The sequence below is a fragment of the Apteryx rowi genome, unplaced genomic scaffold (genome assembly GCF_003343035.1).
Source record: "Apteryx rowi isolate R43461 unplaced genomic scaffold, aptRow1 scaffold_523, whole genome shotgun sequence".
NCBI classification, from domain to species: Eukaryota; Metazoa; Chordata; class Aves; order Apterygiformes; family Apterygidae; genus Apteryx; species Apteryx rowi.
Genome location: NW_020450787.1, coordinates 392,531 through 464,619, shown reverse-complemented (window position 1 = coordinate 464,619; position 72,089 = coordinate 392,531).

The following is a 72,089-nucleotide window of genomic DNA, read 5'->3' as shown; positions in this document are numbered from 1 at the left end:
CCAAACACCATTTTTCATGCCTTTCTGTTATTTGTAATATGTGGGCAATGTAGTCATTATTGTATGACCAGGTAATGGTGGTCTGTGCTGGTTGCAAGCAGCTGGCAAAGATCAGAGCAACCACTAAACTGCTTTTAATTATCTGAATGTTGCTGCAAAAAAGATCCTACACTAAAGATTTGATCCTTACTCTCTTCTTCTGCTTAGTCAAGAAGTCTTCTGTTTTTAGCCATTTGGTACTGAAACTTAAGAAGCACACACATAGTTTATTTCATAAGCAGAAAGATGCATATCAGAGCACAGGTATGCAACATATTATTTACCAGCCAAAATACTGCTGGAAATAAAGGTCTTCTCTTGCATCTGTTCTTCTCCTGAAAGAAGAATAGTATTCACTAACCAAAAAATCTGACTTTCTGTAAGAGCTCACTCCAGGCACACTGCCCCATTTCCTTTCTCATAATCTTCCAAAATCCTAATGGAGTCTGGATTTTGATCTACATGCACCTGTTGTACATTTCTCTGATAAATGATGTCTTTTTGATATCACCAAATATTAAGTGAATCTAATCTTGATTAAAGATTTTCCTAGATCCCTAACTCTTAGCCTATTCACTCAGTTCAAGAGAAGCAAGAGATTTTGTAATTTTGRTGTGGTCATTAGATTAAGAATTTTTCATGTTGTTCATTAAAAAACGTGGATTATATTTCTAATAACAGAGGCTTTAATTATTTTACTTTCAACTATAGTAAATGGACTGCAACCTATTTACCCTTCTTTCAATAATTATTAACCATTAAAGCATGAAGCTATATTAAAACCCTGATGATTTCTTCACACAAACCCAACCTGATAAACTGTGACATGATTATTCCACTTCTCCAGCTTATCTTCCCCTCTTCTTTCCTTCTTGCACAGAATCACAGAATAATTTAGGTTAGAAGGGACCTCTGGAGGTCATCTAGTCAAACCTCCTGCTCAAACCAAGACGACCTTCCAAGTTTGATCAGGTTGCTCAGAACCTTGTGCAAATGAGCTCTGCGTGTCTTCAAGAATGGTGATTCCAGATTCCACAGTCTTTCTGTGCACCCTGTTCCAGTGCTTCCTCACCCTCATATCAATTGTTTGTTTGTTTGTTTTCATATAGCTGGTTAGATATGCCACTGTTCTCTTTGTCTTTCGATGAAGATTTAGATGTTTCTCATCTGTTCTTCTCCTCTAACTCTTCTCTTCCCCAGTGAACTCTTTCTTTCCTATTTTCTGAATTCTCTTACACGCGTTCTCATTTTTCCTGCCTTTCTCTCTATCATCTCACTCTGGCTCCTTCCTCTGATTCAAACATGTATTAGTCTTTATCAACCTTCCCAATCCCTAAAAAGCCATCCTGACTCAATATCTATCTCTGTTACTACACACTCTTGCTTTGAGATGTAAACAGCACTGAATGTGCTGTTTACACACTCACTTTCTGTTCTGTTAGAAGCATCTGATCTTCAGAGCTATTATAAACCCCTTCAAATTGACTTCTGACCTTCTCATTTGCTGAAACCACTCTTACAAAATTACGTAATGATTCTCTCTTAGCCAATTCTTCATTCTCCTCTGACAGTGTTGGTTTTGATCGTATTAAATCTCGTCATCCTTTCATGTCCTTGGCTCCATTCCTTCTTCATATTCCTCCTAAATCCTTAATCATTCCTTCAGTTCATTCTTTGAAGAGCCCAGATCTGACTTTTGCTGAAATCCCAAAGAGTTCCGGTGTTGACCCATCTCGCCTTTCCCTCTACACGTCACCTCTACAGTCCTATCCAGAAATAAATTCAAGTGACACCTCTGTGCTGCTGACTCAGATTTTTATCTGTACTCCAGCTATTATAAAACCAGCTCAAGATGGGCATGATTAAAACAGTGCTTCCCACTTAGGTCCTTCCCTACTACCTGTTTTCTCAGTCACCATCTCACTCGTCAGGCCAATAATATGGATGTTACCTTTGATTCAGGCCTCTTTAGGTCTTCATATCAAGGCATATGTCTAAATCTTTCAGATTTCTTTCTTCATAACACATCTAAGCTGTAGTGCTTGATCCTATAGCTGAAAATCTGTTGAAGTTCTCTTACATTATATCTGCACAGTATGTCACAAGCATCAGTTCTCCTCAGTACTTGGCATGATGATCATGTAGTTTGTGACCATAGACCTTTGGCAGTGCGGTAATGTAAATAATTCATACAAAATAGCATACATGAGTGGGTAATTGTGCATTGTTTAAGTATGTGCAAATATGGTGTAATTCCTATACACTTTGGGGTAAAAGGTGGAAAAGTTGCAGCAGGAAAACTAATCTCAGGAAGCCCACTTCATAATCTTAAGTTTCACTGTCAGGTACCTTTTTGAACTTCATTCTTGCCCTTCTGCTGCACTCATGTAAAATGTACAAGATTGTGCTATTGTTTAGCCACCATTTCTGATATCTCTGAATTTAGCTCTGTGTTACTGTGCACAGTTGCACAATAGAGGAAGCTAAGCATGGTTCTTTGCTTTGAATGTCTGTGTTCTGATAGATATTAATCAATGCTTTAACTCTGGATTTGTGTTGTCACATTAAACCTGCAGTAAAAATTCACTCTTCCTGTAAGTTTAGGCAAACAAGATCCTGAAAATTTGCCTGCAGTTCACCTGATATGCTCACTCTTCCTCACAAGGTTAAATATGCTTCTGAGGCTGAAAAAAATAAGCCTACCAAAGTCAACATTTATGCCAGTAATGTAGTAGAAAATGTAAAATGTTTCTAAGCTCACAAGCCAATGAAGCTGCTGAAACATAAGCAAACTCTCAGAAAAAATTTCACTGTATCATGATCTAAGCATATATGTATTGATTCCTGGGTCAGACAGTTGGTTGCATGAAAGACAAAAAGAATAAGAGTAAAGAGGAGGACCATGAATTCAGTTTCCAAACTGTTTTTATTTTGAAAAGCTTTTTCATTTCAAAAATTTGTCTGAATATCTGAGATAGGAGGAGAATAGAGAGATGGCTTATGAATTAAATTTCCCTAACATCATTTTTAAGTCTTTTGCTTTTTTTGGTCTCAAAAATGTCCGAGAAATTCTGAGCAACAAGAAGGGCAGTGTGGGCTGAGTGATAAAACTATCACAAAGCAAACCAAGAATGTCAAATAATGAACATTTCTCTTGCTTTAAGTTTTGTAAGCCTCAAAATGACGTTTTTTATATTTTAATTTTATCCACTAACCTTTATTATAACTCATCATAGGTATCTGTGTTTTTATGTTTTGTTTTTTTTTCTTTTAGCTGTAGCAGATACGACCTTTTTTTTTTAACAGCCTTTTTCTTTAAAATGTTTTCTCTGTGGTTGTTTAAGGCTTTCCTCTGGTTTGGGTGTTGTTGCTTCAACTGGCATAGAGATTTTACAGCTTCACCCCTTTCAGAGTAAAGGTGGTCAGACGTGGCAGCACAGATCACAGATTGTCCGGTGTGGTACTGCAAAGTAGTGGAGCCACAATCCCACTGCACTTTTGACAGGGACAGAAGTTGAAGCTTTTCATGAATAAAAGCTATTTTAAGACTATGTAGTAGAATTTGTTGTAGTCATCCTGGCGATGTACTGATATACATAAATATATCAAAGACAGAAAAACACACTGGCTTTTAAAACTACTTGCTGATATATTTAGTCTAAGCATACAGTAGTGTTTTGAAACTGTAGTGCAGGGAAGAGTAGTATACTGAAAGCCTTGATTCAGCATAGCATAGCAGAGGGCAGAGGATTGCAGCTGAACGTAAATACAATCCATACATTTGTTTTGTCCCTCCGTTCTCTGTCATATGCATATTATCTGTCTTTTGAAGATGGGGGTCATCTCTTTGTATGTGCTTATGGCTCATACTGATAGCAGTCAAGGTCCACTGGTGCTATTGCAATATAAATTGCTGTTCAGTAATAAGTTTAACCACATCACTCTGCAAAAATGCCTTAAGCTTATTGTATTTTCTCCTTGCAGGGAAGGTAGACTGTTAAGATGCTATTCCCAGGGCTTTTTTTGCTCTCTTTGTTAAAGTCTGAAGAATCATCTTAAAAAGGAGGCAGGAGGAAGAGTTGTGATTTGGCTGTTAGTCCATGGGGAGCTGGTCTAAGATCATTGCGTTCGCTTCACATAGGCCACTGAACAGCTCTCAGACCATAACAACTCTCAGCCGTTACTTTAGCTAGGTTGGATTCAAACTAGTAACATAAAGGTGAAAGGCACTATGGACCATTATCAATCCCTAGTCATATAGACCTCTTTTGCCTGTCTTTTTAAATTTGTGCTTCATCAATGAATGTGATTCTAGCATGAAGCAGCCTGAACTTTTTGTCCATTGCATATATGGCACAGACATTTTAAAGTACCCAGGGCACAAGGGGGAGTTGCTCTCTTAATAGTTCAGGTCAAGTTTAATGAACCTCATCAACTTTATTTTTTTATAAATTTAGTCCTTAAAGCTAAGGACTAAGCCATTAGTTTCTCTCTTTCCCCCTTCTATCTCTCTTTCTTTACTTTGCAATAATATTTTTGTGCACTGATGTGAATTTTTCTGAGGTCTTCTGTAGAATTTTATTTTTGAGTCTCACTTTTTTTTTCTATGAAAGAATAACAAGGTTAAAAGCAATGGGAAGAAAAATGAAATTATTTTCACTGTGCCTCTCCTCTTTGATTCGCATTATCTCTGCTTGTGTGTATGTGTGTGTGTGTGTGTGTGAGTGTGTGTGCATCCCTATTATTTCTGCTTGGGATACCGTTATGAGAAGTATACAAACTCTGTACAACAGCACTGAAAAGGAAAGGTTAACCTTGCTGCAGTATAACTTTCAAGTAACAGCCTAAGACCATGTGTATACTCAACTCTTAACTATTTTATTCCCTAAGTGCAACCACCCATTTTAGCCAAAGATTTATTAAAATAGAACATTAAGAAAGGCAAAACCAGTACCGTCTTGTGTGACCACATTGGTACTGTGATACATAAGACCCAAATGACTTCTTTCTTTTGATATCTGTATATCACCCTGCAGACACATTGAATATAGATTATAGAAATCAGTTACCTATTTGCATCTTTGTAAGCCCCAGACAATAGTTACTATTCAAAATATCCACAATAAAGAAAACACTGACAATCAAAAAAATTTTCAAAATTATGAGTATTATTAATAAACTGAGAATAAGGAGGCTTCAAGCTTACAAATCAATATCAATTCCTATATCTTGGTGGGGAGGGTATATTCTTTCCACATTTATGAGCACAATTAAGTGTTTAGTTCAATTAAAAGATAGTTTGTAGCTCTGCAGCATGGAAAGCCATGTAAAACCCTGGAAACTGTGAAAATTGGCTCCACACCCAGTTAACTCATGCAGCAAAGAATTAGATGAAGTGTGGAAGCCAATTAACAGCAAAACTTTTATGCAGCGCTAAGCTGTAGGCATTGAGTTAGCCAACTAGGAGTTGTACAGCCTATACGGATGGATCCTTTCTCTATTAACACATACTGATTTTAAAAAACCTTGTAAACCTACCTGCTGTACCCACCCTACTACTTAAAAATCGCACAGAACTATGACAGTTGATGCAGAAAATAGGTTCAACAGCCATTTTTTGGAAAGGAGCTGTCTCTGTAGCTATCCATAAGGTTAAAAAAATGGGACTGGAGTTCAGATGATTATTCATCATTAGACTGTGGTGATCATTATTAGGAAATATCCACAGTCAGAGTAGTGTTCAAATACTGTATTCCATGCTCAGATCTCTCCTTGTCAGCACTGTGTTATCATTTAACATTGGGGATTTTGTTTTTTAATCTACATAATGAGCATATAATTTATATTACAAAATCCCACAGAATCACAGAACAGTTGAGGTTGGAAGGGACCTTTAATATTCATCTAGTCCAGCCCTCCTGCTCAAGCAGGGTCACCTRGAGCAGTGATGGTAAAGTGCTGTATGTAGTGCTTAGGAGTTGAATCACATGGCGCATGTTGGGCGCAAGTAGCCAGGCTGCATGCATGTTAGGTGCAGACAGACACGGGCTCCTTCTGCTTGCTGTCCAGGTTGACTGGCTGCAAGCCAGGTCTGGCCCACAGCTCTTAGAGCTGTGTTAGCACAATTCTTTGCCTGAGCTAATTAATCCCTGACCAGAGCTGCTTTGTATCCGGCCAGGCTGGAGCATGGGCAGAAAACCCGGGGTCTCTTGCAGCCTTGGATGTGCATAGACAAGCCCAGAAGGAGGGCTGGGTGGCAAAACAAATCATTTTCATGAAAACAGGTTGGCAGCTSTCATTCCACTGATCCAAAATTGCATAAACTCTCACAGCTTCTGTTTTATTGGCAGGGCCTTCCGCTTTCCACCTCATTGGGCAAGGTCACTCAGAGAGCCTCGCTCCGCGGATCAGCGCCCTCTTTACGCTGTGTGTTAGGAGGTGTTCTGCTGGGGACGCTCTCTAACTACTGTAGAGGGAACAGGACATGTCCCTGGACGTTTATAAAAGCCTTTTGACTTCCTCTAATGGAATGCAGAATATGTATGCAAAGGGTTATTATTACAGGGATATTCATAGGGAATACTGAAAACACACAGGAAAATGAATTTAAGTTGCGATGCTGGTGTTGGATTCTGTCTAGGCGCAATCAGGGGACAGGATCAGGACTACAGTGAATCTCTATGTGAACAAGGCATTTAAAACAGCTTTTTAAACATCTGAAAATGTGTTTTTCACTCTGCTGATCTGAATTTGGCAGCAGTGTACTCCCTGGGGGCTGCCATTTCAATGACAGTTCCAACAGGAGACCCAGCCTAATGACCTGTGTCAGAGCGAGAAGAGCAGTGCTGCAGCCAGGCTTACAGAAAGCTGCTGCTGCCAGGAGACACGGGGAACGGCTGATGGTTTCTAGCACCATCCAGATATGGGTTTTGCAGTCCGCTCTGAATTCTATGCAGGGCAGGATATTTGTGTTATTTAAACACAAGAAACGAGGAAAAAAGCCACAAGAAAAATTGTAGAACTCACTGCAGAGAACTGTGAAAAATCTGCTGCTGCTTCATGTCTTTTGGCTGCAGCTTTGATTTCCTTGGTCTGCCTTTTGAGTTTCTTATTCCACATTAAAACATGTTAGCTATAGGCCTTTAAAAAAAAAAATTGTCAGTGACTTAGCCTTCAGTTATTAGCAATAAAGAGTGTTCCATTTCTAAAGTAATAGGGCAACATTTTCAATGTTCAACTCTCTGGACTTTTGCTCTCTAAGGTCTCTAAGGCTTTTTGGATATTGCCCTTTTAAAGTGCTTTCCTGGATGACCAGTGCCATATATTTGTCTTAGCCATAGGCTGAAGAGGAGAGAGGCAAATCTCTGGTGTTTATATTAGTCTTGGATGAGATCAGAACCTGATTCATCTAGCAGCCAGGGAAGTCACTCAGGGAATTCCCTGAGCATGGCAGTCAGTCTGAGCGGAGATATGGATATCTTTCTAGAGAGAACGGCTATCTCTTGTACCAACCTGGAGTACCTTTCCTTTTCACTTAATGTGTTATATATAGCTTATAAATTCTAATAGGTCACCAGATCTCTAATGGTATTGATTTTCCTGAGGTGAGGCATAGAGGGCTAGGGCCTATGTGATTGTGACAGTGGAGAGTAGCAGGTATTTATACAACTTGCAATCTTTGTTAAAATATATTATTTCTGTTATTAGATGTGTCTTGTTCTTTTTATGCAACAGTAAACAGTTGCCAGACCTATGTGATTATAGTAGACTCTGAAAGATGGAAACTTTTTTGGTCTTTCAGATTTCTCTCATAATTATCACTGTATGAAACAAGTCTGCCATACAACAGTGTAATTTTATTTCAAGATACTAAAGAGAACATTCATGTGAAATTTAATCAGATCAAATGAATGTTTTTCAGTAGTTTTTGTTGCACTTTGAAAACCTGTCAAGTTTTTGTTTTAGAGAAACAAATTTGTATTTTTTATTTCTTTATGTGTTGCTTTCTCCAGTAGAAGTGTTGGAAACTTGTTAGCTATCAGTTTGCTTCTGCATTCCCATGCCTTCTTTGGTGCTTAATCCTTCCATCAGATCCACAGTATGGATTTCAGATAAGCAGCTTAAATAAAGTATTAACTTAGCTGTAATGTGTAAGTGGGCATTTCCAGGATGCTTTCCCACGGAGCTGGTTGCCACTGGACCTGAACCACTTAGTACAAAGCTTATTGGTCGTCATGAATTAGCATGTAGTGGTAGGTGAATAGGCTGATAACTGTTCCAGCATCCAAATCAAAGTGGTCATAAGTATCTTAGTTGACCTACTCAACACAGCTGGCTCAGACCTCTTTACTCGTCTCTCATAGACAGATTAATGGTAGTAGACCAGTGAAGAGAGGGGGGAATCAGCAGCAGGGCTTATGTTTGCTCTTTCATTGTTCAGGCTGTTCATAATTTAAATAAACCTGTATAACAGGGCTTGAGGCCTTTCCACTGAGACTACTAAGAGGGAAACCAAAATACTTTTTTTATGGTGAGGACTTAATATACATTATATATATATATAATAATATAATAATATATATTGCCTGCAGGAACTCAGGATATTAGGCTTATTGAATGCCCTCATTCTGTGTGTAAGTACGTGGTGTGCTTAGAGAAGAGAATCTCTAATATATTGATGAAAAAGTTGTACAAGATTTTACTATATGCAGCAATCAAAGCACTATTTGTGTAAAGGAGGAATACATATAGAAGAGAAGATATAATGAATCAAATTGGAAGATGGAGATGGTAAAGAATAAGGAAAGGAATACATTTATTATTTGCCAGACTGGGGGTGGGCTTTGCAGATTCGCTGGTCTTTTGCAAAACAACCTCCAACTTGTGGGAGCCATTATAAATAACCAGATTATTGGGTAACCTAGTCTGGTAAACAGCCTCAAACAGCAGCCTTTTAGCAGCTCATGTTAGGAAATAAGATATTTACATGCCTAAACCCCCCTGTATTTTTTTAAGTAAATCAAACTCTCTCTCTCTCTCTCATTTTTATCTTGGAACATTTTTGAATGGTTAAACAAATAGCACAAGGACAATTATTAGTCCTAGTTGCTATGACTCGATATATTTTTAATTTTCACATCAAACTATAGCCCCTTTTACCTGTCAAAATCCCTTCATCTAGTTGCAATAAATTCCAGAGGTTAATTGGGGGAATACTGCTGGAAGGAACCAGCTAGAGGCTCCTTCCTATGGGCTTTGGAAAGAAAAGCGGAGGCAGGGAGTGCTGCCGTGGGGAGGTCACCTCTGGCCCGGCACTGCCTGAGCCCAGAAGGCTGCCGCGGAGGCCCCTGGACCGCGGGACACTGGGACCCAGGTGGTGCCCCCACCCCATGCCCTCCCTCAACTGGCCTTAGGGAAGCTGAGGAGAAGGGGCAGCCAGAGACTGCGGCGGCAGGAGCAGCTGCAGGAGTGGCAAAGGCAGTGACCTGCATGCAGTTTTCACTGGGCACTCGCTGCCTGCAGCTGAATGACTCTTGTTCTGGTTTTCTCCTTCCTTCCCTCAGAGTCTCTTTATGTCAGTTTTACTCCATACTTGTGCTTGCTTTTTTCTCCCCTGCCTGGCCCTCCTTTCATCTGTTTTGGTGTGCGACCTTTTCACCCCTTTTTCCCCACCTAATTCATTCCTCCTTACTAAGCCATCCCAAGATGGGCCCGGGTGGTATCACATTTAGTTCGCCCGTGTGTGCGCTCCCTCAGCCACCTTGTCTCTCCAGACGCTCAGTTCTCCAGCGAGTGCTGTTTGACGCTCTCCACTTGTGTAATGTCTGTGCAATAAGACCTTGACTGCTCCACTGGGCTATGGTAATTAATGAAACAGTTATGGCTATATTATTTTCCAAGTTATTTTTAATTCATTGTAAAACTATTTCATTTTAGCATTATGGAATATACTACTGTCCTTGAACTGAATATAAAGATATACAAATATTTTTTAACTTATCTCCACTGTTCCCTGCTTTTAATAATGTACCCCTCATATTCTGTCTTTTCCATCTTCTCTCTGAAACAAATGCACCTATAATTCCCACAATCCAATAGAATATTACCAGACTTCTCATAAGGGCTCTTTCTTTCTCTTTCCAGGGCTTTATTTTCCTCCACTCTACTCTTCTTCAGACGAGAAGAGCAAAATTAAGTAAAGTATTCAAGTATGCAGTTTACACCAATTACCACTGCATATCTGGAGTCCATGTTTAATGTTATTCAACATCCTGTTTTAATTTTTCTTTGCTTTACTATACAGAGGGCAGGTGTTTCTCCAAGAATACACGGTTCATATATGATTTTCATTTACCTGGAGCAGGATGAATATTTGAGCCAATAACTCCTAAAATATGAAAGGAATTGAAAAAATACGCTTGGGTACTGGGAAGGAACACCCAAAAGTAGGAAGGAATTTTAAAAAAGAATAAAGAATTCTGAGCAGATTCTTCTCTGCAAATACACAAACAGCACGGCTTTAAAGGTAAGGCAAAGAGTATAAAATGTCTAGAAAGACATTTGTTGCTGAAGAAGGGGAATACTGAGATAGATGCTGAAGAAAATAATAGATAGAAGGAAGAGAAAACAAAAATTGCAGGTGTTTGACCTACTAGCCTTTTCTTCTTCCTAAGATGTCTTACATGCATATATTCACAGCTCTTGCAGTTCCCAGTATCACACTGACCTCGCTTCCAAGAAGGCTGGCAGTCCCTAAGGCTTTGATGACCTCTTTATTGGGGTGAGAGGGAGTGCTGCAGCCAGCAAGCCCCTTTGCTCCCGAGGTGGTAGGCCTGACTTCTCTAATGCTTCTGGCTTCGTAGCTCTCAAGCTGCCAAAAGAAGCATGGTTGTAAAATAGCCTTGATAATATGTGATCAGGAAACTGAATGGAAGAGAAAACCAGAATGAATTCCAGGGGTAAAGTTTGAATGTTTTCTGGATATAAAGTTTATATAAAATATTTTCTACGTCTAGCCCTTTTCCTACCATTTATTTATCATCACTATTAGGGGAAAGGCCTGTGTAAGGCAGAAGTAAATTTATATTTGAAAGATATTTCTATCTTACGTGCATCTGTTTCCAAAACATTTTCTTTATCCTGTCTGCCAAACCATCCCTTTTCCCCTTAGTTTCATCTCACCTGACAGCCCTTATAATGCATTTTTTAAATGTACATCTCTTCTTTTTTCATGAAGTCCATATTCTCTCAGATTATTTTAGTAGTTTAGTACCTATTTATTCATTTTTGTAGCTGTGGAACAAGTGAACATTGTTGTAATTCTCATGTGACTTGCCTTTTTGTGTTTTCAGTTGAATCCATTTGTCATACCTGCTCTAACCTGTGAATTGTGAGTTCTCCGGGGCAGGTATTTTTTTCACTGAATATGTGATATATGCTTAGGACTTCTATTAGTCCATAGCATTATATTTGCTTAGAGCTGATGTAGTCTTATCCCTAATCAAATTCATAGGTGCTGCAGCAACAACAACAGCAACATAATAAGAAGACTTATTTTAATTTTGGGGTTGTTTTTGTTGTCCATGAGAAATAGGCATGAAATCTGGCAAACTTTGTCACGGACATTTGTCTTCTGAGCTAAGTGGTTGGCTCCCTAAGGCCAGCCTTTGTACTGCTACAGAAGTGAGAACTCTGCAAATACGTGTTAATTTTAGTTTAATGATGTATTATTTTGTATTATTTATTCAGCGTTAGCACAAGATAAGATTATCATGAAACACTTTTTTCATCAGACAGTTTATAATCTAAAATGTAAACCTGTGACACAAGTACAGAAACTTTCAGCAACAGGAGCTATGTTTCTCTGTGCAAAGGCTGTAATTCTGTCCAGGTGCCTGGGCAGTACAGTGGCTGTTAGTTAATTTTATTTTAAGTATAAAAGTATGCAGAAACTGCGTTATTTTTAAAGGAAAGCACTCAAAATTTAGAAAACACCAGAAAAAATCTTCTCATGCAGCCATAATTAAGCTTCTTTTGCAAATGTCCTGTGAAAAAATCTTTAATTATTTGATCATATATTACTCTTTTTCCAGCCTTTGTCTCAGTCAGTACACAGAATATGTGGTGATGGCTTAATGTGATAATTCGGTATATTTTTAAATACTCCTTACTATTTTATGTTCCTCAAACCTGCCAGTGAAGACAAAATTACTCATTTTCTTATTAGTTTCTCTCTGTTGCTTATTGTTGTAATATCTGAGCATTCACAGTAGCTGCCTGAGCTAAAATATGGCATTAGCCACATTTTTTGATGGAAAACTGAGGCGCAAAAAGAATAAGATTCACTAGTTTTGGCTCTCTAGTTTGTAACCCCAGATTTTTCAGAATCATCAGTGTTATGTAGAACCTCTTGTGTTCAAAACAGAGTTCCTGTTGCCTTCAGTACCACTATCTGATCCACTTACTTTTGGCAGTCAGCCTCTGTGATACCAGGCTTGGAACCAAACGGCAGGAACGCAGGTAGTGTCCGTCCACCTGCTGATTGAAATGACCCGACGGTCATGGCACAGGATCTCTGTGGCATAGGCAGGGACAGTTTCTGATTCTTCAGGCAGGATTCAGCTGCCTTAACCTTTCTGTCCTGCCTCATTCTGCTCTAGTTCTGATGCACCTAGAGGATGGTAACCTACTGCTGCCATCGGGTTGCTTCATATGCTTGCATGGTAATAATTAGTACTCTGGAACAAATGATTCCAGTTTGGCAGATAACCAATATTGGCAATATGATGCCATATAATAAAATTCCTGTGATTTCTGTTTGCTTAAAAACAAAAACATTTAACTGAAAAAAAAAAAACTTTTAAAAGAATGATCTTAGCTCTGTCATTTCCCAGTCGTTGTGTGCTTGAATTTTTAAACTTAGTGTAAGATCTGGTCATAGAAAAATGAATCTACTTCCTAACACCATAACAATGGAAATCCCCAAATATCCATTCTTTAGAAACTATAACAATGTATCTTTTCATATTCTTCTTTGTAAACCTTACTGTAGTACATTAGACTGTAAACATACCAATGTTTTCCCTAATTCCTTTTTTTCGTATTTCCTCTTCAAAGAAATGTTTCATCATTATATTTAATTTTGTGATAAATCATGATATATGAAGAATGTCTCTAAATGCCATACCAAAACCAATACTACATCACAAATTGCTTACCACTTTTTGCAAACTTTTTTATTTACTTCATACTTAGGAGCCAGCATGATATTAATCAATGATACTTCCTCCTGCTAGGTTACCGATTATTTTCTCTGTGATGGAACCATCAAAAAAAGAGCAAAGTTGGGTAATGAAAATATAGTGGGGGCTAGCTAACATTAGGCAAAACTGCAGGAAATTCTCTAATTTGTGCCATCTAAGCCAGTCTAAATGAACTAAGCATTCCTTGCAACTGTAAAATCGAAGGAATATCAGACCTTATTCAACTTTAGCTTACAACCTTTTCTCTTGAGATTAAAAAAATTTATATTGTTTAAATCATCCATTGCTCACAGGTTAGTCTAATGTTGCTACACTGTTATGCCATCTTTTCAGAGTTTTGTCTATCAGTCATGTTACTGACCAGAATAAAACCAAACTGACGCAGAATCATGAAAGTAGATTAGTCCCTGAGTACCTCTTGTCCAGTTTGTTACAGCGTTTGAGCAAGACACTCATTTTAAGCAGGGCTTTGAGTGCTATATATATGTATACATCTCAGAAAGTGGAGAAAATCGTTTGGTGAGAATAGGTGGTTTATAGATCTGTTATTATACTTCCTTTTTTCTCTCTCTCTGTCTCCTGCCTGTCTTGCCATTTAAACAAAACCGACCTTTTTTATTTATCCTGTGTCACCATGGTGGAAAAGAGGGAAAGAGAGACTACTACCCTTCCATCAAGTGTATCTGGGGAACAGAGAAAGGAAAAATTAGGTTAGATGGGTGGAAACTCCTAGGTTTAAACATCTGCTGGGTCTGGGAGAAGCACATGCTGGCCATAGTGAGTCATGATGGGGTAGCTCTGCAGAGTCCGTCCAGTGCTCTGTGAAGTTCCCGTCTTTGTGTCCTGCTGTGTTCATGCGGATTGTGCTGGGAAGAGCCGAGGCTGGCAGGGAACAGAAGTAGGCCACCTGTAATCTCCTGGAGGCAAGACGCACATGCCTTTGACCAGTGGGGCTGCTGGGAACAGGTGGGGTCTGTGGGCTAGCGCAGGAGGAGGGAAAGAGGGAGTATACTGAAAGGCTGGGTACTTACAAGCAGAAGTCAGAATTAGTAAAGAGAAGCTGATAAGATAGCAGAATTTATTTGCACTTGAAGGGTCAAATGATATATGTAGTTGGTTGATTTTATGTAAGCAGTCTTAACTGTGTGTAGTTGTGTGCATGTACCTGTGAGGAAGAAAGAAAGAAAAAGGTCATTTTGGGGTGGGATTTTGTGTGAGGAAGAGAGTACGTAATTCCCAGCTCCATTATTTTTATTTTGGGCATGGTAAACTTGCTGTATCATGTTAGCAGCAGGGCTTCCAAGCCTGAAAAGGAGCCAGGTAGCTCAAACTGTGTGAACGGAAAGCCAAATAAACCATCAAAACATAAAAATGTACAAATTGGGATAAGAGCATCGTAGCTACATATCAATAGCATTTAAAAGAAAATCTTAGGAAACATAAATGAACACTGTGTAACTCATGCACATGTACAGAGAAAGAGACATCCTTTACACATAATGTTTCTTTTATTTTTGCCAGATTAGGAAAATAAGGATCCACGACACACTAGCAAATGGTATATGTATAAGGCTAATTCTCATTTCACTGTATCAATTCCTTTTTGAATTTTTCTTAGTGTTACAGAAAGTTTGGGTTTTTTTTTCCATTATCTTAAAGTGTAATTTTGCTTACCCATGGAGCCACCCCTATGTGTTGGTAAAATAGAGTGGGGAATTGTCCCTCATAGGAACGTTTTTTTTTTCCAGAGGGAAAGCATCAAAGATACTCAGAGGCTCAGGTTCAATATAAGACTACCAACTGTGCCTCCTGGGGCTATGTAATGTTTGCTTTCTGATTTATGTGTGGGAGTTCCAAACAAATGGGTACTGCTTACATTTATGTGATCAGAGCAGAATATATGACAGGCAAAGGAACGATGCCCCAATTTGGTGCACATAAAGCAAGCTGGTTCTTGGGGTCACATACATCCATGATCAGACTGTAACTCTGGATTGTTCCACGTTGCTAATGTCCAAAGCTAGGAAATATGAATGAAACTGGTACAATAAAAAATTAATTTCCTGAAGCAGCAAATTGAAGAGAAAGGGAAGCTGTGAGCTTCTAATGACCTGTTTTGTAATATTAGGATCTCTACGTTCAAAACTGTCATTTTGCTTACATATGTAAGAAGAGACAAGAAATCGGAATGTAGCAGATGCTGTTATTAGTGGACAAATGTAGAGTAGGTCTAACTACATTTATGTTACTTTTAAAAGAAAATTATTTCCCATTACCTCCTGTATGCCTCCTCACTTCCAAAACTGCACACCAAAAAGGTATGGTGATTATCCTCTGACTTACACACATCTTCTATAAATCTCTTGGCTTCAACAGAGTGAGTCATAATGATGTCAGAAGAAAATTGGTCTCAATGTCTATGTCTATACAAAGTAAATAAAAAGCACCCTGGCTCATGCTCTGGCCTTGAGGGCAAGTGACAAAGCATGGCTAAAATCCATATGGCTGAACTTTATTCTTCTCTAAAACACGTCAGCCTTGTCTCCTATTGCATATTGGGAACTCTCCCAGGCTCACATTACTCTCCAGACTGTGCCCAGGTGTTGCCTGGAAGAGGGCTAGTTCCCATGAGTCAAATCTGTGCCAAGGAGTGTACTAGCAATTAAATAATATGGACAGTTGCATGCCATAGTGCACTGGCCCTATTTAGTTTACTAGCATAACAGTTTACTAGACTGTGTCTGCAAAGAAAGCTGCTGGCACAATAAAACCATCAAGAGCTGTAACTGTTATACTGTTTGAATACCAATTAGCCAGATCTTTATACGACCAACCTTAGACTGAAATGAATTCAGGATAATCCGTTCAGTATGAATGTCATAATAGTAATAGTGTTTTGGAATAAATACTGTGATGATCTACTCTGCCACATCCCCCTACTGTATTAGGAAAGTACACATTCAACTGTAATTTTATATTATCTTTATTATTTTTGCTTCTTCACTTCCTATGGACAGTTCTGTTCCATAGAATTGCATCTCATCTCTATTAGCCAGGATTTTCCGTAGATGTATGACATAAATTTAACGAGTGTCTCTAGAAACGAAGCAATGATTGCGTAGTAGCTCCTTTTTGTTCATTTAATCCTCACTTCCAGGACAGACGTCTCTTGGCTTACATTGCAAACATACATAAGAAGGACTTTTCAACTACTTTTATGCTTATTCAAAAGCTATAAGAAACTTGCCAGGTAGCTAAGTAGATGCTTTCCACTTCAACAGTCCATTCAATCAAATGAAGTTCTAATGACCAAATGATTCAAATGTGTTTTTTGTCAGAAAAAAAGGCAATTGGAATCTGTGACCTGATGATTCAGAAGAAAAATTTCCAGCCTGAATATTCAATACCCCTACTTTGCATCTGAGAATGGATGTAGTATATATAGCAGGACACACATTTTCTGTCTATCCCACTGCAACAGTCAGATGTAGAGGACTTGTAGATACGAGATTAAATAAGAGCATGTGGGGCCCACATGGCACTTTAAAACCTTGCACCAGAAAACAAAAGTATAACCAGTGCGGAACCCAGAAGACAAATTGCTTTTTTTATTCTAATTTTTGTTTTGGAAGCTAAATGGAAATTACTTTGGGATATATAGAGATGGGGAAGAGACAGGATACAACCTGATTATTTCATCTTCTCTTCTTTTGTTAAACCCTAAGTAAGCGAATTGCTTATTTATGCTGATTCTACATTTACTCAGATGAGGACAAATTTATCTGGGTGCTGATGCCAATGAAGCATGTGTTTGTATGTCATGTGACACAGTCACAGCCATCATGTCAAACTGAAGCTCTATCTGCCACTGCTGCTAAGAAAGAAGGAGGATTTATATCACATATTTAGCTTCTGCGATCTCCCTGTTATAACAGCTGTAGATAGTGGCTTTCCATAGCATTATCATCTCCAAAAAGGATTAGGAAGGAGAACATTTTAGATTTAGAATTTGTGAAGAACAAAGATAAAGTCTATAGAAAAGGTTTGTGGAGTCTATTGCTGCTAATAGAAAGCTTAAGGGAAAAATTTTGAAAGGCAGGACATGGAGACTTTGATACCTCATAGATACAGGGTAAGATAATTCAGTATTGGTATTGAGTATTATTTTCACTACATGAATTATAATAACTAAATCTTGAAAATGAAGCTGATATATTCATTTTTCTGTAAAATGGTCATCATTGTAAGATCTTCAGTTGCGCTGAATCAAATCTCTGTGTCTTGGTAAGGGAAAAATAAGGTGAATTAGTGGTCCTAAATAATAAGCAAAAAAGTCTTTAGGGCCCTCTGTTTCCTCTGGACGTCTGTTCTGAGCATGCTCACTAGAAATACCTTGGTGATTAGTAACTGACAATCTATTTAGAACAACGCTTTTAAACCTGCCACTTTAGTTTCAGGATTTGAATTCTAAAAATAGAATGATTTCTGAAGTGATATGTTCTCAGATCAAATACCTGCCTTTTATAGGACAGAAGAAGCTTTGCTGAAAATTAAAAGGTGCAAGAAGGACTCTTAATCAATGATCTGTATATCTTCCAATTGTGAAACTGGTTCCTAAGCACCTTTATAATAGAAACAAGAAAGAATGCATAATTTTGCTACAAAATGCTTTTTTAATAATGGGAGTAATAGGCGGATTTCAATAGCCCCTCTTTTAGTTATAAATCTACTTCTGCTAATATTTGCTTAATATTATCTAGAAAATGGGTTCCTGATCTTCTTCCTCTCTGTGTTTTTAAACTTGAAGTAAAAGTGTTACTTTAAAGTTTAAGTGAAAATGGTTACACTGTTAATTTTTAAGCTTTGTTTGATATTTGGCCATTTGTGTTACCCCTTCAAGATATTAGGAACTGCCCTTTGAGAATAAATTAATTGTCTGCAAAACTGAAGTGAGAGTAGCTTCAAGTTTTATATAAAAAATAGATATTTTAGTTTGCTTTTTTGTTACCATACTTCTGGCTTCCAAGCTTCACTATGGTCTTTCAGGCTGATTATGTCCATGAAATTTACTTCAGCCAAAAGTAACTGGAAAAAAGAAAAAGCATCTGAACTTTTTTGTGCTTCTCTTCAATGGGTTTCACCTTGCCCATGACTAATGAGAAGAGCTTTCTGAATTTCAGTTTGGGGGACAAGAATGAAGAAAAAATGCATATTCTGCAGAGATCTGCTCAATAAAAGCAATAAGCTTTCCAATTGTACCTGCAGAAGTTATTAAAATATTAAAGAGCAAAAAATATATTCTTTGAAACTTTACATAGGCTGTCAGTTAAGTTTTTTACAGCTCCTCATGCATTTTAAAGAGATGCACACAATGTACATGCACATAAAAATTATAAATCAAATACCTCCCAATGCTTGATGATTCTTAATTTGTGATGGTTCTGTGAAGTGGTTGCTGAATGATCTGATCTGGAGAGGATGAAGAAAAAAGTGCCAGAAGGGCATTAATCCTGACTGCTTGGTAAGCCAACCTATTGAGATAAAAGGTTGATCTGTCTTAGAAGACCATACCTGCGCAAGAGTTAGAAACAAAAGCTTTCATGCCTTTTGGGTCCTGAGATGATGAGGAGGTGAAGAGTTCATGCATGGAAGCACTCCTTTTTTTTTGTACTCTGGTCTTCAGTCTTTTAAAAAATGTCTGCCTCTGTGACTATTCATGAAAGTATTTTTAAGATGGCTTCTCTATGACATTTGACTGCAGAAGATGAACTGGAAAGAGAGGCCACAAAGTATTAATTTTAAATAAGAAATGCAAGTGAAAAATATTGAGGAGAGAGAAAGACAGAAGTGTGCTTAGCTCTCATTTTTGTTAGTCCTCCATTTTTCTGTACAGTATGGTTCTTCTCCTTTTTTGTTGACAATTGCTTCTAGAAAACTATTGCTTCTGACAACCATTACCCTCTCTTGCTCTTTTAGTAGTTTGGCAACCAGCAGTAAGAACATGCACCATACGATTTCCTTGAATGATGTCAGGAATACACCTGCATTAACAACTGGAAAACTCAACAGCAAACAATGTTTGTAACCACTTTAAAATTCTCTACAACTAATTGTAACATCAAGTCATGTAGAGAGGATTCATCCCCATGGGCATGAATCCCCATCTTACCCCAGGCTTTTTCTCATAATTTTTTGGGCAAATTTTACAAGTGACGAGCGTTTGCAACTCTTATTATCTTTGACTGATTTTGAAAAATGTAGCTGGTAGCTTTTGATGTCTTCATTTATCTATTAGATGGGAGGTAAGCTCTTTTGAAAATCTGTCATCAAGATTATAATAAGCGGTTGTAGGAAAGAAGTTCCAGGTTACAACTGCATAAGGGTCTATAGTTTCTGAATCCCCTTAATGTTTGAGACTGATTTCTATAGCAGAGGACAGAGAGCTGGGAATGGCCTTATGTGAAGAGGAATTTCTTCTGAATAATTCAAAACTACTATCAATCGAAAGGGTAAAATGTGAAATTGTCATTTTACCTTTTCCTTTCACAACAACACTTCCCCAAAAAGGCATCTCTTTTAAACAGGGCTTCACTTTACTACTCCCCCACACCCAAAGAAACATCTTTGAAATGTTTCCAAAAAAAGCAGCTGTACGAATTATTCTTGCTAAAGGCTTCATACCATCATCTTTCAGCATGTAAACTGTGTTCTCTCAATGAGACTAATCACATGATACTGGGCATAATAGTGATACTGGGACCCACTCAGCCTGGCAAAACTGAATAGAAATCAGACCGATCTTAACTGGGAGCTGTTCCAATTTTGTTTTGGATTAAAATCAACTTTCTCTGAACCATTCCCCTCTCTTCCTTAGCTACCCCCTCCAATCCTCTTCCTCCTGAAAATAGAGACTGGTAATTGAATCACATATTTCATTATGCTTTTAGACATCCTAAGGAGATTGTTTGTAACCTAAGATTTGTTTTTGGAGTACTTCAGCACCCTGGAAATGCCARATCAGCTTGATGCAGGACTGACTTCGTCATCCGTTTTTTAAAAGGAGACTGAGTTTACAGGCTTCTGATCTTTTGATGTTATCTTAAAAACTAAGTTTTTCTGTTCTGTCTGGACATCAAGATATTATGGTATTGGCTTAAGAGCATGTGTTTGCCCTGCTGTCCAGGATCATACAGTTGCTCTCTGTTCTGCTGTTGCACACTTATGACATTTGCCTGCCACAGAGATTACTGCATTTGTGTGCCATCGTATGCATGTAATTGGAAGCATTCTGCAATCTAGCAATCTACCAGGATGAAAGCTGCAATATAAATGTAAATTATTATTATTCAGCATATTAACCCTATATTAAAATACATGGGGTTCCATTTTCAAAATAAAATATGGGAGACAGATTTATAAAACCCATTTCCATTGCATGTCATTCGTTAATGGGATTGTATATTTAGACCTAACAGACTACTTTAGCAATTACCTCGCAATATCTGTGCATTCTGCAAGTATATAATACAGCATGAAAGTGACTTATAATATATGAAGCCCAGTGGACTTACCTTCCCAGCCCTGACAAATCTTGTTTCTTTGACATTTTCTGCTCTCATTATGAAAATATCTCGGGAAGAAGATGTAATTCAAGAGTGAGAACACATCAAGGACTGAAGCCTGATAGCTCAGACCCACGACAAAGTCTGTAGTGGGAAACAGAGGTGCAAAGTTTATGCATTTGTATGACAAAGTTGTGGACAACAAGGAAGAAAGGAACAAAATGCATCTGGTTTTGTGACAGCCTGAAGATGTTATTCATGGCACTTCTCAGATGCCATAATGCTGGTAACAGCAGCTTATGATGTGAAAAATACATTTTCATACTCATGCTTTCTGACTTCTCTTTATAGCCATTTGCCATTAGCAGATCCTGAATGGGAAATAAACAAATTCAGCTATCAACAAATATCAAATTCTGGTTGCCAGTGTCTTCAGGAGATTTTGACCCTTTTGAATTATCAGAGGAAAAGAAACTTGGTGTTCTTAACCCATAAAAACTAGTTTGAGTAAGCTTAGTCTTTGATGAAGAATACTACTGAGCTCTTGTCAGGAGCATGAGGGCACGAGCAGCCCTTACTGACCCCTCTGGGCCTCCCATGGGGCTTCCCCCCACCTCTGCCGAGGCCCAGGGTCCCATTTCAGCTCAGCCCCTTCAGTCCCTGCCTGAGCTGTGTCGCAAGCAGCCCTGCGCCTGGCTCTGTTCCCAGCTCTGTCCTCAGCTATTCCTGACTTCTTGACTGGACTTCCCAGGTTGACCTCAGACCCCCCCTTGTCACCTTGTGTTTGACTGGCAATCACTGGGCTATTGGCTGACTGTCACCTGCCTGTTCTGCCCACTCTTCCTACTCCTGGGGACTGCACCCCAGTGGGTGAGGGTGCTGTCCTGCCTGTGCTGTGGGCACCCTCATGGAGCAGCCCCGCTCTTGCTGCTCCCTGACAGTTAGCTGAGGCCTTCCTGAGCCCTCAGCCCAGCACTGTCGAGCCTAGCTCTCTGACCTTGCCCCTGTGGCTCAGTCCCCAAAGTGGGCACTATGGGACCCATCCTGTCAGCTGTGCTGGACCTGGCCCCGGGACTCCCCTGCAGATCCAGGGTAACCCCCAAACCCTGCAGGAGGCTATTGCCAACCTTCAGAGGGAGGCCATAATCTCCAAACCCTGCAATCAGAGCAACCCCTGCTCCCTGAATCCTTCAAAGGTGATAGAGTAGTATATGGGGCTTATTAGTCAGATGTGGCTAGACTTCACTGCCTACCTGATGGATGTTAGCTGCTTAGAGGTAATAATTTCCAGGATCTTGGCACTAGCCCTAGATTGAGTGTCCCCTGATATGGATGACCTTCTGCTCCAATACCCTGACAGCACCATATTGAAGCATTGAGTATATGAAGAGTAACATCTAAGCACTTCTTAAATAGGGTAAGAAAATGCAAATTAAAAACATACATTGTCTTCAAGCACTGTTATAACAATGATGGCTCTAAATATTAACTTACAAAGACATCATGTTCATTGTGTACTTTAGGCACTAGACAGATTTGAGTCTACTGTGCATCAGGGATGAATGACAGATACTGTATTCCAAAAAGCTACAAAACTTAAAGACTCACCTTTCTCTTTTGAGGGGTCTCATATATGTGATATCACCCTGTTTTACTGTAGCTCAGGTTCCAGTATTAGGCTGTGCAGATGATGTTTGAGAGGTGGACAGGCTTGCTGTTGTTCACATACCTGAGCCTTGCACAGATATACAATGTAAATGGACATGTTGCACTGCTTCTTTGCAGGATGTTCTGTTCAGATCTGGATGTATAACTAAGCATGGATGTTGTTTAGCAAATGAAAGTATTTCCTTAGAAAGCAAAGTGCATTTGATAGGGATTGATTACCCTATCTGATAGCTGTTATAGGAGGGATAAAGCCATAATTCATGGCCTGCAGTTATCACTAGTTCCTCACTGTTCACACCAGGCTAAGACACCTTCCTTGTGTATATTCAGTCATATGTGGGACAAAGACAGTGTGATGTATAGTTGGGCAAATCAATGCCCTCCACTACAGAAAGAACACAAACTAGCCTCAAAGCTAGCAGAACAGTAAAGGAGGGCCCAAGACTTGTTCCTGCGTGAGCTGGTACTGGAAGTAGAAGTGGTGTAACTGGCACTCTAATTTGTAAGCCTTGTTGGGAAGCCATCTCAGCACAGTGATAAAAGTTTCTACACCTGAGCTGATACATTTGCATGATGCTGTGTGGCTTTTATGTACGACGTGGAGACAGCACTAGATGAGGACCTCTGTGCCACGTTCAGTGTACGAGAAGGTTCCATTAGGTATGCCCAATCTATTCTGTAGAGCATTATATTTGTAAACATAAAGAGATTAGGACACAAATTTCTAAAGCATGTTTCTGTATGTGTGCTTCTTAGGAAGAAAACCTRCTCTCTGGGGATCTTGCTTATGTTTCCTTATGGAACTAAAAACACAGTGTGCTCAGAGTTAACTAGCTAAGGGTTACTAAAGCCATATATATTAATCCATAATTAATCTATATTGCCAAGCCATTAATTTTTACTGATGAGACTTCTTTTCCGGTATAACTATAGAGTTGTGGACAATTGATTTTGTCTTACACCTCAAAGTAAAGGAGGAGGAGAAGGACGTGGACTTTGTTTAATAAGCATATTGTATGCATGTAGGCTTTGAATTTACACARAGATGTATTTCTTGTTCAGTAATCCTTTGTTTCATGTCCACTGAAAATGATACCTGGGGCTTCATTTGCAGGACATCACAAGTTCTCCAGATGAAAATTTCTGTGCAGTTACTACAGTGCGGTTATGATTAGTCAGCCTTCCTATGATTCGTTCAGGAAGAACAGTTGCACTTTTAGTTTTTTGGAGGAAAAAGGCTGTCCTCCTTAGACCCCATCTTAATTTTACATGGCATCTGCTGCATTTAATTTCTCTACAACTTCCCTTAGCACCAGTGAGCCTATTCCAATTTCAAAATGAAAAGTAGAAATGTCTTGTTCAGGGCAAAATATGGGCATTTTCACCTATCTTTTTAGTTATTTTACTTTAGCTTATATTGCAAACTCTAAGCTACTGAGCTTTATCCTTCTGACTTAATGAATATTTCACTGAGGAATTCATTATCACAGTGTGTCTTTAAAGCTCTCTGACTGGTTGGCACTGTACCCATCAATATGAGAAATCTCTCTCTGTCTCACCCTACCTGTTGTACCACTCAGTCTGTCTGGGCTAGTTTGAATAGTTTGCATTAAGATGTTAGATAGTCTGAATTATACCTTTAGAGATGCTTCTTTTCTTCATAGATTAAGTAGTGAGTTTATTAAGGTGGCTATGCTTTTGATTTAGGTATCTTGGTAAAACAGATGAATATAGGACCAAGTCTTGTGTATATGATTTGATGGTGGTGATGGTGGTGGTGCTGGGATTCTTTATCCAATCTGGAGACGTATCATTTCTGTACTACATTTACAACCTCGATTTTTGATTTGATTGGCTCTTTGGAAAAAGCTCTATCCCTTTTCTTGTTGTTGAAAGGGAAGATAACAGTTGCTAGCTTTTGAGAACAATTTTTGTGTGGTAGATGTGTGGTTTCAGAGGAAGTGAAATATGAATAATGAGTATATGCCAAAAAAGAGAAACATACTGGTATAACCACTGATAAATTTAGTGTGTGTTTTCACTTGAATCCTTTTGAAGCATCATTTACTTGTATTCTTTGGAACAAGTTGAAAGATTTCAAAAAATTAATTTAAATTTTGTACACATACCTCAAAATATTAAACCTCCCTTTTCAGTCTGCTCTATTACTTACCTAAATGCTCTGAAAGTGCTGTTACTAAAACTGAATCACTCCTGTGTTATAAAGGAACACAGAATTCCCCAGATTTCTGCAGTAAGGGACTCCTCATTGCATGAACTGAAAGAAGTCCAGTCAAGTCATCTGGCATGTCCCTGAAGCTGCCAGGACAGAGGAAAAGGAGGCTGAAGTTATACTGCAATTGATCTGGGGCTGCAGCCAGACTGATACAGTTTAACAGCTTTGAGGCTGCTTTAAACGACATCTGAAACCAAGCTATGTCCACCATATCCGGGAGACATAAATTACTTCTTGCTTTCTCAGCTGAATATTGAGTATTTTTATTAAAGGAAAGAGGAAAAAGTACAGCTTTATGAAAAAGTATAATTACTACTCTTTAAAGTATAGAGAATATATATTCAACTCTTTATTAGATATGGAGTATTAACTCATAGGTGCCCTAACTGAGATTGGTATCCTGTTCTGCTATACAGACATACAGTGAAAAATGGTACCTGCCCAAATAAATTGCTATCTAAAGAGACAAGATAGAAGGAAAAACAGCATAAAGGAACTATGATTATTACTCCCTTGCTACAAAGGCAAATGAAATGAAATGTCCAAGGTCACAGCAGAAGTCTGCTGAACATGGAAGAAGGGAAGCTCGGATCCCTGAGCCTGCCTGTTGGCTGCACCCTGAGGAGGGATCACCAAAGGACCCCGCTCCAAACGTCCCCCTGTGCCAGTGTTCCCTGGTACACACAGCAGGAAAGCCTGCGTGACTCTCCTGCTCGGGGCTTCCTGTGTTCCTATGCTACTGCAGGAATGAGGTTCTGTTTTAGGGAGGTCTGCTATGCCGTTTATTCAGAGTAATGCTTAATAACACTCAGCCACTGCCGTACAGGGAGCCAGGCCAAATGGCTTGGATTTTTTTAGCCTTAGTCTTTCTGCTTTTTATTGTAAACAAGAGGGGGGAAATCATGTAAAATAAAACATAATTATTTGTCATATCCTAGATATATAAATCTGATAAAAAATAATGCTTATGGATTTTGTTTGAAGTTTTAAACTGGCAGGGTGGAGGATGATTTTCTTCTCCTGTCTTCATCATACTATTAAAAAGAAAGCTCTGTGTGCAAGCTGAGGAGATCTTAACTTTTCGGTCTTGTGTATGTGTTCCTGCTTGCACTTCGGCACTTTTTTATTTGCTCTTTGTGTTGGTTCCTGCACAGGGGATGTACAATGCAGTAACAGGCACAGCAGTTTTGAACAGATGTAAACATGGTCCAGAATAGGAAAGGGTCAGGTCTTCTATGTCTTTATACCCTATGTATTCCTAGTGCACTGGTTACTTTAACGGTTTTGGTGATCAAATTTGAACAATAAGAGGATTTGATGCATTTGGTGTTGAATACAGTTAACTTATTCTAGAGTGTGAGATTGTTAAATGAAGTTTCAATTAGTGCTAAAGGTTGAGATGGCATTGTGTATTCTCGTCTCTAAGATGAGAGTAAGGTGCTCCCAACCTCAGGAAGCAGGAACTAAATTTTCTCTTTAAAAAAAGCGATTAGAAAGGTAACTTTCAAATATTAATCAGATGCACCTGAAGCAGTGCTGGCTGAATTATTTGCGGGGAGCTTTCAACAGTAGCCCAGTAAATGAATTCTATCATATACAGCACAGTTCAAATAGACATAATTTATATTTCAATGCTGTTAATTGTTTCAAAGCTGATTGAAGTTTGTTAGAAAAAGGGTCATTTTATGGAGATCATGACAGTGTATTTTGAGTGACAATCCACTGTAAGAATAATGTATGTAGCATTTAGGAGATGCTACTACATTTTTTTTGAGGTAGGAGGCAAGCCTGAGGAGGCAAGCTGAGTCTAGTCCAAGAGGTCTGTCAGAAGTCGGAGTCACATGGAGGGGGAGCCTGATGGAGCTGAGCAGAGGAAACATGAATATCATTTAAGTATCTGCATAATTTTCTATGAGTTTCACTGTTATTATTCCAAGATAGCTGAGCCTCTCGGCATTTTGTGGTGACCTCAAGTGCATCTAAAACGTGTTGAGACAGTCCTCTCCTCTCTGCCCTTATTTCACATAAACTTATTTTGCATTAAACTAATATATTAATCTATTGTATATCACAATCACTAAACAAACAGAATGTTAATCAGAGGTGAAGCCTGAGGAGGGCTGCAGAGAACTGCTGCCCTCCCTTGACCAGGCTGCCTGCTCAGCACTGCCTGCCCTCAGTGTGCCTGTTCCAGCTAAGCCTACAGCAAAATGTCACCCACAGGTTTAAGTGGTGATCATGGGACACTTCTAAACTCATCAGAGCCATCTTGTGGCATTTTGAGTAGGAACTTGGCTTACGGATGGAGCTGAAGTGTTCTGCTTCTCCTCTTCAAAACATTGCTATCTTTTCTGGTGGTGTTTTTTGTAAATTTAATATGGAGACTCCACTTCTGAGCTGTTAGATGTTCAACTATTTTTTGTCTAGAAAAAAACAGATCAAGTTGGAATTAAAACTAATTCAAATTGTTTATTTAGCATAGGAAGCTTACATGAAATGGTAGATAAGACACTGTAAGATCATGTATATACTTCCATATATGTTTTTCCATGTTTCACCTTTAACAGGGATTCAGGTAGGTTTGAAGCCTGCATTACCTTCTCAAATTCTAGGACATATTTCAAGAACATACTCCAGGCAGTCATAATTTTGGAAAGACTTCCTAGTGCTGCCTACACAAATCTTTCTTTGCGAGTAAACCTGGGTTCATTTTCTAGGTCTATTAATTTGGTGCCTTAGAACCCAGGAGTCCAGGATGAAAGATGGAAATCCTTTGGGTCACTGGTCGTAAAAAGCCATGTTTTATACTGATTTCTGAGTTTGGATCTGAACAGCATTGTGCGCACAACAACCAAGTTGTGGGCACAAAGCACTAGGAACAAAATGAGCATCGCAGAATTGTGTGTCAGTGCTATAACAACATTAGTTTAGACCAGGGTAAGTGATAATTTGAGCCTGAGGAATCTTGTCACTGGGAAAAAAGCCCAAGTCAGCGTTTGAGAGCACAGGAATAAAAACCAAGGCCTTGCTATACTTAGGAGTATTTCTTTGTTGCCTCATATCTCTAACACTTTTACCTCTGCCACAGCTGTTTGACGTGACTGCGATTGTTTCCTAACAAGGCAAAATTTATATTAACTGCTGCTGTCACCTACTAGGGGACACCTCTTGTCTGCAAGCATCTTTCTTCATGTTTCTAACTTACAGACTATTGATAAGATTGTCCAGCTGTGCACCTAAGTACTTATCTCCAAGGAAACTGTTCGTATTGCATATGCAATGTGCTCAGCTTTTCCTGGATGTGAGATAAAACCCTACATTTCCAACATGATAGCTCAATATAATGGCACATCAGGTCAGTTTAATCTATTGCATTGTAAATACTTAATATTCTAGATTCTCTGGATTAACAGAATGTATTCAAATTGGAGACTTTTTGCCAGCATTAGAGAAGTTGTAATATCTAAGCACATTACTATGTCATAGAACATAATTAATTTGTATTTGCTTTGTTTAATATAGGGGGAACAGCCCAAAGAATTTAGTACAGCAGTTGGCCTGAACTCTGTCAGATGATTATATTTAGGGAAGATAGAATTTTAAGCACTTTGATTTAAGAATCTTGTGGACCGAAATTATTTTGAAATTGTATTCTTTGCTGTGCTTTCATGCTGCGGTGACATGAAAAGCCTCAGCAGTGTAAAGCGTGGAAGTTACCTTAACCTTCCATCAAAATGGGTGCTAAAAGACATATACAGTTTGATTTGTCTCTTCTGCAATTTAGATATCTACATTTCAGCTAAATGCCTTGGGCTTCCTTTATAGTTAGTGGCATTTAGGGTGATGAGCTCAGATAGAAACTTCTGTATTGCAGATATCTTCATTTGGTCAATGAGTACTAGCAGTCTAAAAAAAAAATTGAGAGGAAATATGTAATAATTTGTTGTAATAGGCTATTGAACACTTGACTCTGTGTATCACCAGTATAAGATAGAAAACGTTCTCTCCAGCTCTAAAGCTAGTGCTACATGTTTATACTTAGAGGAAGCATTTTGATGAAACATCAATTGCTATAATGCACGTTCCTTTTGGCAATGTCAGTAAAAAGAATGAGGACTGAAAGAGCAGTGGAAATATAATTTAGAGGTTGTACTTCTCAAGGTCAGATGAGAAAACATACTTTGACATGGCCTTTGCTTTATCTGCTCTGTGGATAGAGACTATTGGATTGATTGCTTGCTACCTTACCTTTTCCCTGAATATTTGCACTCATTTGCACACATTTCAGTGTTCTAATCACATGGAGATGTTTGGACCCCTCTGTCTCATGCACATACATAAAGGCATAAGGAGTAGCTTTAATCACAGCATAAGAAAGAAAAGCTATGTTCCAGTGGCATCTCTACTTCAATTAGAAATTAAAAGCTTTTGTTGATGAGTGTTCCTATTAAGATTTGTACATTTTTCTCATTTAGGGCACCAAAAGCTACTTCATGAAGGAAGCACATCTTTTAAATAGTTTGTAAACTGTGTGTTCTGTTGCTTAAATTGACTTCTAACAGTATTAGTTTATGAGCAAGTGTGGTTCAGTTTTTTGGATTGTTTTTGTTCTCAGCAAGCATTTAAGTCTTGGTTAAAATATCTGTAGAAACAAATTATATTTTGTGCTATGTAAACAAAGTTGTAAAGAGTAGTGCATTTCACATAGATCTGGTGGTAGCAACATAAAGCTAATATCAGCAAATGAGACAGAAGGAAACCAGTTGCCTCCTCTTTCTAGTGTGCAATCAGTGTAAGAGTCTCTAAGATGGGCAATTACCTTAACTGTCTGCCTAAAGCAGCAACGAGTCGCACGATCGGTCCAGTGCGCAAGATTATGCACTCCCCACCACTTGATGAAAAAATTCAGTCTGCATTGATAGCTACCATATAATTCTAGTGTACTGCTTTTGAACTTATTAAGAAGCAAAAAGGATGCTAAGATAACCAAGTTAAAAAGCAATGGAAAGAATAATATTTCATCAAGTATTGACTTCCTATTGGAGTTAGAATAGCACAGAGTGATACAGCGATTGCTCAGAATCAGATTATAAAACCTTTCTTTTTCTGCTTGAAGAATCTCAGCCATTTTCATTTGTGTGTGTTAATTTTCTTTAACAGATTTGCCTTTGTTCTAGTTGAAATATGCAGAATAAGTTGTCATATTTAGGATAATTTATAATATAGAATATTCACCCCCCCAGCCCTGGTATTTCTAGCAAAATGAAATTATGAACATTCCTAATCCTTTGTTTGAGTCTATGCTGTTTAGTAATCCATAAAGGAAGAAAGCCAAATAAACAGCTGGCATGTTTTAGCAGTTACTACTAGCTTCTCTCCTGCCTGTCTCTGTTGGGTAGAAGGGATTGCCTGGTGAATTTAAACGCAGGGCTGAGCACCACACATTCGCATCTCCCACTTTGACTCTGCTGTTACACTGAGCAATTCTGGCACAAAGGAACTCCACAAATGATGAGGCTTCTTGGTGGTAGGAGCGAGACATCCTTCCCCAGGGTTAATCTGAAAATGTGATGTGGGCTCTGGAATAAAGACTGTCACAAACCCCGCCACTTCCATTTCTAGTGCAGGGCCTGTTTCTCAGGCTATATTCTCTGAAATAAGTACGTGCCAACGTGTATATGTAAAAAGATGAGAAGTAATTTCCCTCACGCCTTCAAAAAGGCAAAGGCATTGAGCGCACTTTTCTCTTTGGATGACGATAAAACAAAAAAACATAAAATGAGTATCAGTCACATATTAATGAGCTGGCGATGATACCTGCAATATGAGATTGGTAGTATGGTAGTATAGAAGTTTGCTTCACTCTTAGAATGACTTTCTCCACAAGAAAAAATCAAGACTTAGTTAATACTCATAAATTAGTGTACACTGCAACTACAGTCAGCAGAGCATTTTTCATTTAAAATGCAGCAGTATGCAAACTGTTACTAATTTTTTGATTCTGTCTTCCATAATTTATATTTTAACATTATCAGTATTGTTCTGTATAAACTGCGAAGATCAATATGATCTACTGTTTTAGATACATCCCAGTGTGTTTTTAAAAAGCTCAGCAATCTTTGAATAACTCAACACCAGTAAATGGCACATATGTTTTATTTTCATAATCATATTCCTGTTTGAGAGTATTTTCCCTCCCTTTGTCCCAATTTTTTGTTATAGCATCTCAGCTTCTTGCATCTCAACTTCACTCAAGGAGTAGATAGTATTGAGTTATATTTTTTCTGTGGAATCGGCAGTACCATTTGAGAAACAAGGTGCTACTCTGAATTTATAATGATTTATATTTATTAATGAATACTAATTTATACAAATAGTTTAACTGACTTCAGTGGAGGGTAGAAATGTTCAGATGATGCTTACAGATTTGTATCATGGTTAGCATGAGGAGGTTACATATCTGACTGTGGCTTCTGGTTGACACCATAAAATATGCATATTGAGCTATGAGCCTCATAAAGCTAGAGTGTGACCCATGTAATGTTTAAGTATGTTGGGTTACTTTTCTGTTTTGAATTTCTTCATGACAGATATTTTCACATAGTATTTCATAGTTCTAGAATTTTTTTTTACCATTCTGGAATTTTTTAATTTTTAAAATCCTGGTTGTAATGCAGTGCAAAATGCTGTGGTCCCTAATCCTATTTTTTTTTCTTCATGGTTCTTATGTCATCTCCTCTGTTTAAATATCTACTCACTCTTTGTAACTTGTTTAGAGATCAAGGTATTGATTTACGTCTCTGGCCCATAATGTCCAGCTACAGTAACATGTCCAGTCCAGTCCAGTCCTCCTTTCTTTACTAATTTAAGTCACGRTGTTAAAGTCTGGGTTTTCTGTACCTTTTTGGCAGATTTTCAGTCTGGTAATAATTGTCCATAGCTTTATACATACCCTGTCTTTAGTTTGTGCTGTATAAATCTTGATTTATAAACGTACTAGTACGTCACTGAACAACTTAATAGCAATTACACTTTATTATAATACAAAAGAATGCATATATATATATATGCATAGAATACTTTTCTAAATAAAGCTTTTAAAAACTCAGGTCATAATTTTCAAATTTTAGTTGACAGATAATTTAGTTATCTAATGCCTCTCTTAAATCTAAGTGTTGGAGTATACTGTTAGAACCCTTATTCATATGTCTATATATACAAACTTTTAATCTACAAACTTTTACCTTCTTTTAGACACTCAGTGTGAATATGTTGGCTTGTGCAGTTAGAGAACCTGAAAGCCCAGTGCTCAGAGTCTCTCTTATTTCAGAGCTGCCCTCTCTTTGTGCCCCAATCTGCACCATGCTAAAATCCTTTACCCTGAAATCTCTCTTTAGCCATGCCTGATGTAACCATCTGAGCCCACAATGAACTCTGGTAAGTATGGTAGATCATACTAGCTCTTCTTTCTCTGACTCTTCTATTGATGATAATAAATGTAAATCTCAACTTAGTTAAAATGGATAAATATAATATCTTTCTGAATGCTGAGACATAGTCCATCCAATACGAGAATTATACATCCCTTTTCACTGACTGATTCCTTTTTACCTATTCTGGTGTCACTCTTCATTTCATTAATTTTTCATTTTCTGCCTCCAGGAAACTTCTCTCTGATTCTGGCATGTTTCCCTCTTTCTCCCTAGTGAACATACTTGAGACAAAGAAATCTTTTAGCTTTGCAGCACTCTGTGCCTCATCTGTCATCAACTCGCCCTCATCCATCACACCAAGAGACTACAGTCTCCCTCAAAATCCTCCTCGTCCTTATCTGTTTGTAAAACCTTTTGTTTGTCCTTCTATCATTGACTAGAATTCTTTTTAAATTTTTGCCTTCTATACTGGTGTTTTCTTATTTTTACTGTTTTAACAGGTATGTGTGTCTCAATTACAGCAATAATAGCATTTGACTGATGTTTGTAAGCACAGTCTTGGGGTGGGGGAAGAAAGCATGCAGTTAGCAGCTGTAAAATGCTTTACAACTATATCCGCCTGTAGATTTTACACAAAACATTCATTGACTTTTCTGCAGTAGCAGAACACTTTATTTTTCTCAGAAAAGAAAGTCAGAATATACATAATACCCCAGTTCACTATAATGGCAGGGACAGGCACTCAATTGCTATGAATTGCCTTAGCTACACTAAAGATCAGGGTTAAACAATTTCCACTAGTGTGCATCAGGTGAGCATATTGTTTGTAAGGGTCTTTTGTGCAACCAATGAAACTAGAAATGTCATGTTAAGTGACCAAGTTGAAAGAGGCTCAGATTCCAAACTGTGACTATCAGCTGCTAAAGACAATGAAAGAAAGAGATGGTTTGAATATATCCTCACTGTGAATGGTGGCTGCTTACCATGTTAAAATGCCTACCTCTGCAATATTTTCTTGAGCATGAGCCATTTTTAAATTTCAGATAAAGAGACAAGAAACACCAATGGATTTCAGTCTTGTTCAAAAAATTATTTAATATAGACCAGCTCACTGCTTCTACCACAGTCGGATATAGTGAACCACGCAGTGCGCAGATGTGATGTACAGAGCAGGTTTTCATGTACTTTGTGTAATGGATTAACAATTTAGGATTAATGTGTACATGGTCAGTATGAAACTACAAGTGCAGCCTTTGTCTTTGATAGGTTCTCATGAGCCACATGAAAGGGCTTCACCAGCCCTTACAAGGCGGGGGTTACCATTCTCTTCTCCCTAAAGAAACCCTGAACTAAGCACTCCTAGAGGAGACAAACATTAAGTAATATCAAATGAATTGCATCTAGCTCTTTAGCAAATATTATATTTTTGGTTAATTTTGCTATCTTAGTGGCATCTTGGTCTCATCTTGTGGACAAAGGTGCCACTGCTGGATGTCAGCAAGGGTAGACAAATAAAGACCAAAATACAGTCCTTACCTGTAAATAGCTATGACTGCAGGTACCATACAACAGATGAAAAGCATATTGATGGTGAAGGGAAAGCAAAAAACAAGACATTCTTGGTCAACATTGTAAATAGTTATCTCACTATACCTGCCATCTAATCTTTGTCAAGGTTTTGCTTGGGCGTCACCACAAATGAAAAACTCAAGGAACAATTAGAGATGTAGAATTAGACAGCTTTGCAAATGTTAATGGAAACACTTAAATACGGAAGACAACCCAGAGGAAATATCAGAGAATTTGTTAGAAAAATGAGTGGTTGTATGGCATTTTTACTTCAGAATTTTTCTTTACAGGGAAGAATACTCTATACAGTATTGACTTCAAATTTCCTATTATCTTTCAGATCTTACAGGTCTGTGTACTCATTATCACTGTTCTATATTGTTTGACTAACTGATTCATTACATCAGTTTAGACTGGAATTTTTGTAATTCTAATCCAAGATTTTTGCTCAAATCTGTAATCTACCAACAGAATTATGTTCCCAGGTAGTCCACTCTTTTGTTTAAAAATATGCTAAATTATATTCCTGTCCATTTCTAAGCCAACCTAAAATCATTTCCAGAACTCATCTACCATCTCTAAAATGGACATTTTTTAAAAGCTTTTCATCTCCATAGGTAGAATTACAGAATCACAGAACAGCTGAGGTTAAAACAGATCTCTGGAGATCATCTAGTCCAATCTCCCTGCTCAAGACAGGGTAAACTAGAGCAGTTAGCTACAGTCCAGTTGGGTTTTGAGTATCTCCAAGAACGGAGACTCCACAACCTCTCTGGGCAACCTGTTCCTGTGTTCAACCACCCCCACAGTAAAGAAGATTTTTCTTACTTTTAAATGTAATTTCCTGTATTCTAGTTTGTGCCTATTGCCTCTCATCCTGTCACTGGATACCTCTGAGAAGAGTCTGGCTCCATCTTCTTTACTCCTTCCTATCAGATATTTATACCCGTTGATAAGATCCCCCCTGAGCCCTCTTTTCTGTGGGCTAAACAGTCCCAGCTCTCTCAGCCTCTTCTCTATATGAGAGATGCTCCAGCCCCTTCATCATGTTCATGGTCCATTGCTGGACTCGCTCCAGTATGTCCGTGTCTTTCTTGTACTGGGGAGCCCAGAAGAAAGCAAAGCACTCCAGATGTGGTCTCACCAGTGCTGAGTAGACGGGAAGGATCACCTTGCTCAATCTGCTGCTGATGGTCTTCTTAATGTAGCCTAGGATGCTATAGCCTTCCTTGCAACAGGGATACATTGCTGGCCCATGTTCAAATCATTGTCCTTCAGGTCCTTCTCTGCAAAGCTGCTTTCCAGCCAGTTGCCTGTACTGTTGCCTAGGGTTATTCTTCCCCAGGTGCAGGACTTTTTGCATTTCCCAGGTGACCAAATGTTGATTTGTCACTTGCTAACCTCATTTCTATAGTTTGAGTTACTTTTGCTTTCCCTTTCTAAGATTTCTGTTTCACACACAAACTCCCATAGATGGGATTTTATATTGTCTACTTTTTGAAGAAATGTCATCTGTGAACAAGATTCAGTTATGAGCTAACCCAGATTCTAGAAGTATTCAGATAAGGATTTGATTCTTCAMTCAAATTATTTCAGTTTTGAAATACAATTTTGTGTAATTAAACAAAGGCAAAATATTTTCTGATTCATAGTTGCAGCCAGAAGTTTCCTTATCTTACTTTGTTTATGGAAGGCTGAGAAGTTGCATATATACTATCCTGACAGAGCATCCCCCATGGCACTGAAGTTAAATATCCTGACAGTTCTCACTGGCTAGCTCTTTGCATGTCCCCTAACACTTTCTGACTGTATTGTTGAATTTCCATGAAAAAATACTAAGAACACCCTACCCCTCTGTACTTAATTTAAGAGTCCCTCGAGTGTTCCAACACAAGATCGGATGGCATGACCTGTGCTACCATGTCCTCATATGACACTTCATGCCTTTGTGCGTGGTATCCTTCCTCAAAAATCCCTTGGTCTAGACAGAAAATTCRGGTGTGTCATGTATAATAATGTGCTGTTGCTCTATCAGGCCTGCTACTGCAGCAGCTGGTAACCTGGAGCACCTGGTCCCAAGATGAAGTATAGGTATGTTTTGTACATGGGGGGAGGATTACCAGTGCCGTAACTTTGTCAAAATGTTGCAAAACAAATTCTTGTATGAGATAATTGTTGTCTGGTTGGCCTAGTAGAACTGCTGGTTGACAGGCAACTAATTTGGGTTTAAGAAGTTGATAGAAACATACAACAACATTAGGAAGGACAACTCTTGCTTGGGACAGGTAGGCATGAAACATTGCAGGAGGTCCTTAGCAGGCTGCCATTTAGGCTGTAGATGGCAAAATGCCATTTTTGGAAAGAAATTCACAGGCTGACCATACTTTTCACTGGAAGAAGGAAAGACAGAGGTGGAGGACAGCAAGAATACCTCCAATGAGAATAGTGGTGAAAATTTTAATACGGTGATGTGACTGTATCGTCCTCTTGCAATGTGCAGACAATAGAGAACCTCTAGTAGGTAGTACCATATCACCAACCTGATGAGGGGCACCGCTCGGGAACAGTAAAACACCTCTCCCTAGGGACGATGATTAGCAGGCCTGGATCATAATGAGGCAATAAGACACTGCTATCTGCTGAGGGTATTCTGTCACCCACTTCCAGAGTGGTCTGCCCACACACCAAACTACTTGCTCTTCTCCACTCCAGACCACCATCACCAGCTAGACATRCATTAGCTCTCAGCAGGATCTCCAGCTGAATTGGTTCCCCTGCTGCCCTGGTTGATGTGGACTAAAGGCACAGACTTTCTGGGTTAATTGCTTTGACAGTCTACTCCRGGACTATCAGAGGAAGACCTCCATACATCAGACAATGAGAAGGAGCAGAACACTGGTGAGTCATTTTGTGTCTTTTCAGTTGGAAGAATTGGGAGCAGGACTAAACAGGCCAAAGGAATAAAGGGAATACAGTTTTTAGGTGTTGGTTACATAAGAGGAAAATGGGGCAAAGATGGGATATACTCCCACAAATAAGCCTTGCTTCACACTGTCACCATTACTCCAAAGACCCTTGGGTGAGAAATACAGCAGATTCATATAATGTGACTTCCCATATTATATTTGTTGTTCATATGTGGAGATTATGCTACAAAAAAGTATTTGCTTTACAGTAGCCTTTACAAGTGTCCTGCATGCTCCTTTGCCCTATCAGGGATTATAAGCCACTTCAGCTAGGAATGACAGACTTGTCCCATACTTTCCTTATAGAGTCACCAGAAAATTAAGGTCAGAAACAGTGAGGACTTCTTTGTCTCCTGCTGTGCCAGTGAAGACAAGAAACTAATTTCTGAGTACACAGGAAATTTTGGCTGTGATGTACTGGACTCATGATAATTTCCATGCAGGCATGGAGAAACTCACCTGGAAGGAAGATATGCAAAGCATGCTGCCTTGACATGCACCAGAGCTCCATGATGACTGACAAATAGGAAGACTGACATTGCCAAGAGATTTTGAATGAGTTGATGATATGAGGGGTAGATGGTGCTTCTTTCATGAAAGCATGAACTTAGTTGTCCACCACAACTGTAAAGGGAAGTCTGCTCTTCCCCTCACATGTTTCTCCTCATCTAGTTTACATTCATGCTTCCTTTTAAGCATACAGAATGCAGCCAAACAAACAAACTCCAGCTGAGAACATAGGCTGCTGCCATCCCAAAACTTTGGTGTCCAGCAAAGTGCGTGACCCTAGGGGCAATGAATGGCCTAGAGAGAGTACCTGCAAATTCCTCAGTATCAGTAAGAAATACTTCTCACCCACAGTTGTCAATGTAGCAGTGTAGAGCAAGGAGAAAGATGGCTGTGGGTTACCCTACAAGGTGATTGAGCCTAGAATATTTTCTAACTTTGATTTCTGTCATTTATTTGTAGGCCAGGAGGTCCTGTCTGTTCTTTTACAGACAATTGAATAAATCACTTCTTAAAAGAACATAGGAAAAGGGAGCTGAATGTGTGATCTTGTGTCTCAGTATTGTAGGCAAAGAGTGCTCATAGTCTGACTGATTGTTTATTATGTTTCTAGGTTATATACTGATTGGTGCTATGTAGTCCTCTGTTTCTCAGGAGGATTTTAAGGACTAGAATATGTCATCTGCCCTGGATAGTGCCTCTAGGTGTATTTAATCTGAATGGATTCTGAAGGATTCCAGATGATTCTAATAAGCAGACATAGATGATTTGTCTCTAGATTGTGACAAGTCTTCATGGAGTCTGATCTGGCCCCAGTACACAGGGCTTATTTTAATAAAGATGCTTTCTTACTCTTTGTGTTTGTACCAGTAGGAATGTCAGATCTTCCCTTATGTATTCTGTCTGCACTGTAACTAGAGTGTGCTGATCTTCCAGTGGAAAGGACTAGTTAATATGTTCATTTTTCTCTAGTCTTTACTCTTCCAAAGAGATAAAAGAAAGTCCCTGGACTGGGTTAATTATATGTTCTAAAGTATTACCCCTTGTCAGCAATCTTACTGTGTATATCTGGCAGCCAGTAATGTTTGCTTCCTTAAAATCAATTTAAAAAATTCAGTATAGCTATTTTGTGAACTTAAAGAGATTTGGACTTTTAAATCAATCATTTTCTTATCTCACCCTCTGGAAGACAAATGCCACTATTGCATGCCCCCTGGGTCAAGCTCTTAGCTTCTAACATGAAAAAAACACATCCTCAGATGACATTCAAAGAGTGATTGGACCAAGAGTATATTTGCAGGATGGGGCAGAGGCACCCAGCATCAGAACCAGGGCATCTGTGGAGTGAGGAGAAAGGTTGGAGAGTGTCTGGGTGACATCCTCCAGTGTAGCACTCAAAATGGCAGGTGCATGAGGCAACTGCCTCTTGCTCCATGCTATGTAGTGAGCACAGCAGAGGTGCCTGCTCACTGCTTTCACAGGTACAGAGTCATACTTTCAGATGACTATGGGAGGAAAACCAAACAGGAACAGATGGGTAGGGAGAGACATGTGTGAATATAGATGGTGGAGATGACACAAGCCTTCATACAGAGAAGCGTAGGTTACAGCTAAATAGTGTGTTATAAACACACAGAACAGTTTTTCTAAGCAGTTGCCTGGACTGGGACATAAAGGCTGTCCTAGCCCTTGCAGACAGATAGGAAAGAGTACAGGAGAGAACAACAGGTTTAACTGTTTAATGTTGAGTCCTGGGAACTCGAACAATGGGTTGGACAGAATGGCACTGCTTGTTATGGCAAAAGTTGGAAAAGTCCATTAAGCTTAGAGGAAAGTAAGTGGATAAAGGTGGGAGATAATTGTCTGGAGAAGTGGATGGTAGATTTAGAAGGAATGGTGAGAGAAAAGAGTTGAGAACAAGACAGATTTTCAGCTTTGAAGTAGATAAGTATGGGTATAGAGAAATGATCTCCCCAGTGTATTCACAGTTTGGATTTGCACAACTTTCCTTTCCRAAACTAGGCCCACCAAGGTTGTACCTAAGTTTGGCATTTAGTAGGTGAGGACTTTCCAAAGACTACAGTGGGGCATAGGTTAAATTCACGTACAGACTGTGAATTGCACAGTGAGCTACCATGAACTTGATGAGTTCTGATGTTGTGTCAGTCTTGTGGGGAGTGCCAGTAGGTCTTAAAAAATCAAAAGATTTGCTTCAAATTCAGCCAGGAATAATTCAGATCTTATTTAAATGGGGACAGATAGCATAGTCATCAGAGTATTACTACCATGGCAGTAAAGGCACAGTAGCTCCTGTTCTGCTCCTTGGTGTAAATGCCAGAGCTCTAAAGCAGTTGTGTGACCAGCATTATATGCAAATTCTCACACAAATGTCAATTAGGTCATGGAGTGTGGTGGAGTGATATTTCTCTGGAGGATACTGTAAGGGAGAGTGTCCTGTCCCTGAATGCCATGGCCTGACACAGGCCCCTGGCTTTGCCTAGCCAGTCCACGTCCCCACAATGATCTGTGATGAATGTGATGGTGGGCTTGACAGACTCAAAACTGCTTTGGCGCAGGCCAGCTTCCAGGGGGTAAGACACCCTGCATCTCCATTGGGATGGGGTTCAGAAATGGGTATGCTGCCTCTTTGGTGCCAATGCTAAGTYTTGTCATAGTGACTCATCTCTTACAGTGCTAATGATGGATGGGCAGTGCTGTCAATACACAGTGATCCAAAGCAGTGGCATTAGCAGTCAAGTCTGTCCCTGCTTAGACTTCACTGGGGCCTCTGCCTCTTCTCTTCCTGTCACAAATATCAGATTGTCCAACAGGAAAAGTTAAATTGCAGCTTAAGGAGGAGTGGGACCTCTACGTAGGGTTCAGTAGTGGTTCAGGGCTTTCAGTGCGGAAAAGACAAGTGAGAGATGCACCAAACGCTACAAAGACCTTACTAAGGATGCAAGAGAGCTTATGGTGTAGATATCATGCCTAGTTCTGCCTCAACATGGAATATGAACATTCCTAGTCCTCAAGTGCCCTGAAAATGCCTGCAGCATAGACATATATGGGAAATTTATGTCTCGARAGCAATCTTTTATGAGCAGCCTAACAGAGAATTGCTGGTGTAAACAAGGGAGGTCTCTCCTACAGTTGAATATATGAGTCAGAAACAGGAAGAATTTTTTTAGCTGGGGTATCTCTTGTATCATGAAAGATTAAGCTTCACCCAAATGGTAGTACAGAAAGTAAGGTAAACTGTCTACTCTGCCTCCCCACAAGGATTTTCAGTTGAATGGAGCTGAGTGGGAAGGGAGACCGAAGTTGTAAAGCAGTAGGTGCATTCTTCCCTTAGGCTGAGATGACCACGTGTCTCTTGTATCCAGTCAGTTGTCTGCAGTCAGGATGTTTGTCTGACAAACACACATTGTCCTTCTTCCATAAGGCTTTAAATTTTTTGATGGTAGAAGACTGACACATTTTGCACACTAGGGTTTGCAAAGCTGAAATCTGATTTTCTGTTACTTATGTTAACCAATACTATAAAATAATATAGTATAGTATATAAAATAACTATAGTTAATCTAGCTTTTAAAGCTCATCTTTGGTGTATTATAATGATTTTTTTGAAATGCAGAAAAAGAAGAAAATACTTCTGGCCTGATCCTGGGATTTATTATCTGTGGGTGCACTTTATTTCCACATGAAAGTCCACTTACATACTTCCCTGAGATTCAAGATGAGTGGTGTGGGTATCTGTATTGTTGCCCAAATTAACATTTCTAGTTTAAATTTAGCTTCTTAACTGCATAACAGTACATATGATTGTTTCTATAGAGCAGTGAGAACAAAGGAGTCAAATCAAATCTTGATTTCCACAGTGACACTAAGACAATGTAATAAGGTCAGTAAAGCCTTCTGTTCTGTCCTGTGTGTCACCCTGGCACACTGCTGCTTAAAACATTATGGAAAGAAACTCATACTTTTGAGGCAAGTTGACAATATCATCACCTTACTATCACAAGGAAAGCATAACCTTAAATGCCTTCTTATCATTACACCTTGCATTAGTGGACCACTAAAAATTCAGTTCAGGTATTTTGCCTCATAGTCTCCTTCATTAGGTGCTAATTTAAAGTCTTTTCCTACAATTAGCATAGAATCTATTAGTTTATTTCATTTCATATGCTTTCTTCTTTACTGATGCCAATCCATAGTAAAAGTTTATGCAATTCCTGTATTAATAGCTGAATATTTGTAATAGAATATGTTTAATAAATTGGTTCACAGAGTAAAAGCTGTACAAAGTTGTGTCTTAGAGGCACAATTTATGTCTTATTTCAGAACTACTAGTGAACACACTGGACTATTGGTGTTTTTGTTTAGTGTTTATTTCTGATGTGTTGGCAATTTTATAATAACAGTATATAAGGCTACACAATACACATAGATGTTACAAACAGCAAGAATGCAGGCTACAGTTTTATTAGTGGTAAGAATTTAGGAAATGGCCCACATGAAATGAACACAAAGACCCCCAAAACAATGCAGTGTAGGATTACATACAACTAAAATGTACTATCCTGAACCAATTAAACAACCCACATCTCCCACTAAGAAAATAAAAGCATCAGTCATAGAAAGGCAGAGCAAGACCATTCGAATTTGACAATGTGATGGTCAGGGGTTGATTCCCTGAAGAAGTCTGTTAGACTTTCAGGATGTACCCAAATTAAACTCTGGAGTGATGCCAATACTGTGGAGTCCTTAACAGAGTTCAAAGATGCAGCCTAGCAGTCTTCACCTTTGCTGTCCTGTGTCTCCTCTTTAGATCTTGCTCTGGTGATGTTAACTGCTTAATTCCCAGCTGAAGCACTGAAATCTAACCCACTTGAATGATTTAAAATGCATATTATCTATTTGGTATGAATTATCTGATTTTACTAAGTAGAATGGTTTTATCTTACATACTCAAATACCATGGTGATAAACATATTAGATATAAATATCCAGTCAGAGAAAAGCAGCTTTTCCCACTGATTTTATCTCTTCTGAAAAATATACTCCCAAGCTCTCTGTTCAAAAATCATTTCCAAAAGCTGCGGTGTTAGCTTTAAAAAAAATCACCACTGCACCTAGGCTTGAGAGATAATAGTCTCATTAAGACATGGGCAGGTTGGTTAAGGAATAAACCTTCACTTAGGTAAAGTGAGGAAAATAGTAAACTACTTCACAGTCTTTCCTACTTAAGTATATGTTTTCTACAAATGATAGTTTAAGACACATTGAACATCTGTGACCAAAGTTGTATGTCTGCTAATGAAAACAGACTATGCTAAGACATCCTTGAAGCACATTAATTTAGGACACGACAATAGAAACAGCTATAGCATAATGACAGATAATTTCTTCCTCCCTGATCCTTGAGGACTAGTATGGACAACTGATTTGTAAATGGAAAATGGTACTGATTGCCCCAGTAGGTACTATATGCCTGACATGCTTAAAGCAATGGCTTTTAGAGTACACATAAGCTTGTCAACATTAGCCTTTCAAAAACTTGTGACTTGCTGTTTAGATTATATCTTAGGACGCAGTTTTATGGATAGGTGAGAATATTTAGCATTTGGAAATGCTAAATGATTAATCTTGGTTATGCACAGCTTCTGTTAAATTATGCAAGTCCTGACCTGTAATAGGGTTTGAGATGACATGGGTTTTGAGCAGATTAAGTTTCTTTTCAGGGACAGATATTCATGCACAGCTGAATATTAGGTATTCAACAGCCAAGGTCTTGTGGTCCAAAACTGGAATGGCTTAATGTGTATAACTTCCACTGAAGTCAGTAGGAATAATAAATGCTGAATGAGGGCTATTGTCTTGTAATTGGTACAAGACTTGAAAGCAGAAATATATATCTTAGCAGATCAAATCTGTTTATTGTGTTTTTTAACCCTTATTTACTATTTTTTGCAAGTTTTGGCAAATATGCACATGCTTAATTTACCATAAGCATTTTCCTTTAACCGTCACATTAAAGTTGAATTGTAGGTAACTGCAGATTGGATCCTTAGGGGGTATTTCACTTCTGTAAAATGGTAGACAGTCACAGGACTGCATCCACCATATTGTTGTACAAGTTGTCATGATAATTGTCATTTCTGGTTCTTGTTACAATGCATGCCACAAATAATAGATTAAATTTATGGCATTTTCTCACTCTTGTCCTAGTTTTTGTCACTGCAGCCTGAATTTATTATCAGAGACAGACGGAGATGCCAACCATTCAAATGTGAACGTAATTCATTTTTGTTACAATTATTTTTATTAAAAAAGGGAAATTGCATATGATTAATACCCAATTATGGAATAAAGTCATTTAATATTGCCATAAAATTATTATGATTACTGAGAATGTAATCACCCTAGTTCATTTTTTGGTAATACACATTCTAATATTGCTCCATAACATGTTAAGGTAAATTGATCTGTTTAAAAAAAAAAAGGTATTTGCAAACAGTAAACAAATGGTGTTTTGGAGTACATCAGGTACGTGTTTGAGATAAAGTGTATACTATATGTAACTGGTATAATTGTATTATAGCTGATAGGAAATTAGGCTGATTTTAAATTTAGTCTACTTTTTAATGTCAATCACATTTAAAAGAAATTTTATGCTGTGTAATGATAGTCATCTTGATTGTCACCAGRGATTGAACCTGAGACCTAAAAGAAAAAAAAAACAGAGAGAGTGAGCATCTAGAATTTAAAGTAAAAAGAGCTAAGACTGCAACCTAGCACCCTTTAAAAGTCAGTGGAAGCATTCCTGTTGACTTCTGTGAGAACTGGATCAGGGAACTGAGCAGGCATCAGCTGTGGCAAACTCATTGTTTTTACAGAAGAATCAAGAAGAGTGAGGCAACTTCCATACTGCAAAGGGGGTTACAACAGTAGTCTTACTAAATAAAAATACATGGTTGATCAGTTAAAGGAAAGAGAAATGGGAAGGCTTAGAACAAAAAGCGTACTTTAAAGGAAACAAAGGCGTACTGAGAAGGAAGAAAGGACAAAGAGTTAAGAGACTAATGGGTGAAGAGGTTGGAGAACATATAAATGCATGGGAGAGGGGCAAAAAGGGGGGTAAAAGGTGGTGTACAATGTAAAGGAGGGTAGCAGGAAGGGAGATAGCTAGTAGGGATGAAACAAAGGAACAGAGAAAGTCAAAAAACAGTCAGCGATGATGATGTCCTTTTCTGACAGTAGCAGGATGTTGGGAAATTTGGTTTCCAGAACAGCTGAGTGAAATCACAAGATCTGGCAAAGGATGCACAAATCACCTCACAAAAGGTAGGAGAGGAAATCTGGGGCATGTTGACTTGCGGAGGTAGGTGGGGAAACTGAAAAGAAGATTTTATATAGTACCAAAAAAATGACTGTTGGTGTATTCTTAAATGTGTGAAATTTTTAGTTTTTTTTCTCTCAAACTAACAAAAATCATGTTTCTCATTTGGGATCTCCAATTGCTCAACTTGTTAAAAATTAGAGAGAACATTGACCAGAAGCACTCTGCAGGCTAACTTCCTGAATTGCAGCCTTACTTTTAACTCCACTAACTCTCCAAGGCATTATACGTGGCATCTCTGTGTGCCTATGAACAAAGAATGGTAACTGATGGTGACAGAAAAGACAAAATTTATTCTTGGTGTACCTACAATGAGTAGTACCAGAAACAAATTTCCCTTGTATTTTTAACTGAGACATTCAGTGCAAAATCCAGCTTTTCTTGATATTGTTAGCTGTGCTGTGCTTCTAGAACTGGTTGATATTACAGGCCCCATAGGTCATATTCCCCATTTATTTCTGTAAGCATTGAAGTCTGTGCCAAGACTTGTGGACAATTTAAAGATTAAATCTAAATTGTTCAGTGCATTCTTTCAAGAGACATAACTGCACAAATGTGAAAAAAATAGGAAAGATTTGGCAATGTTAATTAAAAGCAGCTAAGAGGTAGGACTACCCCCCCCCCCCCGAGAAATTAATAGTGGCCTAGAAGGAAAGAGCTGTCATGGGAACTGCTAACTAGACCTAATACGATGACTCTGAACGGCACCCCCTCTTCTGACTGCACAAGATGTACAAGAGTGATGTGCCAAACAGTTTCTAAGATGGAAGAACAAGCAGAAATTGCTGAGTTTAGTTTCAAGTTAGAAATGGTAACTTGAAGATGGTAAAAATACCTATTTTTTTCCTTGAAAAAGTCTTATTTATGGGACCAACTTATGCACTGCTTAGACTGACTCCTACAATCCTAATGCTAGGACTTGGAGAAAGATGTTTAGCTGCAGGCTGTTTTCACTTGTCTTTCCCTGTCTGAGTATTACACAAATTTTTCAATTTTTCATCTTCAAAGTTCACATGTTGTTTGGGTAAGACTAGGCTCATAGTCAGGACTTCCTGAGAGTCTTCTGCCTCTGTTCTTGTGTTGTGTTTTCTCATAGTAAGGTCAGACACATCTATTCAAATAAAAAATTTGTGTTATATCCTATTCAAATATCACTGTATAGAATAGGCAGGTAGTTATGAGCCTTATCCTGTCTCATTAACTTCACCAAAAACTGGTGCTAACATGATGTGTCTTTCTTGGGCATGATAACAGTGATCAGACTGATGGAAGCTTGAGTGAAATCTGGCTGATGAAAAAAAACAACTGGAAAACATGATTTATGTCTTTCTGGAAATACCACTATATCAGAATTAGTTTTCCCACAAAAAAAAAGTATGTAAAAGAAATTTCTGTCGAATGAAGTATCAATATTATATTATTTTCCATTTAAGAGAGAATATTTACATCTTGAAGCATTTTGTTCTGATTCAGTGCGGTATTGCGCTATGTTCATTCGAGCCACCATTGTCTTCTGGAAAAGTCAGAGTTCAGGAATTTCATAATTCATTTTCCTCCAGGGAATGATGTCCTTGGCTGGACTATATCTTCCATTGTGCCTTGCAGTTGTGGTAGTTCCATGATGCCCCAAAGCAACCAATCTAGAGAACAACAGCTTTGTCTCCCATATGGCAGCTCAGACAGGCATGGCATGATATTGATCTGATCCAAAGGAAAACATTATATTTGTTTTGACAAAATAATATGGGTGGATGTTGGTTTACCTAACCAAAAATAAGTAAATTATTTTGATTTCCAGAGCATTGGTGATTATTGTGAGATCACAATATTTTGTTTTTGAGGTTTTCCTGTGTTTCTTCCTGTAAAATGCTGGTTAAAGTCGTATTTCTGAGCACTTGAGAGTTCTGTGCTGATTTTAGCACCTGTGGTTCCTTAGACTTCTCTTCCTATCTGACTTGCCTGTCCCACAAACCCGCTCCTCTAGTTTAACAGATATGTCATAATTTGTTTTGATGGTTAGGATGCATTTCATATTTAATAATACATGGTTAGCTGCATTCTTATGCACTGAAACATAATATACAAAATTGTGATATTCATGATGAAGAATCCAAGACTCGCAAYGTAGACAAGTGGATATGCACTGATTAAAAGCATCAGTAAAGGATTTGCCACAAGACCAAGTGGGAGAATAAACTCCTAGAATAGTTAAAGAGGAGCATGTTGTCATGGAATATATTTGTGTCATTGATATGGGGAGAAAAGAACAAAGAGATCCCTAAAATCTGAATTTAAACTATTAGAAAACTTACGAGGAAAGTGGTTCTCATAGTTCTCTCTGACCAGGTTCAGCCAAACAGGGACAAATTCAAGATCTTAAAGGGCAATTTAGAAGATGATGGGTAAAGAAGGGCCTAAAAGTATTAGGCAATGGAGATGTTTTGTGTTTTCTCTGAATCAAAGTGGAACCAGACTGCTAGCATGTCATTTTAGTAAGGTTTCAGCTGAATGTATATCTAGTAATTGGGGAAAAAATGACAGTTGAGGAATGCATCTGTCAAACAAAAGCACCTCTCAAGGATGTCAATAAAATAAAGGTATCAATGTATCCATTAAAAGTAAATAAAAGGGCATTATAGAAAGAATGAGAAAAGAACACAGAGGAGACTTAGGTTGCATCTGGGAACTCTCATATGGCAGAATCTTGGTCACAAGGTCAAAATCAAAATCTATAGGTGTATGAACACAGAAGAAGAAAAACCAGATGAAAACTTTAATGAATTAGACCTAATTCAAACAGGAAATGACAAAAAGTCAGTCAGGTAACACAGCACTTGCCTACAGGGTATATTATACCCATCTATAAAATAGACCAACCAAAAGAAGTGAAAGAATAGCTTTATCTATGAAGAGTTGCACAGGTTCCAGGAAAAGCAGTTCTTAATAGATAAGATCACACAATCGTATCTGTATGAGTTTAAACCTTAGACTCTAGATACATAAATATATTAAGGAAGACTTGCTTTAAGATTAAGAAAAAGAAATTCAGTACACAGTGTTGGAAGATATCAGTGAGGAAGTCAACTCTACATTAATTATCATAATGGTGGGAGGGAAGTTAGTGGGGGAGTGTCTCAGTTCCCAGCATCATTGTAGGATGAGACAAAATTTGGAGAGGTCAGCTCTCAACACATTTAATAATAGTTTTGGGGAAAAGACARTGCTAGAGCACATAGGAAGAATTTGCAAAAGGTGTTTGTAAGGAAAGCATGTAAGATCATTCAAAAACAATTCTTACAAGAATGAAATGATGTTTATTAATCCTTAGGCARGTAAAAGAAGAAAAATTATGCACTGACACTAAGTTTAAGAAAGGAAGATTTCATTAGTGTGCAAAGATTAGCCAGAAGGACTTAACATTAAAAAGTAAAGGAAGCAAAATCCTTTGCTGAGAGAAGCAACAGGAGCATATAGGCAGGTATTCAAATTTCCAAAGAAAATGGGAACTAGGAAAGCAGGAAATAATTCAATATGGCTACATTACAGTTCAGAAGGTTTTTCAGATCAAAGAAAAATCTTTCAAAACTTCGAAATAATCCTGACRATTCTTTCCGGAGCTATGGAATGAAATTGAAAAAATAATACTTCCAACTGTAAAAAAACAAACACTTTTTCACAGAAGAATAGACTGTGGAACTCAGTTCCACATGATGACTTTGAGCACAAGAAACTGAAATATTAAAAAAAATATTTTTTTATTTGGTTAACRTTTGTATCTACAGTCATAACAGTCAAGACTAACAAGATATTTCTTCTCAGCAAGTAAGAAGAAATATCTTTGTAACCTTAGATCACTGCAAATTATCAAATCAGCTTCTAACCTGTATTAGCTGTTATCTGAAAATCACAAGCCTCTATCTCTGGCTGCTTTAGGAAACAAATTTGGCAATTCATAGACCTGGCTACCCTGTATACCAAGCTATTTTAATATAGTTATATTTTTAATAGTGAACTCTGTCTATATGAGGTGCCACACCTCATGGAGTATGTAAACAGATGTATATTTTTGTACCTTAGCTATGTATACAAAATAAATACACTTTGAAGAATATGTCCAGGTACATAGGGGATTCACAGATTGTACTAAAATATATAATGAATGAAAAAATAATAACTAAATATATGGAATCATATGTAGTGATAGATAAGTGCTTATATATAAATTAAATACACTTTAAAAAGTAACAAACGTAAATGGGATTTTTACTTCTGACACAAGGAGTAATCCAAGCACTGAAGCATGTAATTCTGTCATAGGTATTTTCTTGAGCTATCCTCTTTAAGCACATGAAATTTCCTTCAATGTGAAGAAGAGGTGGTGTTTTCAAACACAAACATATAAAATAAAACACATAATTGAATACAGTAAGATTGAATCTATTTAGTGGGTCTAACCGAGCAGGGAAGACACAGCTTTTAATCTGATGAGATTCATGAAAGACAATAAAAAATGGCCACTGAGAGATTAATTTATGCAGAAGAATATATGTCAAATACTCAAGTAATAGCAGTGTTTGTAGATGGGGACAATGCTGGTGGTAAAAATGCATATTCTGAAGACCCAGATGATTTATAATAACAAATAAAGAATTTCATATAGAGTATGTCTGAAATTTTGGTTGGAAAAATTACTGCAAATTCTAGGAAAGAACAATCTCACTGTTCACTGTTGATCTAGGATTTGTCCCAAACATTTGGAAGCAGATAAGCAATCTCTTGTTCTGAGGACAGATCAAGCCTAAATCTTCTTTTACTTAGATGATTGCTATTTTATACCTATGTTTTCCTAGAAGTGAATGTTTTTGTTGTACTGTACATGGTTTACCACTCAGATCACTGCAAAGGCTTGATTGCCCCTGAGATGGTGAAACACTTCAGGTGAACATGTGTCTCAATGGGATCCATTCACCATGGGGACATTCTCAAGCCCTATTGGAAACTGTCTGTAGCACGTAGTACACAGCCTTCCATTTTGTGCTCCCTTTGTTCAGAGTATCTGGTAATCACTGCTTTCACTAATTATGTGATGTTGTCCTTATCTTAGACCTGGCAGTAATGAGACCAATGCAAACCCTTCCTCAGTGGGATAGGGTGGAGAAAGCATGCTCCCAACTGTGCTTCGGATTGGATACTTTATAGCTCTGCTGGGTGCTTGCAAAGTACATGGAGGGAACAGCTTGTAGCCTTGGTTCATAGGCAGAAACTCCAGACTGTAATTATACACCTCAGCAAGACAGATGAACTTGGCAGCAAGAAGTAGTGTTTGCCTTTTCATTATGGCTAAGTAGACTGGATGAAATGGATGCAATTGTTACCTCGATCTGTCCCACTATGGTCTGACCTCTTTCAACACTGAGGTTGATGGGGGAACAACCATATAGCTGTGGCAGGCTAGCTAGGATAACTTTCATTGGGAAACAATGATATTTGATCAGGCCACCTCGGACTTATTTTCCTGAGAATTAGTGGTTACTTCTAATAAAGCAGACAGACCTGGATTGCAAATCTCACTTCGCTTTTTTGACAAATTCTGTTTTGTGAATGCATTTGAAAATTTGGGGCTTTTAGTCCAGTTCAGATGGACATGAATTTTGAAATATCAAAATGTGTTTGGAAAAAAAAATCTCTTGACCAAATAGATTTTGATAATTGTATAATACTTTTGGTTCGTGGATATTGCAAGCATTTTAACATTATAAATGCAAAACAATGCAGATGCATTGTCTGTATGTTGGTAAAAAGTCATAGTAGCAAATAGACTGTTTTCCCAATAACTGCTCAAGAAAATTTCAAATGCTGTTGAATTTTTTAATATAGGTAAGGGTCTTATTAAATGTTTCTGAATAGATTTCTAGATTAGAGTTTGACTAAATATAGAATCAAACCATCACCATATACATATCCATATAGATTTTTTTTTACTCAAACATACTCTCACAGTGTGGGAGGCCACGTTGTATGCCAGTCAAAATCTCTAGAGCTCTGGTAGGAATATCTGCAATGGTTTATGTTTTGATGATTTGAATGATAAATCAAATGTTCTGTTATTAATGACATATTAAAGACATTTGCTCATTGCTTACTAGTGCTTTTAGACTTTATATGCAAATATATGTATACTCTACCTTAAAGGGAAAGAACCCCATAGGAGTCTTGATTAAGTATAGACTACACTAGGATAGTTAAGTGGTAAGTAGAACATGTGTCGTAGGTAAAGGCTACCTAGTAGTGACATTGTTGAGTAGCTGCATCAAAATGTTACACTTAGTTTGTGAAAATCATCTAAATTTCACAATGGGAGTACAGTGAAAAGTGTGTTTACTTTCTGGAAGCGAAGACATTATTTATTATGTTGTAACATCAACAGCTTACTACTATTATTGACACTTCATCATGCTAGTACTCAATCTGCACATACACAGCAATAAAAAGACATAAGAAAGAAGTCTCTAACTCAAACTGTGTACAGACTTCAGTACTACCATATTTAGAGATATGCATAATTTCATTACTTAACCATCTCATACAATGCTGAGTTGTCTCGGCCTCAGTCAATGAATGTGCCTCCTGTGGTCATCATATGCATAAATGTTTGCCACATATTCAACATAACTAGAAAAAGTGTTTGTAGGGGCAAATAGCTTGTTATCAATTTTTATGATATTTTTGGTTAGCAATAAGATTTTTGCAAGTGATAAAACAAGGCTGACCAGATATTGGAGGTTTTTCATCACAGTCCAGTTCTAAGCAGGGCCTACATGTTAGCTCCAGGCAGTCCCAATGTCCTACTTTAGGTATGATTCACCTCTTCTTGATGATATTTAACAATGGTCAGAAGTGTGTTCTTAGGAGGAAAAAAAAAGATGGCCCAAGGAAATTGGGGTATAGATCTGATTTAGGTACAGATATTGATTCTACTGCCTTCCTCTCTTAAATTCAAAAATGTTTGGGGTTTTGAAACAAAGTAAGTCTAACTCTAGTGTGATGAAAACATGACATATTTGTTACTGGTCTTTTGTATACCTTCCTCAGAGGACAATACAAGGGGACAGCCAATAAATTTGAAGACTGATATGCTAATGGGGAAAGAAGAAAAGAAACAACAAAAAGAAAGAATGGAATTAATTCCCTTGAAAACTCTCCTTGGCAAGTCTGATATTCAGAAGCACTTCTACTTTCATCATCTGACCCCCATTTTTCCATATATTTTTTTAAAATAACACCACTGCTTTTGGTTGCACTGCTATTTAACTTGTTAAAATATTGCTTAAGACACATGGTCTTAATCTTATTGAGACAAATTTCCTGAAGTCTGGGCTAGTAGCATTTAACAAGTTAAATTAATCTGTGTTGATTCTAATAGATTCACTACTCACATTAAATACAATTTTTGTTGCCTGGGTTATTTATCAACTCCTCCTTGGTAGCTGGCTGACCAAACTGAATTGTATTTAATACTATCTTCTTGGACCAACTTTGTCAACAGAACTTCCTAACCATTGAATGAGTAACATAATTTCCAAATAAAACTAAGATATACTTCAGGTGAACTCAATGGGCATAGATAAATATTAAGCACTCTAAACATCAGGACACTTATTAGGGCATATAATTATTTGATTTAGGATATGTAACTGTAGCTATTTGACTTTTAAAATGTTGTCACTAGTCTCCTGTAGTTGTTCTGTTTCCTTGACCAATCTATTGCACTGTTGCCTTAAGTAGCATTTCTCTTCTTTAAATGCATTCAGACTTTTACCTGCTTAATAACTTTTAATGTTTTGTCAGGAAGCTGTTTTCATCTTAAGCATGTATAACCAAGGCCAGCTGTTGTCCCGGCAAATCTTAAGTGTCCATTTAAGACACTATTATAGTAGATGGTAAAGGTGTTCTCTGGAAGGGAGGATGTGCAGTAGGCATTTACAAATTAAGTTCAGCAGCTGAGGCTGGGGAGATTTGTCTATTAAATTATGATTATATTCTGTGGGCACTAAAGTATGAGAATCAGTGGAAGACCTGCTGCTAGAACCTGGACACTCACTTTCCTGCTGGGCAGAGTTGTACCAGGTAGTATATGCATGACATCTAGCGCCGTTGGCCACCGGAGGCTAAGATACCTAATAATGAACGTGGTAAACATTTTAGAGTCTTAATCAAAAATGTGAAGAGTTGTCATCTCCAATGAAAAGCAAAGAAATAGATCTGGAAAAATTGTGTTAGGAAAGCTTCCTGCAGGGTTTCTTTTTTGAAAATCATCTGTGTGTTTGAACGAGTAGTAGGGAAGGTTTAGGCTTTCCAGAATCATCTTGAAAAGATAGATACAGGACATATTAACATGAAGTTTTAGCTTTTCCTGTTTTGATGACCTCTAAAAGATCCATTTGCAAAGCTTGTCTGATGAATCCAGAGATCCAGATAATTTTATAAAACTTCTTAATTATAAAAATATTAGCGTGTTTTTTGCTAAATAGTAAAGCTTTATGTCAGATATTTAATTTTTGTAAAATCTTACTTCTACTTAAAAATGAAGTTTAATACTACCTTGGTCCATTGTGACATGCATTAAGATTAAAGCAGATAAAAACTCCAATTGATTTGCAATAGAGATAACAAACAAACAAACAGAACAGAATTGCTAAAATAGAAAGTGACCTCAAACTATACTGCGGTAACATTATTCATCTCTTGTTGCCTTTGAACCCACTTTGTCATGGGAAGCAAGAAGTCCTTGAAAGTTTTCTGGCTGCATCTCTTCACTTTAATAAACACAAACAATGCACACGGACCTTTTAGATAAAGCTTTTTATTAATATATCTCAAAACACTTCACAGAARAAGTTAGCATTGTTATTGCCCTTTTATAGACGGGGAAACTGAGGCATGTAACGATGAGGCTATTTGTCAAAAGTGACCAAAAACCCCAAAACTGCAAAATAAGTCTATAACTTCCTCTACCTGAATCTCTGTGCTCTGTTCACTGGGTCACATTGCTCTGTAAAAAAACAGAATTTCTGTGCCACCTAATTCTGATCATTCTGTCCTTTATTAACTCTTTTCCATGCAGGAGATAACCCTAAGCTCATTCAAGCTAGCTGAATCTTTCCAGTGAGCTCATATGATTTTTGGATAAATCATGTAATGGTTAGTGCTATATTTATACAATGTATGTTGTGAAAAATATTCCCTTTGCATTCATCATACCTTTGAAATCATACAACTAAATACTGTAGCTCAGAATATTTATGAATAATAAGGAAGTGTTATGGGGTTACAATCAATTCAGAGGTTTCCTTCTTGTAATTTATAAGGTGGCCATTACTATATTTATAGGGTTTTCTAAACTTAAGTAAAAGAAATACAAAAACCTGCAGATACTATAAAATGGGATCATTTAAAGAAGGAGGAAGAGGGGAGGACAAAAAGGAAATTAAAAGTTATACAACCAAAGTGGCATGTAGCACAGTTTAAGTAGGATATAATGTTAAAGTTGCCTTCTTCCCTATCTCTGTTTAACTCTTCATTTCCTGTATTTAATGTTTTAAGCTGGTTTCATAAGGAAATGAGGCCTTTGAAATCTCACATTGTCTCTAGGGTCTCTAAATTCTTCTAATTTGGTCATACAAATTGGTCATGAAAACTGGTTACTCTGTGGAGGAAAGAGAGCCACTGAGGGGACGTCACGCGGAGCTTCGAGTTCATGTGTTCTGGGCAGCTGACAGGCCAAAATCACATACATGCTCACTGGCTGATCAGCAAGACCAGAAAAGTATCAGATTTGGAAAGTTAGACTGAATCAAGTTCATTGCTGCTGTAATTCTAAATGACTTTAGGAAAGCTCCCTTAGGGCTGAATTTTGCTCAGACTCATTAGAAAAGATTTCACAGAAATTCTTTCAAGTCAAGCATTCGTAATATATGTGGTTAGGACTTGGTATTAGCAGAGATTTCCCATTTAGTAGCAAAACCAAACCAACAGGCCATGATTCAAGAGCAATAAATTGTCTGCAGAAAAGGTGGAGTAAGCAGCAAAACAGGCTGATTCAAGAAAGACACACTGATGAACTGAAGGGACAAACAACTCTGTTGCCATAACAGAGCTAACAAAGAAATAAATTAAGCTAATGAAATAAGAAGGAGAAAGTGAAATATAAAAATACAAAAATCTTTGGAATTTTACTTTAAATACCTTACAATAACTAACACTGAAAGCACAACCAAATCAGTTTAGGGCTTGTCTGTAAACTTCATGAAATAAACTATGCAAATGTAAAGCTCCACAGCCTTCCACGTGGTTAGTCTTATTCCACATTGTGAGTATTTTTTACTAATTTAACTTAGTCCACTTTGAAACAGGGTTAGGTTAAACTACGTCAAGCAATGCAAACCCCTTTGAAGAATGCCTGTTCTTGGTCATTTTCCTGTGCAGATGATTCTTTATACTCTGCAGCTGTATTCTTAAATATATATTCTGACCTTTCTTAGTAAAGTGTTCTTTTTTAAAAGCTACCTTATTGCCATTCTTAAAAAAAAAAACAACTTCCTTTTAAGGCTTCCATTAAGACATTGGTAGATACAGAGGCCTCATGATTCTTGTGAGAGGGAGGCTTAGATCTGTCTGTCAGTTTAAGTGCATATTTTAGGATGATTTTTTACATTTTGTTCTATCAGTAAGTGCTCTTTCCTTCTCCCCTTACTGCCTGCCTACCAGTATATCCATGCATGGGTGCTGCTCATTTCTCAATTGTGAGACTGTCACTTTTCTTTCTAAGCAGCCTTCTGTCTTGGTGACTGCTGTTATAGCACTTTTGCTTTGGCTGGGCAGGCAAAGTGAATCCCACTGAAGCAATACATCAGTTATGAAACTCCCACCAGAAATTTTAGTTTCAAAACCTGTGATCGATGAGGCCAGTGTTCCAATTGGTGCACGGAGAATTTTAACACATAATCTTCACGGTGTTAAAGTGAACTTCTCACATAAATCCTCAACACGGTATGTCTGTGTGGGGAGGCTGGGTGGCTGGAAGGAGAGCAAGCGTGCAATGTCTATTTTTTTCAGCATTAGCATCCTTTCTCCCTGTCTTTCAGGGTTCCTCCCCTGTGTCACTGTCCTGTCCTATATATATGTAATACAGTGCTCTAATTTGGTCACAACGCTTCCTATTTCATATATACCCATCCACATTTATGTACATGTCAGTGTAATACATGCCTAAGCCATCTGGTATCTTTCCTTGCAAATGTTCGCACAGAAAATTGACTGTGAGTAAGGTTCTGAACCTGCCTGTCCAAATGGTTCATATTTGTTTGAGTTCTCTAGCAAATGCATAGATCCTATTAGTGAGACTGATCCAACATATTTCCATGTGTCAGTTGTACCTGCTGCAAGTGTCATTCTGTTCAGTGATAACAGGACTTGCATCCTAAAATAGAGAGAAAACAAGAACATCAGGTCCTTTGGGGGATCTGAATTGCTTTTTCTACCATCTGCTGACCAATGCTTTGAAAGAAAGAAAGTCTGTGTCTGGATTGACACCTTTCTTCTTTTTAAGCTGATAAAAGAATGGCCTGTAAAAGAACCTAGACACGTTACGTTTGCAAGAGAAGCTTATTAGAACATATAATGTCAGTGGTATCATATGCTTGTAACTCATTAGGGTATGCAGGAGCTGCTATAGGTATTCTGTTAGTGTATTATAATTAATTCCTTTGAAACTGATTAATTTAACTGAATGATAAAATACTATTTTATTTTTACTCCAGATAAAATTTTATGTTACAGAAGTTACACAAGAAGAGAAATAGATGTGAAGAAAAGTTTGAGCCCCTTGTTCCATTGTTACAATATCAAGACCTATAGTTTAGTAAGATTTTTTAAATGTTCCTGTTTGAATAATTATATTAGTAGTAGCTACACAGCCAAGATTAGGAATTGTAGGAATTACCAGTCAAGCTGCAGGACCCAGTTTAATTATGATCGAGTGTAGCCAGTAGAGATGTTTGCATGGTTAGAGAGAGTGTTTGGGGCAAAGGAGACCCTTGTATTCTGAAGCATCTGATGTTAATCAAGGAATAATACTATTCTGGATGAACCTGTTCTAGTATAGCAGAGTGTAAAAAGTATGTAAAATGAAAACATTCTAATCTTCGGTATTCTAATCTGGATATTCTACATTTCATATGTGTAGCTATACTTTCTGACTTCATCCATCATTTTTTCTTTTCATGTGAAATTAATTTCATGTGAAATCAACCATTATTAAATTCCATTTTAGATTTTTTCCAATAAGGCACAATCAGCCACCCAGAGAAGCATGATCTTATGTTTTGGTCCAATAAGATATCTTTCTTGCATAACGCATCAGTTTTAATTGTAAGTATTTTAATAGAACAAAATTTACTTTGTATTAATTCTCTTGTATTCAGTTTAACATTAATACCATGAGCTCTTTTCTTCCTGATTTTGAAGTAGTGTGTTAGTCCATGGAAATTCCGTTGTAATCTAGCATTGATTACATTCACTCACATGCAATTATAGTGGGATTCTACTGGAAGTGCATACGCTCACTCTCGCATCAAATTATTTCAGTGTGATTTCATAGCATAATCTCATAGTATGAACTCTTCGGTGCATTAGAGGAATATAAAAGACACAGACTTTACTGTTCTGTAAGCTCAGGCACAGGGGGCATATATGTGATTTCTTGAGATAAATACTACATGCAGAGAGCCCACCTCCAGGAAATAAAGGCTGACACCCTGTTATGAGGGAGTTAAACCATTACGCTAATTTTAAAAGAGCAGCCCAGTAGGGAGACACTGCGTTGCGAAGCAAATGATACAGGCTCAGTTCCTAGCTTTGGATCTAGCATGCTAAGTGGCATTTGTACAGAAATCCTATCTTTTTGCAATTTATTTCTCCATCTATGAAGTGGGTGCAATGATGCTTATCTCCATTTTAAAGTGCCCTAAGGTCTGCATGTGAAAAGTATATTGGAAAACTGTATGTGAGTACTATATTATTGTATCAATTGTGCTTTGAATAAAGTAAAAAAATTAGAAAAAATAGGATTTTTTTCCATGTTTACATTTTTAAAAATTGCAAAAATACTGCAAATTGTTTTACTGTTACAATATTTTTTAAATACTGTTTTATTTCAAAGGCCTACTGTATTGTGGTGAGGAGTGAGATTCCTCCTGGAGTCATTGTAGCAGCAACCTCACAAACAAGGGCCCACTAGTAATTTAACTCACCTTTGTCCTCTTCCAGTGCTGGCATGTACTTGATACTGGATAGCCTGCTGTTTTTTTTACTTCTACTGGCCTACGGGATGCTCTGACATGAGTACTGCCATAGTGCTGTAGTTCTGCAGATTTGAGCTGTCCCTGTCAAACAGTCAGGTTTTGGAGGCAGCCACACAGCACTGGAAAATTCTCCTTCAAGGGCTTTGGGGGTCTCTTTTAGAGACAGACTGTAGCTCAGAAAGAATTAGTTTCACTGATCTTCAGACTGACCATGCTAACAGGTGAGCTGAGCAGCCATCTCTGCCTCTGCAGTCTATAGCATATATGTTGTTTTTCTTCACTGTTTGTCTGACAAAGTGCCTAATATTCAATCTGCAAGGGGCAATCCTAGCTGAGCCACCATATGTATTTATCAGAGGGGACAGATGCAGTAAAATGAATGAAAGACGTTGTACATATATGTCTTATTAATAGGCTGCTTGAACTTCCACTTCTGTTTCTTCCCTTGTATCATGGGTAACATCAGCACAACATCTGCAATATTCCTATAACTGTTCATATACATTTGATCCTCTTGCAGGACAGACACTAGACCTTACGGAGTGTGCCTGTGTGGCATGATGYTGCAGTGCTGCACAGGCACATGACCCAGAAAAATCATAACTCTGCTAGCATGACTGAACAAAGGCTAATTATCTCCTCCTTTGATTACTGTAAGTAGTCTGGCTGCCCTACACAGCTTGATACTGGTATACTGCCTGTGGTACCAGAACTAGCTGGCATTATCTAGACATTATCTAGGCAAAGGGAGCTGGTGACCTCTCCTCTCAGCAATGTATGCACCATGGAGGCACATGATTGAAGTCTTCATGCACAGCTTATTCCTTCCACTAGGGAAAAAGGTGTCCCTAAAAATGTTTCAAACTGTCTCCTCTCAGCCAAACCTTTATCCATTAGCCCCCTGCTATCTAGTACTGCTGTTCACACCTGCCACAGAGGCATTTCATCCCACCTCTGCGTGTATCTTCTTGCTGGGTTCCTGAGCTTGTACTTATGACTGCTGGTACTGGTCCCCTTCTTCATTTGTGTCACCAACTGTGCCTGGTTCTAGCTTTCTTTCTTCATGGTCTCCTTTGTCTGGAGAAGGTGACTCCCAGATATTTTAACATCATGTTGTCTCCTGTGATACGTCCAGCAGCTTTGTCTCCTCGTCTGGTTTATGTTTCACTTCTTTTGCTAAAGATGCAAGGGGAATGAGCAGTGAGGGAGTGAGGGGAAGAGTTGCAGCACTGACCTCCCACCTGTTCCACAGCCGTGGGAGAGGTGAAAATGAAGAGAGAAAATAATTTGGGCAGATGGCCAACAAAAGCAGGCAACACCAGCTGTGTTACTAGGGAGCCAAAGAACAGGGCAGAAAGCCAGAGCCTAGGGCCAAAACCTCGAGGTTAGGCAGGCCTGGGCTCCAGTCAAGCCTTCTTACATGGACTCATCAAAACCCAATCAAATTGACATAAAATGTGGTTATATTTGCATGTAGAAAGCAAAGTGTCATCCTGTATAATTCCCCTCAAATCTGTGTCATGCAATAAAAACACTATAGTTCCTCATCCTTAGTTCTCCCTGTCGCACTCCTTAAAGTTCTTTCTTCTGCTGTTTTACTGACCTGTGTGGTATGTAGATATGTAACCCACGTTCAGAAAATCACAGGAAATGAACTCAGAATGATTGTATGACCCAATCAGCAAAAAGAAATGTGCCTTTTTACCCAACCGTGGATAAAGCAACGCTTTAAAATAACAGGTCTTGGAGTGTAGCAAAAACTATTCATTAAGTGTATTTTGACTAACAAGTAGTGATTTTTTCATGTACATTCTACAAAGAAATATACAAAATTGTTGAATGTGGTAATTAATACTTCAGCCACTGATGTCTAAATGATCTGACATGATTACTGTTGTAGTTGCCACTTGCCGTTGTTTGTTATCATCACTTATTGTGGCAGGGAAAGGTCATGGACACATGACTGATGAAGACAGGTACAGAAACATATTAACAATCAAATGCTTTATACATAAAAAATTTTAAAAAATCATGTTTAGCTTTTTTTTCCCATCAAAACAGAACTGAAAGCTTAAGATGATTTGAATATTGTAAGAAATTTTCAGAAGTATATTTTAGAGAGAGCTGGAGATGCCATAAAAATGTGTCTGCCTTCTGCATGGTTCATTGCTTTTTCTCCCAGGGATATTCCACATCACCCTTGGCCTGTGACTGCACAGGTGCATATTACAATGAATAAATTATGTGTGCTAGTGAACTAAGGACAAATGGCAGGGACACAAAAGACCAGAACAGTGACAGCAGTGATGTCACCTGCTACCATCAGAGAAATAGGGCATCACTCCTTCCATTCCTTCTCGTTCCAACCCCACTTGTAAGTGACTAAATTTTATACTACTTGCTTTATGTACATGGAAAGTGAAATGTTTTCATTTCCAGCATTTTTTATATTTGTATGTTTATTGTTGATAGCTTGACTAGTCTCTTGTTTATGCATGTGCTGTTAACACTAAGTCAATTGTTGGAGGAAAAATAGGATAGTCTGATTCAATGCATTTAAAAATACTTAATATCTCAAAATGGCCTATTCTGGACAAGTAATAAAGTGAGAGTGAATGAACAGCTTTTATGGGGTTTCAAGTGATTGGTTCCATCTGACAGTGGTAAAAGCTCTATAAGGTTGATAGATACCCTGGAAAGCAAAGACAAAATAAAGGGAACAAGGACAGAAGTTGAGTTGAAGATAGAAAAAGGAACTGAGGAAAGTCTAGAAGGAGGATTTGCTAGTAGTACTCAACTTCTTTTGGGGACTATTTGTTGTGAGAGCTAATATAACATCAGTATTTTATTTTCTTAGCTTATTGGAAAAAGAAAAGAAAAAGAAGTACTGATATGTTTGTGAATTCCTCTTGCTTCAGAGAAACACTGAAACAACACTATAAAAGTAAAGCTACATACATAATTGAAGCTCAGACTGTATATTCATGTTATTCCATACCAGTGGAAATATATTAATACTGTAATTTGAAACATATAAAGTTGATTGGTCTGAGTTAGAATCAGACTGTGTTTAAGTTTAATCCAGATAATGCAGGGTAGAGTGCTAGAGAGCAATTAGTCCTGTGGGGGTGGTCCTGTGTCGAAGAGAGCACAGTATGAAAGTTTACTATGCCAGAATATGGCAAAGCAAACTGTAGTACTTTTGATGAACCTTAGGTGGGAATTAGAGATGTTCTTTTTAATAGCATTATTGCTGCACATAGTTTATAACCTTCTTCATCCACAGAACAGTTGTTCAAATTAATGCATATTTGGGAAAGAATTTAGCAATTGTGAATTTAAAGTCAATCATGTGGGTAAGTGCTTTCCCAACTAGGGTGTGTTCCTGAAATGAATTTACTTTCCTTTTTTTTTCTTAGGTTAGTAAATCACTGTTAATCTGCACATAGGTTTCTGCAAATGTGTTTGTTAACAATAAGGATTTGCTGTGTAGGCCAGATACTATTTTCAAAGTGATTTTTGTGTAGGGGTGTGTGTGGGGGTGTTTGAGTGTGTGTACTGTTCACTTCAGTTACTAACTAGTCATGGTATGTAGCTGTTTCCTAGGGCATGTCTACACGGATGAGGGCTGAGGGACTCACTCAATCTCGATTTGTCTGTACTCAAAGACAGCTTCAGGGCAAACCAATTCTGATCCAAGAGCCTTATATCTGTTTCAGCATCACTGTATGTGAACAAATGGCACCCACCTCTTTGGAGTATATTTGTGCCTCTCATATGAGCTGTGACATAGCATTTTCAGCACTGAAGCTATCTCAGGAAGTATCCACCCATAGTTCTTGGCTATTTGTTCTTTTCCTGTGCCACAGGTCACTCTCCCCTCAGTTATTCTAATTACAGTAAGCGAGGATTAGCTGAAAACCAAAATAATACACCAAAAATGGAATAATTTCAATGACTGGGTTTACAACCTGACACCACACATAGTTATATCAGCAAACTGCAGTACAGGCATAGTTCAGGAAGCGGACTTCTTAAATCTGTTTCACTACTGATTTACCTAAGTCAGGAAAAGGTTTTTGACCTTCCTGTCACAGACGGTTGTCTTACCCCTCTAGTTTCAGATATGCTAATGTATCCTGAGCGTGTTCAGATGCAATTATCACCTGCCCGGAAGGTAAAGAAAGCGCAATATTGTTTAGGGGCTTGGCCAAGCCGTTAATGAATCATTAATCCATTCTCCGGTAAAACACTAGTAAGGCACCACTGCTTGGTGAGACAATATTCAAAGCTCAGTATGAAGTTATTCATACAATGAACGATGTATTTCATATAAAAGTACAAATTGCTAACCATGTTTTATACAACCATGTAACGGGGATAACACATGCTACACGTTTCTGTTTCTTGCTTGAGAATGGACGTAATGGTAACTGAATCACTTTGATATGATAATATGTTTGGTCTTCTGACCATGTCTTTAAGAGATACTATTGCCAGCTGTTACTTGGACATGTTCTTCCCCCCACAAGCTATTGTATTGGAGGGGAGTCTTTCTTCTATGCTTAGATGAAGGCTGACCTCAAAAGTGCAGCACTGGGGAAGCTGCACCTCACAAAGCTTGATGACCCTGCTACAGCTTGGGCTAAAGTTTGTTCATCTTTTGATAGAGGTGATAGATACTTGTATGGGCCCTATGGTCAATTGCTGCTGACATTCAATACTTTTACATTATATTTATCCTCACAGAGGATGTCTAAATGTTCCATGGCAAGGAATTTTTTATAAAAAAAAGTTTCATTGCCCTTGAAATTACTGGAAACTATGTCATTGATTTTAACTAAAGTAGGATTTAGGCCAGAAGTTTGTATATTTTTTAAAGTCGATCATGGATTTCATAGGGTTTTTGTCCTTCATATCCTTTTTTTCTCTCTGGAGATTCCATGATCCCCAACTCTTTTTTTTTTTTTTCTTTTCTCTCAGTCCGAAAGATCTTGTTTGCCTTATGATTTGTTTCCTACCATGTGGCTGACAAACCTAATAAGGAGGACGATATCATTGCAAGGTCTGGCAGTCTCTCTGCTAGGCTTAGCATATTATCCTGTACCCTCCAAGGCTTCCTGCTAAGTACTCCAAATACCTTGCAAACACCTCAAACACTGTGCACATCTGATCTGAAAAGAACAGTATGCGAGGTCCAGCAGAGAGCCTGGAGCACTTCCAGTGAAACCAACAATAGTAAGAGCATTTTCTGGTTGTCGGGTAGAGGGAGAGAGAACTTAATTGAACAGAGTAAAACTTTTTTTTTCCTGATCTGAGGAAGTTTAAGGACTATGCTGGTTCTGTTCTTTAACAATTCATTAATACTAAAAACGTGTATGTCCATAGCAACAATTCTCTAAATCTTAGATATGAATATTAAACAGTGAGAAAACATATCCCTCTGTAGCTTTTATACGAAAAGGCCTAGGATTGGTCTTGAGTCCTCACAACCCTACTAGAGGCATTGTGTCTCTGCAGGGTGAATTTTCTGTAAATGGTTTGTTGATTCTTTAAACTGAGGCTTGCACAGCAGCTGATGGCTCTTTGGACTTTAGTATTAGTAGAATTTTAATACCACGCATAATTTAAATGGGAATTTAAAAGATAGATGCTTTTTAATTCACCATCTGTGTAGTGAAATCAATAATAGGAAAATTAGGCTCTTCTTTAATTAGATATATCTTGCTTAATTAATTAGTTTCAGAATATCAAATAGGACCTGTAACAGTACCCTGGGTGGCTTGGAAATTGTGTAAGGCCTGATTCCTGCAGTTTTGTGTATCTACTGAGACAGTAGTTTACATGTGTTCCTTCAAGGCACAGTTCTCCATTTTCTTTGGCTCCAGCATTATGTGTAGTATTGTATTATGTGTATTTTGTTGTTGCAAAAAACGCCTCATATATCAGCTGTTCAGAGATCCAGCACCATGGTGTGAGATGGATAGCCTGTTATTTTTACCTTGTGTTGGGATTCCCACTCATTTCCATGGAAACCTGAAAACATGGAGGAATAAAGCACAGAAGCTATTGCTTTATTACAATACTGTACTGCTTGAAAAGGCAGACRTGACCATGGTGCCTGCAAATACCAGTATAGCTGTAGGTCTGTCTGGGTTTCCATTCCAAAACCTATGTTTTGAGGGGGTTACTTTTTACATTTAATTCTTGTCCAAATATAGTTTCACACTCCTCACAAAGAGAAATGTTTATATACACACTTTGTTACATACATAAATTCATTGACATTACTAGGAGGGCACACAAGCACGTAAGTGCACGTGTACATATATGTATATACATTCACACACACACACACACACACACACACACCCCTCAGCTAAAAACACATTAAAAAATAAAGCTATTAAAGTCTGTAAGAAGACTAGAAGTGATTAACAAAGTAATTGTATTGCTTGTGACTTCAAAGGCTTTTCTTAATCAAAAGCAAACGAAGACCCACAGCACGTTAGTGGGTTCCCAGATCAATAATGAAATGTATATGAACATGACTAAATATAATTTTTAGTGAAATAACCTGAAATGTGTCTCCTCCACTAAAACTCAGATATGTAACCATTTAATTTTCCTCCAGAGCAGCTGGTGCATGACAAATGTTGTGAGTTAGTACAGAGACATCCAGCAGAGATGATGAAATCAGAGGTGAAAAATAATTTAGAAAATAAACGAATATGAAGAAACAGATCAGAAGAAGATGGAAGTGATCAGGGCAACCATTTTCAGTGTTGCTAGCTCTAAGCTTCAAAAAGCTTCATGCTTTTCAAATCCCACTGATACCTTAGGTAGCATATGATGATAATGTACAGATTTTATAGTAGCAACCTCTGCTACTAGTTATTACTCCTTTTTTTTTTTACTTTGTAGCATGAATATCAGAGTACATTTTTAAAAGATCTGTCTTATGATACTCAGTTATTTTTTTTCAAACACAAGAACACAGAGATTGGGTCATTATGATTGAAAGAACATGAAAATTTAATGTGTAGATGCCCAGTAACAGTATTATTAAAAGACTGTTGCCTCTTCAGATTGGTTATGCTGCAGTTCACAAGAGAGTAYGGTGCACAAACTCAAGAAAGAAGGAAGAACAGCAAAGGTAACAGTTGTAAGGCTGTGCTATTATCTAAGCTATCTATAGRTGTCCTCAGTGATTTCAAATAAGTATGAGTAAAATTTCTGAAAATATGCATTAAATACATACAGCTTAAGCTACACCTAAATTCCTGTAGCTAAAAATTCCTGCTGTCTGGCTTTCAGCTCTAAGGGCTGTCTCACCAATGGAAAACAAGGTTCTAGGACTTAAGTGAAATTTAAAGTTTTGTGACTGCATCCTGTAGCTAGGTGAGATCAGCTAATCCTATAAGCATTCTACTGTGGATCAACTTTGAAGAGCTTTGAAAGAGAGGAATAGAGATTTTATAGGCATTATCTTCATTTTTGACCTAAGCATGAAAAGGAACCTGGCAGAAAAATGGTAGTTAATAGTAATGGATGATTTTCTGAAAGCCCCTATTCCTGGAGTCAAGCAGTTACACAAAAATCTAAGCTTTCATTTAAAACAATAATCTTCATAGGTCTTGTGGCTGCAAAGAGAAGCTGGAGCATTTTAACACAAAGGGCTGATAGCTGGGAAGGAAAACAGAGGCATAAAAACATACTGTATTTAAAATCTGATCATTCTGGAGCCAGTCCATTCATTCCAGAAGGCTGAAACATGCTTTCTGAAGGCCTGGGTTTGGCAATACTAATGGCAGAAATTCATACCAGCTTCTAGAGATATTCACTAGTAGATCCCAATCCTTTTTTCAGTTCAGGAGCACCTACATCTCACAATTTTTGGTAGCTTCCCAGATATGAATATATACCACAGTATGAGATGGTTACATGGAACATAGCACTTCAGTGAGGCATTTATAATTGCCTAAAATTTCAAGGAACATCTGGTAACATACTTAGGCATAGTAGTGTGCCCTGGCATAGTACTTCAAAACTCTGGGTTAGCGATTGAGGACACAAACCTAGCCTCACATAAGTCAATGTATTTTTACTTGACATCAGTGGACATAGCTTTTCACTTTCAGATCCCAGTCCTGTGAAGTAATGGAACTGTCTTCAACTTGATCTTCATGAATGTTGGTCATGTACAGCCTTGTTTCATCAGATCCATAATAGAGAAATAAAGGAAAACTGAGCAAGAGGAAGAAAGTTCTGGGTTAAGACTTAATGCAGGGTAAAGGTAGACATAACTACAAGGGCTCACCCACAGACTCCGTTTCTAGAATTGCTGTGATACAGCTATACTTGTAAATAAGACAGGGCAGGGACTGTTTTCTGTCTTTGAGACCACCTGGCACAATATGGCTCGCTTCTTTATAGTAAAAGCTCTGCCACCCCAGAAATAGATGGTGGTTCCATCTGAACAATCTATTCCAAATAATCTCTCCTACGGTGTTGGAAAGTCCTGCTATAGCGTGGGCCAAAATCATGGTGGGTTCATGCTAATAATTTAAAACTATGATAATCCAATGTCAGTGTTTGAGTCTGGCTCCTGGTCCTATTAGTTTTACTAGATATCTCCCAGATTTCAATGGTGATGGGGCCAACGGGGGTGTTTTGGAGTAGGATCTGCAGAGATTTCTCTTGATATATTGCATAGATCTGTATGGGTCTCTGCACATAATTCACATGTATAATGAAAGCCTGGAGTAGCCTCTCTGGATTTTCATATTTCTCTCTGAATGAGGCTCACCAAAAAATGTCCAACTAAAACATTCTAATGTCTCTTTCTTTCTGTTTTTTACTGTTCTACTAGTCTCTGTACTATTTTACTCTTTCAAACTAGAAAGAAGAAAACAGGAAAGCAACTGAAAAACAACATGCTTTTAATTGCCTCTCCTGTTTCTGGCTATTCCCCGTCTAGTGTGTTTATTTTGCCTAGGCTTCTGTCATTCCAGTGCATACGTTCTCTGATCTAAGCATCAAATCTGTAGCTTGTAAAAACATATAGATATTGCCCATGATACATTTTAAACACATCTGGAAGTGCTATGCTCTGCTAAGGCTCTGAGTTAACCTCCAGGATAACTCTGCTAAATCTAGTGACTGTCAAAAATTCAGAGTATTTTTCTGATCTGCAGTTCACTTTCTGATGAGAATGCAAAATTAGTAAGAAAAAAAGAGCAAATCTAGGTAATTCTATGACTTTGTTTGAAAATGCAACCCCTGCCTTTGTTTCTGCTGTCCAGCTTGTGGGATTTTGTGGAAAAAATGTTTATGCTTGCAATGTGTGACTCTGCTGTGTTTCTGTACATTTTGCTGCGGTATTTATGGTAACTAGAATATCACTATCTCTCAGGGGTAAACCAAGAAGAGCTTCTTCTAGTATATTTAATTTTAAAATTATTTATGTTTAGTTTATATATTCAGGAATTTTTGTTTTGTCATTTAGTAAATGAGCAAAGAATGGTTGCAGACATGAAACTACAACATGCTACTGCCCCATCTTTTTTCTGCCAAGCAGTCATTAACTAGAATATTTTCAAATCAGGGCTTCCATCCCATATGATGCCATATAAATGGTTATACATTCTTTCTATGACATGCTCTGATACAAAATTGATTTCATAGAATCACAGAATACCTGAGGTTGGAAGGGACCTCTGGAGCTCATCCAATGCCCCTGCTTAAGCAGGGCCAGCTAGAGCAAGTTGCCCAGAACCATGTCCAGTCCACTCCAAGAATGGAGACTCCACAACCTTTCTGGGCAACCTGTTCCCGTGTTCAGCCACCCTCACAGTAAAAAAGTCTTATGTTCAAACAGAATTTTGTGTATTTCAATTTGTGCACATTTCCTCATGTCCTGCCACTGGATACCACTGAAGAGAGTCTGGCTCTGTCTTCTTTACACCCTCCCATCAGGTAGTTATACACATTGATAAGATCCCTGCTCAGTCTTGTCTTCTCCAGGCTAAACAGTCCCAGCTCCCTCAGCCTTTCTTCATAAGAGAGATGCTCCAGGCACTTCATCATCTTCTTGGCCCTTCACTGGACTTACTCCAGTTTGTACATATCTTTCTTTTACTGGGGAGTCCTGAACTGGACACAGTGTTCCAGATGTGGTCTCTTGCCTGAAGTATTTGGGGGAAAGAGGTGCATTCCAAAGCTCAGGGATCCTTTGAGAAGCTTATTTCATGCTCAGGTAATTCAGCTGGAGTCTCTCTGAAGATCTCAGCTGCTGCAATTTGAGCTGTGGACATGGGCAATCCTTCAGGTCAGAAGATCCCAAGCCACTTCAGTTTGTGTGTGATGTGTTATCAGTTTGAAAATATTTTTCATTAATTTAGAATCTTAACATCTGCAGAAAAGCTTTGCATTTCTTAGAATGGTACAGAAAAATTTCAGGGCAAAAGGCTAAGTAGGTTCTCTATATCCCAACCATTGTGGAGTTGTCTCCAGTAATATATTCGTAATTATGTATTCTATTGTCCAGTCTAGTTTTGAATGAGTGTATCAAGTCCTGACTTCTGTAAGTCTTGGGATTTGGCTCTGTAGTCTGTGAAAAGGAATTTTTTCTGATATTGGGTCTTTCCTTTCCTATATTCCATTTTTTCTCTTCAGTCTGAGTAATATCACCTTCGATTAAACAGAAAGATTCTATTTTTGAGAAATGTATTTGTATTACTATGTCTTTAACAACTCCTTTTCTCCATGGGGTTTTGGTCCTTAGATACCTTCAGGCAGTTATACTATCATGCTCTAATGACTGTATTTAGCCAATATCCAGGTAGATTTTTGCTTCTAGTAGCCTTCTTCTCTATTTACATGAAAACAATAGGATGTTTTCCTGTGAAGTATTTCTAGTGTGTACATTTTTGTTCTAGTGTGTATCTTTTTTTCCCTTGGTATCAGGGAGCTGTTCAGCTATACCTCTCAGCTTTGAAAACATTGGTTTACGAATACATACTATTACTTGTATTACTTGTAGTACTGTAGTGCATATGAGCTGTAATCACAATCCACAACTCTATTCTGCCAAATGCTGTACAAACATAGGCCCTGCCCCAGAAGACTTACAGTCTAAACAAATAAATATGTTTCAATTTTTACGTCAATGGAACATGGCATGAGTTCAACAATCTGCATGTTGGGTTGTATAGTATGCCAGTATGATCTAATTTAACAAAGCATGCCCATGCATGACTTTTAGCACATTGACATGGTGTATCTTTGTAATATATTAGGTATATGACATATATTTTCAGATATTTTTAACTGTTTCATTTGTGCAGCTACATTTCTGTATATATATTTACAACATATGAGCTCACATGTAAGTGTAATTTTAATTTTCTGTGTATATAATACTGTTCTATGATAACTACATCATGTAACAACTTGTAACAATATAGAGCTCAGAGAAATAATTTTTAATTATATATTTGTAATATGTACTGCTAGTTAAATTTTTTGATAATTCTTTAAACAAAAATTGACCTTTTTTATTCAGAGGGCATTCTGCAGACATACCAGCCATCAGACTTCATAAAAACACAAAAATTAGAAGCATTACGCCTTTTTACCGTTGGAAATTTTATAAAAGCAAATTCCCCTACTGTTGCTGGCACTGTTCCTTTCCCATAGGTGGAAAGAACAGACAGAACTTTGGACATCCTGTTTAAATGTCTTTGGAAGACAAAATGCTGTTTCTTTATACATGACTGTCTTGACATTTGCCAAGAAACATTCTATCACCCAGACAGGGTAACAACTGTATTAAAAGTGTATAGCCTCCTCAGAAATCCTGCCTCAGACCCTAGATTTCATGTTAAGGATTTAATGTGGAATTTGGGAAGAAAAGAAGTCCAGAAAAGGAGAACTGTCAAACCCTAACTTTGTCTTGCATCAGGTCAACCCTTTCAGGGTGTGTGTAAAAGAATACACATACATACCTCTATATATCTTCTAAGGTTTTACATTTTATGGTTTTTTTTGATATTGAGTCTTTCCTTTCCTATATTTCATTTTTTTCCTTCAGTCTGAGTAATACCACCTTCAATTAAAGAAAAAGGTTCTATCTTTGAGAAATCTCTTTGTATTACTATGTCTTTCACATATTTTTTCCCATTACTCAAGGATAAAAAGGGAGCTCTTTTTATGCTGTATTCACTTCATTCCTTTTGCCAAGTTGTCAAAACAAAGCCTAATGTTGCAGATTCCCACCTTTACAAACATGAATCGAGGAGATAAAATCCTTACACCTTGACCCTGTGTGGCTGCTGGTGTAACAGGAGAGCGTGTCACAAATCTGACATGAAGGATGCAGAGACATAATTTTGAATGTGTCAGTTTGGGTTCTTTAATCCTGATTCTGATATCCTACAAGCATGAACAGAATTAATCAGATTCTTTCTCACTGATAGCTCAGCAGCTGTATTAATTTCAGTTAGAAGGCAAATTTTTAAATGTGGGAAGAATATGGGCAGTTTTACCTATTTCCTCACTTAACTACTTTGAATTATTTTACTACAGCAACAAAATTCTTTCTAGATCCTAAAACTGCTACAGACAGCATAAACTTCTGAAACAGGAAGTTTCTTTGTGTGCCTAGTTAAGAATAAATGCACTTTTAAATCTACCTTTTAAAAAACCCTGCACATAATAATAGAAATTACCAGTGCTCAGACACCATAGTGATGGTAAGAAATGAAATAGAATAGAAAAATATAGTAACTATATATTAAGAAACTGAAATAAAATCACCTTCAGTCTGTCCTTTCATTCCAGGAATTTAAGAGACACTGTTTACTCCAGCTTAATTATTTTTAAAAACTCATATAAATACTGAAAATGTTAACTGTACTGGTAAGACTGGGCCTGCTTTAATGGAACACTTGTATAGGACTTGAATAGGCCACTAGGTCACTGATGTAGCAATAATTACAGTGCTACACTTGTGGGCATCTGTGTCCTAGGAAGATATTTGGATTTTTGCTGTACATGTTAAGCTACAAATTCCTACCTGTGTGTGGGGTTTTTTTAATTGTTATTATTATATTATATTTAATTATTATTATTTTCAACAGAAATGCTATAAGCAAGTCTATGGCAGAAAATTTCTAATGAATATTCATTATTGCTCTCTTGTGCTCTCATTTATTATCTTTTAGGCATCGTGTAATACAGTTTTAGTGCTAAAAATGCAAGTTATTGAACAAGCAAAGTAGGTGCTCTTGTTTTATGCAACAGCTGCAGTAATCTGTGATCCTGTTTAATTTATGCTAATTATGTTAGCAGTGCCATGATTGATATTTTGCTTGTCTCTCTTATTAATTTATCAGTTAATTGTTGCATTTCTAGTAGCTATAAGGTATTTATAACATATCTTTTGATAAGCATAATAGTCTGTACACTAATAGCAACAAACACTTCTGATGGCACGTAGTTCTGAAATAGTACCCTTGCCATCTCCCTCATTAGTCAAAACCTAAAAACAGAACCACATTTTCATTGTTGTGTAGTAGTGAATAAGAAGTCTTATCTAGTCTGTTTACTTAAAAGAAGCAGTAATTAGCTAGTTTTAATACACTAACATTTTTTTTTACTAGTCTGCTTCATTGTGAAGACTGATAATTTATTAAACTCTAAGGACAACAGGGATTTTAAAAAGTAATTAATAAGGTTTTTCTGTTTGCTGATCTGAAATATTTGTTTTTTGTATGTCCCATATTAAGGAGGGTTAACATATATTTAATTCTATTTAATCAAACTCTTAAACATGATTCCCATATTTTTTAATAATGCTTTCATTTTATGCAGTGTCTTGATCTGTTATGTTCTGAAATGCTTATTGTCATCTTCAATGACTGTCAGTCTAATTCAGTGCCAATGGAGGTATTACTGCTGACTACAGTGGGTGCTAGACTGAGTCAACAAACTGCAGCGTGTGATTTGTTTGGGGCATATTTTTGAGTTTCAGATACTAAGTAGCATGTTTTCAAAACCCATATCCTAGATTTTTTAAGCACACA